We start from the raw sequence: 72,089 nt of genomic DNA on the forward strand, positions 1-72,089 counted from the left end.
GTAGGAATAGTAGTACGCTTAACAAGAGTAGAGACAGCCCCATCAACTTTAGGGATTTTGTCCCAAAACTCTAATCTGTCAGATGGCACAGGATATAATTGCTTAAAAACGTTTAGAAGGAGTAAATGAATTACCCAAATTATTCCATTCCCTGGAAATTACTTCAGAAATAGCACTAGGGACAGGAAAAAACTTCTGGAATAACTACAGGAGATTTAAAAACCTTATCTAAACGTTTAGATTTAGTATCAAGAGGACCAGAATCCTCAATTTCTAATGCAATTAGGACGAATACATTTCATTTTAAATAAATATGAAGATTTATCAGCATCAACCTCTGAGACAGAATCCTCTGAACCTAGAAGAACCATTATCAGAATCAGAATGATGATGTTCATTTAAAAATTCATCTGAAAAATGAGAAGTTTTAAAAGACTTTTTACGTTTACTAGAAGGAGGAATAACAGACATAGCCTTCTTAATGGATTTAGAAACAAAATCTCTTATGTTATCAGGAACACTCTGAGTATTAGATGTTGACAGAACAGCAACAGGTAATGTAACAGTACTAAAGGAAATATTATCTGCATTAACAGTTTGTCATGACAAAACAGTACAAACAACAGCTGGAGGAACAGATACCATAAGTTTACAGTAGATACACTTAGCTTTGGTAGCTCCAGCCCCAGGCAGCGATTTTCCAGAAGTATCTTCTGACTCAGTTTCAACGTGGGACATCTTGCAATATGTAATAGAAAAAAACAACATATAAAGCAAAATTGATCAAATTCCTTAAATGACAGTTTCAGGAATGGGAAAAAAATGCCAGTGAACAAGCTTCTAGCAACCAGAAGCAATAAAAAATGAGACTTAAATAATGTGGAGACAATAGTGACGCCCATATTGTTTTAGCGCCCAAAATGACGCCCACATTATTTGGCGCCTAAATGCTTTTGGCGCCAAAAATGACGCCACATCCGGAACGCCGACACTTGGCGCAAAAGAACGTCAAAAATGACGCAACTTCCGGCGACACGTATGACGCCGAAAACTGAAAAAAAATTATTTTATTTTTTTTTTGTTTTTGCGCCAAAAAAGTCCGCGCCAAGAATGACGCAATAAAATTAAGCATTTTCAGCCCCCGCGAGCCTAACAGCCCACAGGGAAAAAGTCAAATTTTTAAGGTAAGAAAAAAATTAATTTATTCATATGCATTATCCCAAATATGAAACTGACTGTCTGAAATAAGGAATGTTGAACATCCTGAGTCAAGGCAAATAAATGTTTGAATACATATATTTAGAACTTTATAAAAAAGTGCCCAACCATAGCTTAGAGTGTCACAGAAAATAAGATTTACTTACCCCAGGACACTCATCTACAAGTTGTAGAAAGCCAAACCAGTACTGAAACGAAAATCAGCAGAGGTAATGGTATATAAATAAGAGTATATCGTCGATCTGAAAAGGGAGGTAAGAGATGAATCTCTACGACCGATAACAGAGAACCTATGAAATAGACCCCATAGAAGGAGATCATTGAATTCAAATAGGCAATACTCTCCTCACATCCCTCTGACATTCACTGCACGCTGAGAGGAAAACCGGGCTCCAACCTGCTGCGGAGCGCATATCAACGTAGAATCTAGCACAAACTTACTTCACCACCTCCATAGGAGGCAAAGTTTGTAAAACTGATTTGTGGGTGTGGTGAGGGGTGTATTTATAGGCATTTTGAGGTTTGGGAAACTTTGCCCCTCCTGGTAGGAATGTATATCCCATACGTCACTAGCTCATGGACTCTTGCTAATTACATGAAAGAAAAATGCACACAACAAAAAATTGTTGATTCATTCATGAGATTAAAAATGTTATTCGAAGTGCAGGAAAGGATTTAAAAGTTAAAATTTAAACTAATTATGATGGAAAGGCTTAGCTTTGATATTGGCCAATCCTGATCTCATAAATTATGCTGCTATTGGCTTATAGCACAAGCGCTAGCCACTTTATCTTCTTTTAAGTTTAAACTGCTGTTCAGTTTAAAAAAAAACGTTCCCCACAGGAAATAGAGGATGAATGGGTTTCTGGTAAAGGGACAGTCTATACCTAGATTGTAAATAAGGCCCTCAATTCCTCCTGTATGTGTTTGTCAAATTTTGCCCTGTCTGTTATAAGTTTTATATAATTGTTTTATTTAAATTAATTGTACCCATGGACAGCGCTGCGGAATATGTTGGCACTTCATAAATAAAGTACAATAATAATACATATAAAAACATTAACCCATACATTTGATCTATAGATGAAAGTCTTAATGCACCCCTGCAACCGTTTTGTGTGTTTATCAAGAAAAAAGTTATTTAAAAAAGTTTATATTTTTACCATTATAAATAGCCGCCAAACTCCTCCCAATCCTTTTTCCTCTTACCTTATAGTACCGTTCTGTTTCTATCCAGAACTCGTGCACGTATCACAAAATGACAAATGCATTATCCAAAAGAGCATGGGCATCTTCTGCAAAGCCGAATAAAATACTTACCCAATCAATTGACATTCCTTCTAATACTCATCTCCGGTGGAAAATTATATAGACATTTCAGTTCCGGATATTTGGATCCCACTAATTTTGCGCATGCGCGAAACAACCAAAGCGCAAGACTATAGTTAACTAGTTAGTAATCCACTTTCTATTGGAAGACTGAAAATAAGAAAGTCGATGACGTCTTTGTTAGCCGGAGCTGAGCGGCCATTTCTAACTGTCAAAATCAAACTTTCAATTTCAAATCACTTTTTTGCTGTTGCTGACTCGTAACGGTAGCAGGAGTCCATTATGACATTCAACAAAGGATCTAAGGTATGAATTAATGTTTGTACAGGTGTAGACTGTCCCTTTAACAAACTTTGAACAACCCCAATGAATATTAGATGAAACAATATTTTTTTAATGAAAATTTGTCCAAAACCAATATTTTTGTCTGTGCGCATCTTTTCAATACTCTCATCAGAATGTTAATTTATAGTTGCAATTAATCAATTTGATGGATACAAAACAAATATTAAATTGATTCAATTGCCCACATCATGATTTTTTATTATTTGTTAAATAAAAAAGCTGCATCAGATAAATTACACATCATCAATATTGAACCAATTAGCGATCACATTTTACTTTAACAGTATACGCTTTTTCTTCTGTGAAGGCCTGTGACATCCACTATGAAAAACCCTTCAAATGTAATATATTAGTTTGGAAAAAGTAACGTAGAAATTCGATTTGATTGAAATTGGCGCATTAAGAACAATTACAGATTTTTTTGTGTCTGTTCATACACATTTTTTTCATTGCTAAAATTCTTGCACACGCTCAGTTCATACGTTAACACAAATTTTTATTGTTTAATAAAAAGCTTTAAATATTCGTAAAAATCACACTTTTCATCTATGAAACATGTACAAATTAAAGAGACATTAAACTCTGAGATTTAAAACCTCTTTTCTAGTGGTCCCTACTTGGCCGCTGAAGAGGGGATAAGGTGATGGCTTTTAAACCTACGTAAACTCAGGTTACAACACAGCCTTTTATTTTATATAAAACAAATTATATATATATATATATATATATATATATATATATATATAAACATACATTTGCATATTAATCTCAGGCTAAGCTTTGTTCTGAATAAATTATTATATGTAACATATATTTAGTGCTTTATACCCATTAAATATGATAAGAATGTTCATTTATGACATGGCAATTATATAACTGCTCCAAATGACAAATGTATTCATTACAGAAATGCTTGAATTAAAGAGACACTGTACTGTAAAAGTTGTAATAGTCAACAAGTGCATAAAAAGACAATGCAGAAGGACTTAGTCTGAATTACAAATCAATAGATTTTGTTTCTGACAAATTTCAAAATTAGATTTTCCTTCATTGCACCATGTGACAGCCTTCAGCCAATCACAAAATGCATGTATATACTGAATTCTTGCACATGCTCAGAAGGAGATGGCGCCTCAAAAAGTGTGCTTTAAAAAAACACCTGCATGAAAGATTGTGCACAAAATTCAAAATAATGTTCAAAATTGTACGCTCTATATGAATCATGAAAGTTTAATTCTGACTTTAATCAAATGTGTTCAAAATGAGTTAGAGATAATTAAATGTATGGGAAATCGTTCCTTCATGCTTCATTTTGTATTTGAATTGACTATTTAAAACAAAACATCTATTGTTCTCAAGGATATGCCCATTTATAGGGGCTGGCCCTATAGAAAGAGCAGAACTGGTCATGTTATGTATTTTTTGTACATAGAGTCTAATAGTATTGAAATGTTAAATTAAGGCGTGGGGAGTTCAATGAGCAAAAACACCTATTTCAAATACACAAATATATCTCTTTACCAACACACACTTGTTAATTTATGTTCTTATATCCTGTTTACATAGCTGTTCTGCAGAGCAAACACAAATATGCATATTTTCAGTAAAGGTGGTGGTTTCAACAGGCAAAATCAGCTATTCCAAATAATAAAATAAATGTACATTTGCAAATAATTTAATACACTCAAGCAGGTACACATTAAAAGGGGGAATAATAGTATAGTGTCTATTTAATATAAGTAAAACGTCTACATTCAAACACATCAGGCACCAATACTAAATTAGTTGGCATGATTTACTTTTGTTTTAGCAGCATATCTTCTACCTCTGTGAAAAAAATCCTGCCAAAACGATGTTAAATTTTGAAAATACGTCCTTTGCTCTTATATATTTTTTGCAAACCTGTAATTATCATGTATATAACACAATTTATCAGATTGATAAAGCAACTTTCATTACTTTGAAATGAACGAATAAAAAAAAAAAAAAAAAAAGACAAAGCTTCAATATGGTGTCCTTGCATGTGAATCCAAACTGATTAGAACCCAGGCCACTGGCTGATGATCAAGAGTTTCATAATAAGAGTTTTTTTTGTTTGAAAATGTTCCCACCTTAAAACACGTAAACATTCTCTCTCAAGTGAGTCCTTTTGTGTGCAGTATAGTTAGAGTTACAGCTAAACTGTTTGCCACATTCATTGCATGTAAATGGTTTCTCTCCCGTGTGAACTCTCTTGTGGGTAGCAAGAACTGAACTAGAACTGAAACATTTTCCGCATTCAGTACATTTATAGGGTTTCTCTCCGGTATGGACCCTTTGGTGTATAGTCAAGTGGGGTTTCTGCCCAAAACTTTTGCCACATTCCAAACATACAAACGGTTTCTCCCCTGTGTGAATTCTCTGATGTCTGAGCAGTTTTGATCTGAAAGAGAATTGTTTTCCACATGTAGGGCAGATCAGCCCTTTGTGGGTTTTCTGATGTTTTACGAGATCAGAGCAAAAAGAAAAACATTTATGACACTGGGAACAATTATATAGCCATTGGCGATAACCTCGAGATCCGCTATAATCTTCATTCACAAAATCAGATGAATTTAAAGGGAAATTATGTGTTCCATCTGTTGGGAAACAATCTGAAAAACACACTGAGCATTAAACATGTTATCACAGTCTCCTTTTAGTTTAATTTGGTTCGCACCACTAAGATAGAAAAAGGGAACACAAGAGAGGAGGAAAGGGAATGTGAGAGAGAGGAGGAGAGGGAAAGCAAGAGAGAGGAGAGGGAAAGCGAGAGAGAGGAGAAGAGGGAAAGCGAGAGAGAGAAGAGGGAAAGTGAGAGAGAGGAGAAGAGGAAAAGCAAGACAGAAGAGGAGAGGGAAAACGAGAGAGGAAGAGGGAAAACAAGAGAGAAAGAGGAAGAGGGAAAGCAAGAGAGAGAGAGAGACAGAGAGAGAGGGGGGGGGGCTGAGAGGGAAAGCGAGAGAGATGGGGGAGAGGGAAAGCGAGAGAGATGGGGGAGAGGGAAAGCAAGAGAGATGGGGGAGAGGGAAAGCGAGAGAGATGGGGGAGAGGGAAAGCAAGAGAGATGGGGGAGAGGGAAAGCAAGAGATATGGGGGAGAGGGAAAGCAAGAGATATGGGGGAGAGGGAAAGCGAGAAAGAGAGAGGAGAAGAGGGAAGGCAAGAGAAAGAGAGGAGGAAAGGGAAAGCGAGAGAGAGAGGAGGAGAGGCAAAGTGAGAGAGAAAGGAGAGGCAAAGCGAGAGAGAAAGGAGAGGCAAAGTGAGAGAGAGGAGGAGAGGCAAAGCGAGAGAGAGAGGAGGAGAGGGAAGAGAAGGCGAGAGAGATGGGGAGAAGGAAAGCGAGAGAAAAAGGAGGAGAGGCAAAGCGAGAGAGAGTGGGGGAGAGGCAAATCGAGAGAGAGGAGGAGAGGTAAAGCGAGAGAGAGAGGAGAGGGAAGGCGAGAGAGATGGGGAGAGGGAAAGCAAGAAAAAAAGGAGGAGAGGGAAAGCGAGAGAGAGAGAGAGAGAGAGAGAGAGAGAGAGAGAGAGAGGGGGGGGGGGGAGTGGGAAAGCGAGAGAAAAACAGAATTTATGTTTACCTGATAAATTTCTTTCTCCTACGGTGTATCCGGTCCACGGCTTCATCCTTACTTGTGGGATATTCTCTTCCCCTACAGGAAGTGGCAAAGAGAGCACACAGCAGAGCTGTCCATATAGCTCCCCTCAGGCTCCGCCCCCCCCAGTCATTCGACCGACGGTTAGGAGAAAAAGGAGAACCATAAGGTGCAGTGGTGACTGTAGTTTACAAAAAATAAATTTAAACCTGACCAAAATGCCAGGGCGGGCCGTGGACCGGATACACCGTAGGAGAAAGAAATTTATCAGGTAAACATAAATTCTGTTTTCTCCTACATTGGTGTATCCGGTCCACGGCTTCATCCTTACTTGTGGGAACCAATACCAAAGCTTTAGGACACGGATGAAGGGAGGGAACAAGTCAGGTAACCTAAACGGAAGGCACCACTGCTTGCAAAACCTTTCTCCCAAAAATAGCCTCCGAAGAAGCAAAAGTAATGAATTTGTAAAATTTGGCAAACGTATGCAGTGAAGACCAAATCGCTGCCTTACAAATCTGTTCAACAGAAGCCTCATTCTTGGAAGCCCATGTGGAAGCCACAGCTCTAGTAGAGTGAGCTGTAATTTGTTCAGGAGGCTGCCTTCCAGCAGTCTCATAAGCCAACCGGATGATGCTTTTCAGCCAGAAAGACAGAGAGGTCGCAGTCGCCTTTTGACTTCTCCTCCTGCCAGAATAGACGACAAACAAGGACGATGTTTGTCTGAAGTCTTTAGTTGCTTTTAGATAAAACTTTAAAGCACGAACCCCATCAAGATGGTGTAACAGACGTTCCTTGTTAGAAACTGGATTAGGACACAGAGAAGGAACAACTATTTCCTGGTTGATATTCTTATCGTAAACCACTTTTGGAAGAAAACCAGGTTTGGTACGTAAAACGACCTTATCTGTATGAAACACCAGATAGGGTGAATTACACTGCAAAGCAGACAATTCAGAAACTCTTCTAGCAGAAGAAATAGCTACAAAAAAACAAAACTTTCCAAGATAGTAACTTAATATCTATGGAATGTAGAGGTTCAAACGGAACCCCTTGAAGAACTGAAAGAACTAAATTTAGACTCCATGGAGGAGCCACAGGTCTGTAGACAGGCTTGATTCTGACTAAAGCCTGTACAAACCCTGAATATCTGGCATGGCTGCCAGACGCTTGTGTAACCAAACAGACAGAGCAGATATCTGTCCCTTAAAAGAACTAGCTGACAGACCTTTCTCCAATCCTTCTTGGAGAAAAGATAGTATCCTTGGAATCCTAATCTTACTCCATGAGTAACCCTTGGATTCGCACCAGCAAAGATATTTCCGCCATATCTTATGGTAAATTTTCCTGGTGACAGGCTTTCTAGCCTGGATCAGAGTATCTATAACTGATTCCGAAACCCCACGTTTAGCTAGAATCAAGCGTTCAATCTCCAAGCAGTCAGTTGCAGAGAAACTAGGTTTGGATGTTCGAATCGACCTTGAATTAGAAGGTCCTGCCTCAAAGGCAGCTTCCATGGTGGAACCGATGACATATTCACCAGGTCTGCATACCAAGTCCTGCGTGGCCACGCAGGAGCTATTAGAATTACCGAAGCCTTCTCCTGCTTGATCCTGGCTACTAGCCGGGGGAGAAGGGGAAACGGTGGAAAGACATAAACTAGATTTAACGACCAAGGCGCTACTAAGGTATCTACCAATGTCGCCTTGGGATCCCTGGACCTGGACCCGTAACGTGTAACTTTGAAGTTCTGACGTGACGCCATCAGATCCAGATCTGTAATGCCCCATAGCTGGGTCAGCTGAGCAAAAAAACCTCCGGGTGGAGTTCCCACTCCCCCGGATGGAAAGTCTGAAGACAGATAATCCGCTTCCCAGTTGTCCACTCCTGGGATGTGAATTGCTGATAGATGGCAGGAGTGATCCTCTGCCCATTTGATGATCTTGGATACCTCCCTCATCGCCAGGGAACTCTTTGTTCCCCCCTGATGATTGATGTACGCAACAGTCGTCAAGTTGTCCGACTGAAAACTGAAGAATTTGGCCTCCGCTAGTTGAGGCCATGCCTGGAGCGCATTGAATATCGCTCTCAATTCCAAAATGTTTATCGGGAGAAGAAATTCTTCCCGAGACCATAGACCCTGAACCTTCAGGGACTTCCAGACCGCGCCCCAGCCTAAGAGGCTGGCGTCGGTCGTGACAATGATCCACTTCGGTCTTCGGAAACTCATTCCCTGAGACAGGTGATCCTGAGACAACCACCAGAGGAGTGAGTCTCTGATTTGCTGGTCCATCTGAATCTGGGGAGAAAAATCTGCATAATCCCCATTTCATTGTTTGAGCATGCACAGTTGCAATGGTCTTAAATGAATTCGAGCAAAAGGAACCACGTCCATTGCCGCAACCATTAGTCCTGTTACCTCCATGCACTGAGCTATGGAGGGTTGAGGAATGGATTGAAGAACTCGACAAGTGTTCAAAAGTTTTAGTTTCCTGACCTCTGTCAGAAAGATTTTCATTTCTACCGAGTCTATTATTGTTCCCAGGAAGGGAACCCTTGTGAACGGGGACAGAGAACTTTTTTCTATGTTCACCTTCCACCCGTGAGACCTTAGAAAGGCTAGAACAATGTCCGTATGAGCCCTTGCTTTGTGAAAAGACGACGCCTGTATTAAATGTCATCTAGTTAAGGTGCTACTGCAATGCCCCTTGGCCTTAGCACCGCTAGAAGGGACCCTAGCACCTTTGTGAAAATTCTCGGAGCAGTGGCCAATCCGAAGGGAAGAGCCACGAACTGGTAATCCGAATGGTTTCCATTTGGAATGATGGAACTCTGAGTAATTGGTCTAGGATCTTTAAATCCAGAATTGGCCTGAAAGTTCCTTCCTTTTTGGGAACTACAAACAGGTTTGAGTAAAATCCCAGTCCTTGTTCTGCTGTTGGAACTGGGTTTATCACTCCCATTTTTAAAAGGTACTCTACGCAATGTAAGAATGCCTGTCTCTCTATCTGGTCTAAAGATAAGCGAGACAAGTGGAACCTTCCCCTTGGAGGAAGGTCCTTGAATTCTAGAAGATACCCCTGAGAGACAATTTCTAGTGCCCAGGGGTCCGGAACATCTCTTGCCCAGGCCTGAGCAAAGAGAGAAAATCTGCCCCCTACTAGATCCGGTCCCGGATCGGGGCTACCCCTTCATGCTGTCTTGGTAGCAGCAGCAGGTCTTTTGGCCTGTTTACCCTTGTTCCAGCCTTGCAATGGTTTCCATGCTGGTTTGGGCTGGGGTGCGTTACCCTCTTGCCTAGTGGCTGTAGAGGTAGAAGCCGGTCCGTTCCTGAAATTGCGAAAGGAACGAAAATTAGACTTATTTTTAACTTTGAAAGGTCTATCCTGTGGAAGGGCATGGCCCTTTCCCCCAGTGATATCTGAAATAATTTCTTTCAACTCTGGCCCGAATAGGGTCTTACCTTGAAAGGAATATTAAACAATTTTGTTTTGGACGACACATCCGCCGACCACGATTTTAGTCAAAGCGCTCTACGCGCCACTATTGCGAAACCAGAATTTTTCGCCGCTAATTTAGCTAACTGAAAAGCGGCATCTGTAATGAAAGAATTAGCCAACTTCAGGGCGTGAATTCTATCCAAGACATCCTAAGAAGTCTCCTTCTGGAGCGAGTTTTCTAATTCCTCAAACCAAAAAGCAGCTGCAGTGGTTAAAGGAATAATGCAAGAAATTGGTTGAAGCGCCACTGTCTTCTATTGGTATAGTTGTGCGCTTAGCTAGCTTTGAAACTGCCCCCTCTACCTTAGGGACCGTCTGCCACGCGTCCCTTCTGGGGTCAACAAAGGGGAACATTTTCTTAAATATAGGAGGGGGAACAAAATGTACACCTGGTTTCTCCCACTCCTTATTCACTATATCCGCCACCCTCTTAGGTATCGGAAACGCATCAGTGTGTACTGGGACCTCTAAGAATTTATCCATTTTACACAATTTTTCTGGGACCACCAAAGGGTCACAATCATCAAGAGTAGCCAGGACCTCCTTAAGTAGAGCGCGGAGGTGTTCTAGCTTAAATTTAAATGCTATGGTATCAGGCTCTGCCTGCTGAGAAACTTTTCCTGTGTCAGAAATTTCTCCCTCAGACAAGCCCTCCCCTCACCGCCAAGTCAGATTGATGTGAGGGCACTACAGATAAATTATCCTCTGCGTCTACTTGCTCATTTTCTGTATTTAAAACTGAGCAATCACGCTTCCTAGGAAAGCTGGCAGTTTGGATAAAAATGCTGCGATAGAATTATCCATTACTGCTGCTAACTGTTGCATAGTAATCGCAATTGGTGCGCTAGATGTACTGGGCATCGCCTGCGCGGGCATAGCTGGTGTTGACACAGAAGGAGAGGAAAGCAAGCTATTTTCACTACCTTCAGCTAAAGAATCATCTTGGGCTATATTTTTAAGTGTGATTGTACTGTCCTTAAGCTGTTTGGACGCTATGGCACACTTCACACATAAATTTAATGGGGGAACCACCTTGGCCTTTGGACATACAGAACATAGGCTATCTGAAGACTCAGACATGTTTAACAGACAAACAGAACTACAATGCAATAAAAATTATTTTTGACAAAAACGTTACTGTCTCTTTAAATAATTAAAAAGCACACTTTTTTACTGAAATATCAAAAAACCATGAAATAAACATCCGATTTTAATGAAATTTTCACCACAGAGTCTTAATGCTTTGAAAAGATTGCACACAAATTTTCAGATCAATTAACCCCTTAATGCACACTTTTTTACTGAAACATCAAAAAAAACATGAAATAAACATCCGATTTTAATGAAATTTTCACCACAGAGTCTTAATGCTTTGAAAAGATTGCACACAAATTTTCAGATCAATTAACCCCTTAATGCCCAAACCGGAGTTAATAACAGTTATTAACCAGTTAACACACTACAGTACTAGCTACAGCTTTCACTGTAGCCTTTTACCTTCATTAGGGATTATTTTAGCAGGAAATAAGCCTCCCTGGAGTCTTTTATGATGCCTCTTGACTCCCCACATGAAGCTGCATGGATTGCCTAGGCAAAAACAACTGCACAATTTAGGCCTAAAAATTAGGCCTCCTCCCTCTTCATTCTAGAGTGGAGGGGCCTTTCTGACTAGATTTAGGTGTCCAAATAAGTGCCAGGCCGAAATTAAACCCCAAAAGTGTTTTAAAGTCTGAAAAAACACCTTATTTATAGTGAAAAACATGCTAAAAAGCAATTGATTTTAAAGCCCACAATAGTGTCAACCAGCATAGAGCCCTAAATATAAGCCATCATTTTATACAGAGTCTATTAGAAAAAAATGGCTCACCAATCCCAGAGGGAATTTCTGACAGTCTTCTAGCATTACATGGTCTTGTTAGAAAAATGACTGATCATACCTGAAGCAGTTAAGCCTGCAAACTGTTCCCCCCAACTGATGTTCTCTGGTTAACAGTCCTGCGTGGGAACAGCAATGGATTTTAGTTACTGGTGCTAAAATCATATTCCTCTTAGCAGAAATCTTCATCACTTTCTGCTGTAGAGTAAATAGTACAAACCGGCACTATTTTAAAATAACAAACTCTTGATAGAAGAAATAAAAAACTACAACTAACACCACATACTCTTTACCACCCCCGTGGAGATGCTACTTGTTCAGAGCGGCAAAGAGAATGACTGGGGGGGCGGAGCCTGAGGGGAGCTATATGGACAGCTCTGCTGTGTGCTCTCTTTGCCACTTCCTGTAGGGGAAGAGAATATCCCACAAGTAAGGATGAAGCCGTGGACCGGATACACCAATGTAGGAGAAAAGGTGGAGAGGGAAAGCGAGAAAGAGAGAGGAGGAGAGCGAAAGCGAGAGAGAGGAGGAGAGGGAAGGCGATAGAGAGAGAGAGAGAGAGAGAGAGAGAGAGAGAGGAGAGGGAAAGAGAGAGAGAGAAAGAAAGAAAAGAAAGAAAGAGGAGGAAAGGGAAAGCGAGAGAGAGGAGAGGCAAAGTGAGAGAGAGAGGAGGAGAGGCACAGCGAGAGAGAGAGGAGGAGAGGCAAAGTGAGAGAGAGAGAGAGAGAGAGAGAGAGGAGGAGAGGCAAAGCGAGAGAGAGGAGGAGAGGCAAAGCGAGAGAGAGAGGAGGAGAGGGAAGGCGAGAGAGATGGGGAGAGAGAGAGAGAGAGGAGGAGAGGCAAAGCGAGAGAGAGGAGAGGCAAAGCGAGAGAGAGAGAGAGAGGAGGAGAGGCAAAGCGAGAGAGAGAGAGAGAGAGAGAGAGAGAGAGAGAGGAGGAGAGGCAAAGCAAGAGAGAGAGGAGAGGCAAAGCGAGAAAGAGGAGGAAAGGGAAGGCGAGAGAGATGGGAAGAAGGAAAGCGAGAGAAAAAGGAGAGGGAAAGCGAGAGAGAGAGAGAGAGGAGGAGAGGGAAAGTGAGAGAGAGGAGGAGAGGGAAGGTGATAGAGAGAGGAGGAGAGGGAAAGAGAGAGCGAGAGAGAGAAAAAAGAGGAGGAAAGGGAAAGAGGGAAAGAGAGAGAGAGAGAGAGAGAGAGAGAGAGAGAGAGAGAGAGAGAGAGAGAGAGAGGAGGAGAGGCAAAGCGGGAGAGAGAGAGGAGAGGGAAAGCGAGAGAGGAGGAGAGGGAAGGCGAGAGAGAGAGAGAAAGCGAGAGAGAGAAAGAGGGGGAAAGGGAAAGAGAGAGAGAGAGAGAGAGAGAGAGAGACAGAGGAGACGGAAAGAGAGAGAGAGAGAGAGAGAGGAGAGAGAAGGTGAGAAAGAGAGGGAGGGAAAGCGCGAGAGAGATATAGATAGAGAGAGAGAGAGAGATAGAGAGAGAAGGGGGGAGGGAAACTGAGGAGGAGAGGGAAAGCGAGAGAGAAAGGGGGAAAAGGGAAACAGAGGTGGCGAGGGGGAAACAGAGAATAAGAGGGGGGAAAGAGAAGGAAGAGAGAAATGGAGAGGAGGGAGAACAAGAGAATTAAATGGATGGGGGTGATAAAGATCTTTACAAGTTATAGAATACTTTAAGGCCTTGTTAAGGGGAGAGGGAAAGCGAGAGAAAGAGAGAGGGGGAGAGGGAAAGCGAAAGAGATAGGGAGAGGGAAAGCGAGAGACAAAGGAGGAGAGGGAAAGCGAGAGACAAAGGAGGAGAGGGAAAGCGAGAGAGAGAGAGGGAGGAGAAGAGGGAAAGCGAGAGAGAGAGAGGGAGGAGAAGAGGGAAGGCAAGAGAGAGAGACAGAGAGAGAGAGAGAGAGAGAGAGAGAGAGAAAGAGGAGGAAAGCAAGAGAGAGGAGAGGGAAAGCGAGAGAAAGAGAAAAAGAGAGAGAGAGAGAGAGAGAGAGAGGAGGAGAGGCAAAGCGAGAGAAAGAGAGGAGGAAAGGGAAAGAGAGAGAAAGAGGAGGGAAGCGAGAGAGAGAGAGAAGGAGAGGCAAAGCGAGCGAGCGAGAGAGAGAGAGAGAGAGGAGGAGAGGGAAATCGAAAGAGAGAGAGGAGAGGGAAAGCGAGAGAGAGATGAGGAGAGGGAAAGAGAGAGAGAAAGAGGAGAGGGAAAGCGAGAGAGGGACGAGAGGGAAAGAGAGAGAGGGGGAGGAAAGGGAAAGAAAGAGAGGGAGAGAGAGAGAGAGAGAGAGAGAGAGAGAGAGAGAGGGAGGAGAGGTAGAGGGAACGAGAGGGAAAATGAGAGAGAGATGAGGAGAGGGAAAGCGAGAGCGAGAGAGGAGGAGAGGGAAACCGAGAGAGAGAAAGAGGAGGAGAGGGAAATCGAGAGAGAGAGAGAGGGAGAGAGGGAGAGGGAAAGAGAGAGAGGGAGAGAGAGAGGGAAAGAGAGAGAGGGAGAGAAAGCGAGGGAGAGAAAGATAGATAGAGAAAGAGAGGGAGAGAGGGAGGGAGAGAGAGAGGGAGAGAGGGAGAGAGAGAGAGAGAGAGAGAGAGAGAGAGAGAGAGGGAGGGAGAGAGGGAGGGAGGGAGGGAGGGAGAGAAAGAGAGAGGGGGGGGAAGGGAGGGAGAGAGAGAGAGGGGAGGAGTGTTATAGAATACTTTAAGGCCTTGTTAAGAAACATAAGATATAGGACTTAGCGAGTGGGTGTGTCTGAAGTTCTCTCATGGGTCTCATTGTATTTTTTAAGTACATTACAGTTGCAGATCTTGTAGTTTTCAAAAGTAAGATGGTGAGTTTGTTTCAATGCACATAGGGCCAGATTAAGAGTGGAACGGTATTTAACACTCCTACTCGCGTGCTAACTCCGCTAGAAGTAAGCTTTTTGCGAGTGTCGAGTAGCACTCGTATTACAAGTCGAAAGTAAAATGTTTTTGCTTGCGAGCTAACCCAAAGCCAAAGGTAGAATATTGTGACTGTTTTAACGTATTCCCCCATAAAAGTCAATGGAGCAAAAAAAGTGGAAACCCCCCACAAAAAAACTAACACCCTTTTTGCGTGCAAACCCCATATTCTAAAGTGTGCTAACCATTAATGAAAATATAAATAGTTCACATTCCAATGTTCTAAAACTTTACTTTTTGGTACAATATATATCTATATATAAATACATAGGTATAGATATATAGGGATATATATAGGAATACCTATTTAAAAATACTTAGAACAAATTCCCGTATGTGCAGAACATTAGAATGTGAAATATTTTCAGTAAATACACAGTATAGCTTTATTAAATATGAATATTGCATAAATAATATTTTACAAGTTTTCATCTACTTGACTGCAAAGGGCTCCAGTGCACTTATATACAGTATATGTGTACATATGAATTTATGTGTGTATATGTGAATATATATATCTGTAAATACATAGACATATAAATACATATATAAATCTGTACACACACACTGCGGAATCTGTTGGCGCTTCATAAATAAAGAATAATAATAATGTATCTCTATGTTAAAGCGCTTTGCAGCCTTTTTTTCCCGACACAGCTCCTGGCAACGAGCAGGGAAGGAGACACAGCGCCCCTAGCAACAGCTAAAGCGGCGCGACACGATGCTAGCAAATAGCCGCGATAAACCGATATTGCTAGCATTTAACTAATAGCGCTCCACTCATAATCTGGCCCTTAATGTACAGCAAGAAAGAGATAATATGTTTGTGAAACTAGAAGTATATGTAGCTTAAAATTGTGTCATTTGATTTGTGTGTGTTTTACAAAGTACCACATCTCTATTGGTTGACCGTGACATGACGCCACAGGTATATAAACAACATTTATTGGTTTTACCTGAAGAACATGTTTTTCCCGCAAAAATAAATGTAAACTACCCTCTTAGAAACAGCAAGCACAAAATATTTAGAAGTATACACTATTTTCTATGCATTATCTGCTATGTCTTCAGCTTTTCTTTAAATACAAGAATTACGAAGAACAGTTCATCAATAGATATGGCAGCTCCCTGACTGAAATTAAACCCTGCCCATCTCTTGCTTATTGTTTAATTTTTTTTAAATGCTATTTTTTCCCGCGTTTACTCTACATTTTCCTTTTCTCCCCATCTCGCGCTCTATAATAATTCTCTTCTAAAAAAAAGCTTTCTAGTTCCTGCATATAAATACTAATTCTGATCCAACTCAGATAATAAACCTCTGCCCAGTAATCCGGTATCACACTCACCTACACCGCGGTCTTGTTGAGTTCCCACCTGCGGATCATCTCTGTACATTTCATGCCCTTGTTCCTCATCTACAGATACAGTGTCTAGATTATCGTTATGATGTCCTGTTAATACCAGTTAAGAACTAAGTTGATTTGTTTCAAAATTATAGCATATTATAAAATGTTCTATTTTTTTATTTTTTTTAAGTAACATAAATTTTGCTTGAAATTAATGCAGAAGTATCTGCTGTGCAATTCTTTTTGGCTAATCAGACCTTGCTTCTAATGCTCATTGGCCGATAGGCAACAATCATTTCTAGAACCTTCAACAACATTATTAGGAAAAACACAACTGGTATTGTTATATTAGTAGATTATATAGATATGATGTGTGGAAGCACACCAATCCTCAAGGGGGCGCTCTCAATCAAAACTGATGTAACACAATATAAAAAGTACAATAATAATGTATATAACAACACTCTAAAAATGAACAGCAGAATACCAGAGATAAAGAGATAACCTTATGACTGGAAACACAATAAATGTCCAAAACCTAATAATATCCAGTAAGTCACAATAGCTCCAGATGATTGCACAGGTCAGCTCTCTGTCGTAGGGGGGTCAATATCCTGATGATAACAGATGGTCTAAAAAAAGAAACACAGAGGCGCCCAATGGCCTAATATCACAATGCCAAGGGACAAGCAAAATATGTAAGACTAATACTCACAAACGAATAGCACCAAAAAGTGCAAGGAAGCAGACTGGAACCTCACAGTTGCCCAGCAAACTGAACAGACGCAGAGATAGTTCTGTAGTAGTCCTTCACCAGTGAGGTCCTCCTGGTTCCTAAAGGGGAGGATATAGAGACAACATAGCCCAGTACAGTTTGTACAAGTGTATATGTATACAGGGAATATGCACACTTACATGTAGCAAAGCACATCCAGGTGCAATATACACAGACTGGGACTTCTCAGCCGCCCAGCTGACTGTTTCAAAGGTTTCAGCAGATAAAATAGCTCCCAAAACCAATAAAGGAGTAAAGATGGATTCCCAGATAAAATCCAACAGCAAGTGTATTAATTAAAAGAAATATATTTATTCAAAAGCAACGCGTTTCTCAGCCTACAACTGGCTGTTTCCTAAGGACTAATACACTTGCTGTTGGATTTTATCTGGGAATCCATCTATACTCCTGTATTGGTTTTGGGAGCTATTTTATCTGCTGAAACAGTCAGCTGAGCGGCTGAGAAGTCCCAGTCTATGTATATTGCACCTGGAGGTACTTTGCTACATGTAAGTGTGCATATTCCCTTTATACATATACACTTGTACAAACTGTACTGGGCTATGTTGTCTCTATATCCTCCCCTTTAGGAACCAGGAGGACCTTACTGGTGAAGGACTACTACAGAACTATCTCTGCGTCTGTTCAGTTTGCTGGGCAACTGTGAGGTTCCAGTCTGCTTCCTTGCACTTTTTGGTGCTATTCGTTTGTGAGTATTAGTCTTACATATTTTGCTTGTCCCTTGGTATTGTGGTATTAGGCCATTGGGCACCTCTGTGTTTCTTTTTTCAGACCATATATTAGTACATACAGTATTTAGACAGCTTTAATGGGACAGTATACACCAATGTTCATATAACTGCATGTAATAGACACTACTATAAAGAATACTATGCACAGATACGTTTATATACTTCCTTAGAAGCTCCCAGTTTAGCGCTGTTAAATAAGTAGCTGGAACACCCACTGCAAGTGGGAAATAGCAGACAATCCCCCCCCCCCCCACTTCCTCTTTACACAAACAGGAATAGGTATACATCAGTATTCTCCTAAAACTTTGGGGCTTGGTTAGGAGTCTGAAAATCAGCGCAATGTTATTTAAAAATAAGAAAAACTATACTTTTATAAAAAAAAAACCCTGTATGGGCTATATAAATGGATCATCTGCAAAAACATTTATACAAAGAAAAATGTAGTGTATAATGTCCCTTTAACTTCACAATTGTCCCAGCAAAAAATAAATAAATCTTGTTTAAAGCTGATCTTTCACAAGGAAGAATAAAAACTGAGTTCAGTGTCCCTTTTTAAATGTAAATAAAGATTGACACTCTCTGACTGCATTAGGCAGAGAGTTAACATCAGATTAACATAACAGATAGAGCCAATTAAGTAAACAAAAGAAACTTGCTGATGGAAAAGTAGGGTTGCAATATATATTTGGTCAACAAAAGCTAATATGGTTGCAACATTCTGCTCCTAAAGACTGGGCGACCGATGACCTAAACTTCTCTGTTATAGCGAGATGATCTAATACGTCTTGTAAGTACCGTGAGGTCCCTAAAAGACTTTTAAAAAGTTGATTTTTTTTTTCGAGAGTTGTTTATCTTTCTATGCGGAGTTCTAGATGTGAAAGAGAGACACCTACATTGCAAAATAATACTCAAAAAACCCTCAAAGATTTGGTGTGCTTTCTCTCTATGCCAGTGAGTTTTTGATAATCAGACCCTAGGCATTGTCATACAAGCACGGTATGTGACTTTTTCTTTTCCCTTAGTAAAACAACATCTGAAATACATTTCTACTTTACAAAAATATGAGCTCATGTGACTCTGTGTATATGGGATGGATCACCAGCAAATTAACAAAATTAACAACTAAAGAATTAAGAGCGGTTAGTAGTGCTTACTGTATGTGAATTCACCTTATCTCTCATTGCTCTTGCTGACACTTTGTTTTCCCTCTCTTTTTCAATATATATATATACTGTATATTCATTCATTCCTTACTCAATTGTCATATTTTTTCATACTCATAACTTTTAATTCTCTTACACTTTCTCATCACGGTTCCTACCTATTAAACTTTGTTCTAATCCATCCTTATAAATGTTAATTCTTTCTATGTCAGATTCCATTGAAGCTATTTATATCTAGTTATCCAAAATATATCACTCACCTGCACCAAGGCCTTCATGGGTTCCCAACTGGTTAATGTCTTCACTGTACTGTTGGTGTTCTTCTTCTTCTTCTTCCTCAAACATTGATAAATTATTTGGATTGTCATTGTTATATCCTATGAATTTTAAATACAAAATAAATGGGCTTGTATAAACCGTACAGCGTACAAGAAGCTTTCATGAAAACAAGAGTTATTTGCGTAAGAACATAAAAATTTACAATTAAAACAAACACAATTTCCAATGAAAATAAAACAGAATTATAAATTCTATAAGATAGATATTTAGCAGAAATGTTATTGTTAGATCTCCTCCCATGAATATTTTAATTTCTTTTTAAGAGTTCTTTTCAGAATCATGTTGATAAAAAAATGTCATGCAATGTGATAATAGAGCTCTCTATAACACTGCACCACACAACATATCTTACTAGGTTTCTAACTACAGCTCACCCAACATATCTTACTAGGCTTCTAACTACAACCCACCCAACATATCTTATTAGGTTTCTAACTTAAATCCGACCCAATATATCTTACTAGGTTTCTAACTTATATCCCACCCAACATATCTTACTAGGTTTCTAACTTAAATCCCACCCAATATATCTTACTAGGTTTCTAAATTACATCCCACCCAACATATCTTACTAGGTTTCTAACTCCATCCCACCCAACATATCTTACTAGGTTTCTAACTCCATCCCACCCAACATATCCTACTAGGTTTCTAACTCCATCCCACCCAACGTATCTTACTAGGTTTCTAACTCCATCCCACCCAACATATCTTACTAGGTTTCTAACTACATCCCACCCAACATATCTTACTAGGTTTCTAACAACATTCCACCCAACATATCTTACTAGGTTTCTAACAACATTCCACCCAACATATCTTACTAGGTTTCTAACTATATCCCACTCAACATATCTTACTAGGTTTCTAACTCCATCCCACCCAACATATCTTACTAGGTTTCTAACTCCATCCCACCCAACATATCTTACTAGGTTTCTAACTCCATCCCACCCAACATATCTTACTAGGTTTCTAACAACATTCCACCCAACATATCTTACTAGGTTTCTAACAACATTCCACCCAACATATCTTACTAGGTTTCTAACTCTATTCCACCCAACATATCTTACTAGGTTTCTAACTATATCCCACCCAACATATCTTACTAGGTTTCTAACAACATTCCACCCAACATATCTTACTAGGTTTCTAACAACATTCCACCCAACATATCTTACTAGGTTTCTAACTCCATTCCACCCAACATATCTTACTAGGTTTCTAACTATATCGCACTCAACATATCTAACTAGGTTTCTATCTACATTCCACCCAACATATCTTACTAGGTTTCTAACTACATTCCACCTAACATATCTTACTAGGTTTCTAACTAAATCCCACCCAACATATCTTACTAGGTTTCTAACTACATCCCACTCAACATATCTTACTAGGTTGCTAACTACATCCCACTCAACATATCTTACTAGGTTTCTAACTCCATCCCACCAAACGTATCTTACTAGGTTTCTAACTACATCCCACCCAACATATCTTACTAGGTTTCTAACTCCATTCCACCCAACATATCTTACTAGGTTTCTAACTACATCCCACCCAACATATCTTACTAGGTTTCTAACTACATCCCACCCAACATATCTTACTAGGTTTCTAACTAAATCCCACCCAACATATCTTACTAGGTTTCTAACTTAGAATCCCACCCAACATATCTTACTAGGTTTCTAACTCCATCCCACCAAACGTATCTTACTAGGTTTCTAACTACATCCCACCCAACATATCTTACTAGGTTTCTAACTCCATTCCACCCAACATATCTTACTAGGTTTCTAACTACATCCCACCCAACATATCTTACTAGGTTTCTAACTAAATCCCACCCAACATATCTTACTAGGTTTCTAACAACATTCCACCCAACATATCTTACTAGGTTTCTAACTCCATTCCACCCAACATATCTTACTAGGTTTCTAACTATATCCCACTCAACATATCTAACTAGGTTTCTATCTACATTCCACCCAACATATCTTACTAGGTTTCTAACTACATTCCACCTAACATATCTTACTAGGTTTCTAACTAAATCCCACCCAACATATCTTACTAGGTTTCTAACTACATCCCACTCAACATATCTTACAAGGTTGCTAACTACATCCCACTCAACATATCTTACTAGGTTGCTAACTACATCCCACTCAACATATCTTACTAGGTTTCTAACTCCATCCCACCAAACGTATCTTACTAGGTTTCTAACTACATCCCACCCAACATATCTTACTAGGTTTCTAACTCCATTCCACCCAACATATCTTACTAGGTTTCTAACTACATCCCACCCAACATATCTTACTAGGTTTCTAACTAAATCCCACCCAACATATCTTACTAGGTTTCTAACTTACATCCCACCCAGCACACATACACATACAAACATTTTAATAACATATATTAGCTGATCTGCTTTCGCCAGATTGTCTATAGCTATACACTCACTTGCGATTATATTGCCACAGATTTGCTGCTCCTCAACTTGGTCACTAACATCTTCTGTGTCATCATCATCAATCAGAATTACGTCAGAATTAATTTCATCTGTAAAATAAATTTGACTGCAAATAAATAACATACTATTTAAGGGTGTTTAGATGTATAAATGACATCACATCCCAGAAACAGAAGGGCCAGCAACATGTTTAGTAGCCAGGTACAAGCTTTTGTATAACAATATTAAAATACTTGTATTATTACAACCAATAAAATAATAATTCTGATAATATTTACTAATAATCATCTGCTTTGCACAGAACAGAAAACATTTTAATTCCTCGATCTGTGTAACATCTGTGCTAACGCGTTTTGTGCACCCACAAAAACATAACAGCACAAACAGCCACACAATGACATATAAGGTAGAGCAGACGTATACCTAAGTATTGGGCAGTTTAGAAAGTAGTATAGTATAGCATTAAATATTGGTTTTGCTAAAGAGATGAAGCTTTTTCAATCAATAAGGGTAATTTTGTTAAGGTTTTTTAATAAGGTATTAACAAAAACATTTTACAATAACAGCATTTTATTTAAAAAACACAAATATAAGCTGTGATCTGTATGACTCATAAACACAATATGTGTGTGCGCTTTATCCTTGAAGATACATATTTTCTTCTCACCTTTGCTTATAGAGTCACATATTTCGTGGTCAGGCGGTTTTTGGTGACATCTTACACTGAGATCCTCTCCATGTTCCATAGCTAATATGACACAATCATTATCTTTGCCTGCAGAAATATATCAATTGCAGTTATATTTGTGTCATTATAAAACTGGAGACTCTGTAATAGTAATACCACAGATAACCTATAGGAGGCGCTAATCAACAGTGATAAAGGTTACCCAAGTGTAAATATACATTTAAAAACCCCAAAAATTTGAGAAAATGTGGGGATAGCAAAATAAAATACAAGGATAATTAAAAGAATTATTATAATCAACAGATGAATGTATATATATATATATATATATATATATATATACACGTGGCACTGGGTAGTGGCCAATATAAACGGTATATGTAGACAGTCCCACAAAAGTCCGTATGAGGAAAAAGGCAGCTCTCGGTCTTCACTTCACAAGTGATGCAACTTCTGAGATGGAAAACTGTAATCAAAACAAAAACAGAGGCGCCACATGTGTAGGTCAATGGATACCACAAAAACCAAACTGGACAAGATACAGGGTACTCACAAACGTAAAGGCACTCTCTTGTGCCTATTAGAAGCAGGCTGGTATTCAATCAGCTGTCATATATTGACCCTCTCTTGCACTGTACCTTTAATTGGTTGCCTAGCTTCCTTTATAAGGAGCTTTTGTTCTTCCATTCATTGCTTGTAATTGAGATTCTCCTTACCGATTGGGATTCTCCCAAGCCTCCTCCTTCTGGTTGTTCCTGTGATACTGAATTCTGACAGCTAACGCTGTCACTTGTTCGCTCCGCCTCAGCACCGCCTCCTTCACTGAACGGACTTCGCGCTCAAACACACTAGTGCCGCAGCTGCAGCCTGAGGCTCCTCTCCCTCACATTTCAGCGTGTAAGTACTTACCGCTTAGGATACTGAACTATTTCATCTGATTTGCCTTATGACTATTCTTACATACCGTTCTAATTCACTTACTGGATATAAAGTTATTTTCTATCTGGAACTTTATTACCAAGTTGTCTTATGTGCTTTTTATTGTTAGCTAGCTGAAGCAATGCAATCATCATACGATAATATTATCAAAAGGAAAGTTTCTATCACCCCAAAGAGTATACTTTAATTGTGTTATGTTGCCAATCCTCATTACTACCAAAAGCATACCATACCTACTTATTAACCTTGCTAGTATATTTTCTAAAATATATTAGAAATCCACACAGTAGTTCTGTGTTTGTTAAAGATAAACAACATACAACTACATAGTGGTAAATTAAATCCTAGGTGAATCATATCACTAAACAGAATTTTAGTTCAATGATTCATTCAGGAACAACTAAACTTTATTTGCTGAAGAAGTATGAAACGTATAAATTATTAATCTGCACATTTGGTCCTTTTGTTAAGCAGATTCTGATTGATCTGTGACAGAATTACAAGCCAAAAAGATGGATCAAGCAGAATTACCTTCACACGTCTACAATTTATCCTAGAGGGTTGATCAGCTCTCACAAGGGTTAAGGCAACTCCAATTAGAGAACCAGACTTTAAAAGATATTCTTAAAGACATAGTAACTCCAAAACAGTTAACTGTGGATTCTACTAATGAGCCTAATGTATCACCACCAGAGAAATTTTTTGGTGATAGAAGTCAATTTCGTGACTTCAAAAACTCTTGCTATTTACTCTTTACCCTGAGACCTAAAACTTATGCCACAGACAAACAGAGAGTTCTAACAGTAATATCTTATCTAAGAGGAGAACCCAGAACATGGGCTAACTCTTATTTCGAGCAAAATGACCCTATCTTGGACAGTTTGGAGGATTTTTTCCAAGCTATGGCCCTTCTCTATGATGACCCTTGCAAACAGATAACATCAGAAAATGCTATGAGAGCCCTTAGACAAGGGAAAAGGCCCGTGGAGGATTACATAGCAGAATTCAAGAGAGTGTCTAAGGATTCACAATGGAACAACATTTCATTGCGGAATCAATTTAGACTTGGGTTGTCAGATGCATTGAAAGATGAACTTTCACAAGTTGATATTCCAGATACCTTAGATAATTTAATGTCTTTATCTATTAACATTGATAGAAGGTTGAGGGAAAGAAAGAGAGAAAGGTTTAATCAGGAATCAGTAACAAAGAGAATAGTTAATCCTACTAGTTCTCAACAGTATAAAACTCCTGATGAACCTATGGAAATAGGTGTGATTAGGGGCCCTCTATCCATGGAAGAGAAAAGGAGAAGAAGGGACAACAATCTTTGTCTTTATTGTGCTGCCAAAGAACATGAGGTCAAGGAATGCCCTAACCTTTTGAAAACAAAGAAAGGTGAGAAACATAAGATACCAAGATCTTTTGATATGAGAAGTGGTAATTCAACTTACTGTCTCTTACCTATTTCTTTACAGTGGGGTTCAAAAGAGATTACCTTGAAGGCACTCATTGATTCCGGTGCAACAAGCAACTTCATAGATTATCATGTGGTGTGTAAACATGAAATACCAATAAAAGACATTAATCATCCTTATGTTTTAAGAGTTTTTGATGGTAGCCAGGCTGTAAATGGTTCAATCACACATCAAACACAGATGTTAGTTATGAGTACACAAGAAGGACATATAGAGAATATATCTTTTGACATAACACCTTCTCCTCTATTTCCAATAATTTTGGGGTTAAAATGGTTACAACAACATCAACCAATAATAGATTGGTCCACAAATAAAATTCAATTTTCCTCCGTAAATTGCAGAAATAGCTGTCTGTCTAAAATCTGTATTATACAACCAGAAACTGACAACACATCTGACCCTATACCTAAAGAATATTCTTCATTTCAAGATGTCTTTGACAAAAAGGAAGCAGAGTCTTTGCCCCCTCATAGGGCTTTCGATTGTCCAATCGAATTGTTACCTGGTTCCCCAATTCCTCATGGTCATATTTACCCCCTCTCCCAACCTGAACTCACACATCTTAAACAATATCTAGATGAAAATTTAAAAAAGGGGTTCATTAGACCATCCACCTCTCCAGCAGCAGCTGGAATGTTTTTTGTACGTAACAAAGATGGTACTCTCAGGCCAATCATTGATTACAGGCAATTAAACAAAGTCACAGTAAAAAATCGGTACCCCCTACCTTTAATTACAGAATTAATTGAACGGTTGGGTAATGCAACAATCTTTACCAAGTTGGATTTAAGGGGTGCCTATAATTTAATTCGAATAAGGAAGGGAGACGAATGGCTCACAGCATTCCGTACTAGGTACGGATTGTACGAATATACTGTGATGCCATTCGGGCTCTGTAATGCCCCCGCGACATTCCAGTATTTTATAAATGAATTATTTAGAGATTTATTGGATGTCTGTGTTATAATTTACTTGGATGATATTTTAATTTATTCTGAGTCCTTAGAACAGCATATCAAACATGTTACAACAGTTTTATCAAGACTCAGAGAGAATCAACTCTATGCTAAACCTGAAAAATGTATCTTCCACACACAAGATATCTCTTTTCTAGGTTATAAAATAACAGCTGAAGGTATCAACATGGAAGATACAAAAATATCAGCTATAACAGGTTGGCCAAGACCAACTACAGTAAAGGAATTACAAAGTTTTTTAGGATTTTCGAATTTTTACCGAAAATTTATTAATAATTTCTCACATATTGTCAAACCATTGACAAGACTCACAGGAAAACATGTACCTTTCATCTGGAGTACAGAAGCACAACAAGCATTCGAAACTCTTAAACGTAGTTTTACTACAGCACCCATCCTTCAATTCCCAGACCCCACTAAGCAGTTCGTACTTGAGGTGGATGCGTCTGAGTGTGCTTTAGGTGCTATCCTGTCTCAAAGGAAGAGTCTGTCGGAACCTATGCACCCTGTGGCATATTTTTCAAGATCTTTGTCTCCAGCAGAGATTAATTATCCTATTGGAGAAAAGGAACTCCTATCCATAAAATCTGCTTTTGAAAATTGGAGACACTTACTGGAAGGGACTGAGGCACCAATTCTAGTTATTACTGACCATAAAAACTTAGAATATCTACAAACCAATCGGACTTTATCCTCTAGACAGCTTAGATGGAGTCTGTTTTTCTCCAGGTTTAATTTCCATATTCAATATAGACCTGGCTCAAGGAATGGAAAAGCAGACGCATTATCTAGACAGAAATTGCCAGATAATAAAAAGTCTCTACCCAGTACTGTACTACCAATTGGACATTTCATATCTTGCACTTTGAGTTTAGAACAAGAGAAAGAATATTCACAGGGAGGAGACTGCAGCCCAGACAAATTCAACCTCACGAAACGTTCAGATGGGTTGTACTATTTCGGGAACTTATTGTACATACCCCCTTCTTTACAAGGAAGTATATTACAACAAAACCATGACTCGATTCTAAATGGTCATCCAGGTGTTCAAAACACCTATCATTTGTTAAAAAGGAAATACTGGTGGCCCAAAATGTGGAAATCAGTTGAGGAATACGTTCATACCTGTACAACTTGTGTTCAACATAAAAAGGAACATAAAAGGCCGTATGGGTATCTAATGTCTCTACCCATCCCAGAACGGCCATGGAAGGAAGTCGCAATGGACTTCATTGTAGAATTACCAACTTCAAAAAATTACACCACAATATTAGGGGTAATTGACCTTTTTACTAAAATGGCACATTTCCTACCTATACAAGCGTTACCTACTGCCTCACAAACAGCTGATCTGTTTCTAAACCATATAGTGAGATTACATGGTCTTCCAACTAGTGTTTTAACTGATCGTGGAAGTCAATTTACCTCGAAGTTCTGGCATTCATTATGTCAAAGGTTGAATATCACAAGGAAATTGACCACTTCTTATCATCCACAAACCAATGGACAGTGCGAACGTACCAATCAGTCCTTGGAACAATACTTGAGAATTCATTGTTCTCAACAACAAGAGAAGTGGGCAGATTTTTTAGCAACTGTTGAATTTGCCTATAACAATACTAAGAACACTTCCACTCAGATGACTCCGTTCTTCGCAAACTACGGATTTGATCCAGAATATGAATTTCAACATAACATTCATGTGCCATGTCCTGTAGTTAATGACTTGGTAAACTCTATAGCACAATCTTTTAACCTCCTAAAAGAAAATATCCAAAGGGCACAAACCCAACACCAACATTATTACAACCTTCGACGGCGACCAGCACCTGACTATAAAGTTGGAGATTTGGTTTGGTTATCCACCCGTCATCTGAAGATTCCGGCTACTAAAGCAAAGTTTAACCAGTTATATGTTGGTCCATTTCCGATCACTAAAATTATAAACCCCAACGCAGTAGTCCTGCAGTTACCTGAGAAGTTCCGTATACATCCTTCATTTCACGTCTCACTGTTGAAACCGTACACACCTGTTCGGTCACAACCAGTCCCTTTGACTGTCCCCCCTGATATTCCATCATCGGAGGTGGATTATGAGGTCTCTGACATAATTGACTCTAGAGTGTACCGTGGGGACTTACAGTATCTTATTCGCTGGTCTGGTTATTCACCAGATGAAGACTCTTGGGAATCTGCCTCACAGGTCTCTGCTCCCCGGTTGGTGAAACTTTTCCATAGACGGCATCCGGATAGACCCTCTTTTTGAAAACCTGGAGGTTTTCCTTGGGTGGGGGACCTGTCATATATTGACCCTCTCTTGCACTGTACCTTTAATTGGTTGCCTAGCTTCCTTTATAAGGAGCTTTTGTTCTTCCATTCATTGCTTGTAATTGAGATTCTCCTTACCGATTGGGATTCTCCCAAGCCTCCTCCTTCTGGTTGTTCCTGTGATACTGAATTCTGACAGCTAACGCTGTCACTTGTTCGCTCCGCCTCAGCACCGCCTCCTTCACTGAACGGACTTCGCGCTCAAACACACTAGTGCCGCAGCTGCAGCCTGAGGCTCCTCTCCCTCACATTTCAGCGTGTAAGTACTTACCGCTTAGGATACTGAACTATTTCATCTGATTTGCCTTATGACTATTCTTACATACCGTTCTAATTCACTTACTGGATATAAAGTTATTTTCTATCTGGAACTTTATTACCAAGTTGTCTTATGTGCTTTTTACTGTTAGCTAGCTGAAGCAATGCAATCATCATACGATAATATTATCAAAAGGAAAGTTTCTATCACCCCAAAGAGTATACTTTAATTGTGTTATGTTGCCAATCCTCATTACTACCAAAAGCATACCATACCTACTTATTAACCTTGCTAGTATATTTACTAAAATATATTAGAAATCCACACAGTAGTTCTGTGTTTGTTAAAGATAAACAACATACAACTACATAGTGGTAAATTAAATCCTAGGTGAATCATATCACTAAACAGAATTTTAGTTCAATGATTCATTCAGGAACAACTAAACTTTATTTGCTGAAGAAGTATGAAACGTATAAATTATTAATCTGCACATTTGGTCCTTTTGTTAAGCAGATTCTGATTGATCTGTGACATCAGCAAACCAGCTGGCTGTGTGAAGGAATCCCCGTCGTGATGTCTTGTAACAGTGGATCTCCTGAGCGGCAACCCTTGCCTAAATAGCTTCCTATGGATTGGAACAGGGGAGAAAGGCTAAACAGCCCTTGGGTTACTTGAGGGAGATTGATAAACACACCAGACTAGGTAAATAGTAAAACTAGCATTTATTGTACAAAATAAAATAGCCAGCAATGTAACACATTACAGCTGGTGTGTTAAAATCAAATCTCCTATAACATATAGAGATAAACAGCGACGCGTTTTTCGGGGGTAACCCCGTTTCCTCAGGCTTGTATCTAGTCTGGTTTGCTGATTGAATACCAGCCTGCTTCTAATAGGCACAAGAGAGTGCCTTTACGTTTGTGAGTACCCTGTATCTTGTCCAGTTTGGTTTTTGTGGTATCCATTGACCTACACATGTGGCGCCTCTGTTTTTGTTTTGATTACAGTTTTCCATCTCAGAAATATTTGTTTCATTTCAGTTTTTAGTTCTTTTTTTTTTTGTAATTTAAAACTGTTCAATAAAGTTAGAGAAATTTCAGGTCACCAGAGGTGCAATAAATCTAGTAATCCATTGCTATCAAAATGGCTAATTTCTCTGATGCTAGATAATTTAAAATATATATATATATATATATATATATATATATATATATATATATATATATATATATATATATATATATATATATAAAATTAAGGGACCACTACAAAATTATCAGTTTCTCTGGTTGTACTATTTATGAGAATGTGTTAGGCAGATTTATATTTGTGAAGGACTCATGAATCAAGCCATGTACAAGGTTAGCCAGGAAGAGAACTTGCTTCCTTCTGCTCTGACAATGTTCCCCAACTCTGAGGATAGTTTTTCCCGGGAGGACAATGCTCCAAGTCACACAACAAGGTCAATCAAGGTGTGGAGGAAGGACTGCCAGATCAATCTCCAGACCTGAACCGCATTGAAAACCTCTGGAGTGTGATCAAGAGGAAGATGGATGGTCACAAGCCATCAAACAAAGCCGAGCTGCTTGATTTTGCATAATGTCACCCAACAGCAATGGGAAAGACTGGTGAAGAGCATGACAAGACATTGTTGTTCCACCAAATATGGATTTCTGATCTCTACCTAAGATAAATCATTAGTATTGTACAAATGAATATGAACTTGTTTTCTTTGCGTTATTCAAGGTCTGACAACACTGAATCTTTATTGTTATTTTGACCAGTTGTCATTTTCTGCAAATAAATGCTCTAAATGACAATATTTTTTATTTGGAAATTAGGAGAAATATCAGTAGTTTACAGAATAAAACATAAATGTTAATTTAAACACAAACTTATAAATAGTAACACCAGAGAAACTGATCATTTTGCAGTGGTCTCCTAATTTTTTACATTCCATGTATTTATATATATATTTTATATACACACACACATACATACACACATATATATATATGTGTGTATGTATAGTAAACAGTCAAAAAGAGAGCACTTGCCGTGGTTAAAATCCGTGTTTATTTTGACGTGTAAATGTTTTCGGGGAGTGACCCCATCATCAGACAAGTGACAAGCACTCCCCGAAAATGTTTACACATCAAAATAAACACGGATTTTAACCACGGCGAGTGCTCTCTTTTTGACAGTTTACTCGATACGCTTGGGATGCACCCCGGATTATAAATACAAAGTGAGTGCTAGACTCTTGCACTTATATATATATATATATATATATATCGCCAAACAGAAGAGCACTCCAAGGGACTTAGTAATAATAGTCACTTTTTAATGTGAACGTTTTCGGATCGATGCAAGGTTCTTTGTATGTCTGAGGACGGGTCGCATCGATCCGAAAACGTTCACATTAAAAAGTGACTATTATTACTAAGTCCCTTGGAGTGCTCTTCTGTTTGGCGATATATTTGAATTTATGAGTAGCACCCAGGTCGTTAACGTTGGTATTTCTGGAGTGCACTTTGTTTGGATTCTATATTATATATATATATATATATATATATATATATAAATAAATATATATATTTATACACACATACAGTATATATATATATATATATATATATATATATATATATATATGTTGTATTGCTAAATGAGCACTTAGAAATGATCAGTGTAGCTACTGCCTACAGCTAGATAAGAGAGCTGATATTATACTGTCATGTGATTTTTGCAGGAAAAGTCTGGGGGCTGTGATGGGAAGTAATGGATTCTGCATAAATAAAGTTGGAGAAAAAAAATCCTTTTAAACTAATGAATACATATAGCAATGCTTTCTATTAAGTATAACATACTGCTTAGTGCTTTTTAATTAATTACAATTTATATCCGTTTGCCAATCTCGACAAGACACAATAAAGGCTGGGCGCAACCAAGCATTGAACAAAATACATAAAATGGAAGGAGAAAAATGCTGTTAACAATAAGACTAGCTGAGACTATGGGGTAGATTTATTAACCTGCGAATGCTGCTGTTTCCGCACGAGCCTTCAGGCTCGCCGGAAACAAGAATTAAGAAGCAGTGGTCTTAAGACCGCTGTTCCTTAACTCGTCCGCCACCTCTGAGGCGGCGGACAGCAATCTGCCCGATCGGATACGATCGGGTTGATTGACACGCCCTGCTAGCTGCCGGTTGGCCGCGAATCTGCAGGGGGCGGTATTGCACAAGCATTTCACGAGAAATGCTTGTGCAATGATTAATGTCAACAGCATATACTGTTGGCATTTTCTGATGTGCGGCGGACATGATTCGCTACAGTGATAAATCGGCCCCTATATGGTTAATTGAAGGATTTATGACTTTGCTTTTAACCACAGACAATTTCTAACTAAATATCCAATATTATCTAATTTGTTGTTATCTCAAATATCAAAACGTGTTAACTGATAACAGCGGAAATACAAAAATTAAAGTGTAAATCAAATCTACCTGTTCTACTTGATTTCCTACTAATGACAGCAATTCTGTTGCAAGGTGACATCAGTAAAAGAAAAGAAGATATACTAAATTATACTCAGATACTTTTATTCTCACCTCTGATTCTGTCACTGATTTCAGTCGCAAGATCGTCTTGATCTGCTTGTTGACCGCCGACACAATCATTATCTTCATCTATACGGAACAGTTCATTGGGATTATATAGATATATTTATTTTTTTAGACAGAGCAGCAATTTTCAACAAATTTCTAATTCACTTCTATTATCAAATTGTCTTTAATCTCTTTAAAACCTTTGTTGAAAAGCAGGGACGGACGTAATCTCAGGAGTGTGCACGTGTCTGGAGCACTATATAGCAGCAGTTTTGCAAGAATGTTATCCCTTTGCAAGAGCACTAAATGGCAGAACTATTGCCTGCTATATAGTTCTCTAGAGGCTACCTAGGTATCGCTTCAACACAGAATATCATGGGAACGAATTTTTGCGAATAGAAGTACATTTGGAAACTATTTTAAAACGGTCCGTTCTGTCTGACTCACACAAGAAGCATTTGGGTTTCATTTTCCTTTAATTTCATTTTTAAAAGCTACGTCAAATTCTTTAGGTATATAAAACCCAAGTAACCAATGAGAATAACGTATTTAGTCAGTAGACATTTTACAGATCTTTTCATTCCTCGTGTGACTTTACCCATGTACAACAGCAGAAACCTGAGAAACACTAATATTTACCATAAAATTACAGGGACACAAAATCTATTTTTTCCGTTCATGGTTCAGATAGAACATACAATTTTAAAACAACTTTTCCAATTCCATCTATTATCAAATGTGATTAATTTTCTTGGTATTCTTTGTTGAAAAGCATACGTAGGTATGCTTGGGAGCAGCACTGCACTACTGGGAGCTAGCTGATCAGGTGAGCCAATGGCAAGAGGAATATGTGTGCAGCCACCAATTAGCAACTAGCTGCCTACCTAGGTATGTTTTTATATTAGAATCATACAAGAAACATCTTTGTTTCATGCCCTTTTAAACATTCAGGATTCAAAGCACTGAATTAAATAAAATTCAAATTCACTGTCATATTGTGCACAGTCTTTGTTGGTGAACACTCATCTCCTACTGAGCACGGCGATACATAGTATACTTTATATAGCAGCAGGATACACCAATACATCATTTACAGCGTTACTATATCTAGGTATACAGGGTTTAGCCCACATTATCACACACCTTTGTCACAGATTTCTTGTCTTGGATCTTCCAGTTGAATCTCACTACAGCGATCTTCTGTTTGTTCAGAATTTAAAACAAGAGGTTTACCATCACCTGTACAAACAAGTGCGTTTAACTTTCTGATAACACAGTTTGTTTATAACAAATGTAACGACTGACGCAACTAAATTAACAGAATCGAATGTATAGAACAGTCAACATATTGGTTTAATATTGCTCAAAGCAAGTCAAGTTTATCATTTAATGTATAGCAGCGTTAGCAAATTAGCTGCAGAGACAAAAATGTTTTTAAAATGCCTCTTGAATAAATTTGTTTCCTTTCCTCTTGGTCTAACATCACATAATTATAAGGTAAAAAACATAATTTATGCTTACCTGATAAATTCCTTTCTCCTGTAGTGTAGTCAGTCCACGGGTCATCCATTACTTATGGAATATTTCTCTTCCCAGCAGAGCTTGCTATATAGCTCCTCCCCTCACCTATCATACTCAGTCATTCGACCAAGCATACGAGAAAGGAGGAACCATAGGGTACAGTGGTGACTGGAGTTTAATTAAAATTTAGACCTGCCGTAAAAACAGGGCGGGCCGTGGACTGACTACACTACAGGAGAAAGGAATTTATCAGGTAAGCATAAATTATGTTTTCTCCTGTTAAGTGTAGTCAGTCCACGGGTCATCCATTACTTATGGAATACCAATACCAAAGCTAAAGTACACGGATGAAGGGAGGGACAAGGCAGGAACATTAAACAGAAGGAACCACTGCCTGAAGTACCTTTCTCCGAAAAACAGCCTCCGAGGAAGCAAAAGTGTCAAATTTGTAAAATTTTGAAAAAGTGTGAAGCGAAGACCAAGTCGCAGCCTTGCAAATCTGTTCAACAGAGGCCTCATTTTTAAAGGCCCAGGTGGAAGCCACAGCTCTAGTAGAATGAGCTGTAATCCTTTCAGGAGGCTGCTGTCCAGCAGTCTCATAGGCTAATCGTATTATGCTACGAAGCCAAAAAGAGAGAGAGGTAGCCGAAGCCTTTTGACCTCTCCTCTGTCCAGAGTAAACGACAAACAGGGAAGAAGTTTGACGAAAATCCTTAGTTGCCTGCAAATAGAATTTCAGGGCACGGACTACGTCCAGATTATGCAAAAGTCGTTCCTTCTTTGAAGAAGGGTTAGGACACAGAGATGGAACAACAATCTCTTGATTGATATTCTTGTTAGTAACTACCTTAGGTAAGAACCCAGGTTTAGTACGCAGAACTACCTTGTCTGAATGGAAAATCAGATAAGGAGAATCACAATGTAAGGCAGATAACTCAGAGACTCTTCGAGCCGAGGAAATAGCCATCAAAAACAGAACTTTCCAAGATAACAACTTGATATCAATGGAATGAAGGGGTTCAAATGGAACGCCTTGAAGAACATTAAGAACTAAGTTTAAGCTCCACGGCGGAGCAACAGACTTAAACACAGGCTTAATCCTAGTTAAAGCCTGACAGAAACGAACGTCTGGAACTTCAGCCAGACGTTTGTGTAGAAGAATAGACAGAGCAGAAATCTGTCCCTTTAACGAACTAGTAGATAAGCCCTTTTCTAAACCCTCTTGTAGAAAGGACAATATCCTAGGAATCCTAACCTTACTCCATGAGTAACTCTTGGATTCGCACCAATGTAAATATTTACGCCATATTTTATGGTAAATTTTTCTGGTAACAGGCTTCCTAGCCTGTATTAAGGTATCAATAACCGACTCCGAGAAACCACGCTTTGATAGAATCAAGCGTTCAATCTCCATGCAGTCAGCCTCAGAGAAATTAGATTTGGATGTTTGAAAGGACCCTGAATTAGAAGGTCCTGTCTCAGAGGCAGAGACCATGGTGGACAGGACGACATGTCCACTAGGTCTGCATACCAGGTCCTGCGTGGCCAAGCAGGCGCTATCAGAATTACCGAAGCTCTCTCCTGTTTGATCTTGGCAATCAAACGAGGAAGCATTGGGAATGGTGGAAACACATAAGCCATGTTGAAGACCCAAGGGGCTGTCAGAGCATCTATCAGCACCGCTCCCGGGTCCCTGGACCTGGATCCGTAACAAGGAAGCTTGGCGTTCTGACGAGACGCCATGAGATCCAGATCTGGTTTGCCCCAACGACGAACCAGTTGAGCAAAGACCTCCGGATGAAGTTCCCACTCTCCCGGATGAAAAGTCTGGCGACTTAGAAAATCCGCCTCCCAGTTCTCCACGCCTGGGATGTAGATCGCTGACAGGTGGCAAGAGTGAGACTCTGCCCAGCGAATTATCTTTGAAACTTCCAACATCGCTAGGGAACTTCTGGTTCCCCCTTGATGGTTGATGTAAGCCACAGTCGTGATGTTGTCCGACTGAAATCTGATGAACCTCAGAGTTGCTAACTGAGGCCAAGCTAGGAGAGCATTGAATATTGCTCTTAACTCCAGAATATTTATTGGGAGGAGTTTCTCCTCCTGAGTCCATAATCCCTGAGCTTTCAGGGAATTCCAGACTGCTCCCCAGCCTAGAAGGCTGGCGTCTGTTGTTACAATCGTCCAATCTGGCCTGCGAAAGGTCATCCCCTTGGACAGATGTGGCCGAGAAAGCCACCATAGAAGAGAATCTCTGGTCTCTTGATCCAGATTTAGTAGGGGGGACAAATCTGAGTAATCCCCGTTCCACTGACTTAGCATGCACAATTGCAGCGGTCTGAGATGCAGGCGCGTAAATGGTACTATGTCCATTGCCGCTACCATTAAGCCGATTACTTCCATGCACTGAGCTACTGACGGGTGTGGAATGGAGTGAAGGACACGGCAAGCATTTAGAAGTTTTAATAACCTGGCCTCTGTCAGGTAAATTTTCATCTCTACAGAATCTATAAGAGTCCCTAGAAAGGGAACTCTTGTAAGTGGTAATAGAGAACTCTTTTCCACGTTCACCTTCCACCCATGCGACCTCAGAAATGCCAGAACTATCTCTGTATGAGACTTGGCAGTTTGAAAACTTGACGCTTGTATCAGAATGTCGTCTAGGTACGGAGTCACCGCTATGCCTCGCGGTCTTAGTACCGCCAGAAGTGATCCTAGAATTTTTGTAAAGATTCTTGGAGCCGTAGCTAATCCGAAGGGAAGAGCTACAAACTGGTAATGCCTGTCTAGGAAGGCAAATCTCAAATACCGGTAATGGTCCTTGTGAATCGGTATGTGAAGGTAGGCATCCTTTAAGTCCACCGTGGTCATGTACTGACCCTCTTGGATCATGGGAAGGATGGTTCGAATAGTCTCCATTTTGAATGATGGAACTCTTAGAAATTTGTTTAGGATTTTTAAGTCCAAGATTGGTCTGAAGGTTCCCTCTTTTTTGGGAACCACAAATAGATTTGAATAGAATCCCTGCCCGTGTTCCGTCCGCGGAACTGGGTGGATTACCCCCATTAGTAAGAGGTCTTGTACACAGCGTAGAAACGCCTCTTTCTTTGTTTGGTTTGCTGATAACCTTGAAAGATGAAATCTCCCCCGTGGAGGAGAAGACTTGAAGTCCAGGAGATATCCCTGGGATATGATCTCCAACGCCCAGGGATCCTGGACATCTCTTGCCCAAGCCTGGGCGAAGAGAGAAAGTCTGCCCCCCACTAGATCCGTTTCCGGATAGGGGGCCCTCTCTTCATGCTGTCTTGGGGGCAGCAGCAGGTTTCTTTGCCTGCTTGCCCCTGTTCCAGGACTGGTTAACTTTCCAGCCCTGCCTGTAACGAGCAACAGCTCCTTCCTGTTTTGGAGCGGAGGAAGTTGATGCTGCTCCTGCCTTGAAGTTACGAAAGGCACGAAAATTAGACTGTTTGGCCTTTGATTTGGCCCTGTCCTGAGGTAGAGCATGGCCCTTACCTCCCGTAATGTCAGCAATAATTTCTTTCAAGCCGGGCCCGAATAAGGTCTGCCCTTTGAAAGGAATATTAAGCAATTTAGATTTAGAAGTCACGTCAGCTGACCAGGATTTAAGCCATAGCGCTCTGCGCGCTTGGATGGCGAATCCGGAGTTCTTAGCCGTAAGTTTGGTTAAATGCACAACGGCATCAGAAACAAATGCGTTAGCTAGCTTAAGTGTTTTAAGCTTGTTCATTATTTCATCCAATGGAGCTGAGCGAATGGCCTCTTCCAGAGACTCAAACCAGAATGCTGCCGCAGCAGTGACAGGCGCAATGCATGCAAGGGGCTGTAAAATAAAACCTTGTTGAACAAACATTTTCTTAAGGTAACCCTCTAATTTTTTATCCATTGGATCTGAAAAGGCACAACTATTCTCCACCGGGATAGTGGTACGCTTAGCTAAAGTAGAAACTGCTCCCTCCACCTTAGGGACCGTCTGCCATAAGTCTCGTGTGGTGGCGTCAATAGGAAACATTTTCCTAAATATGGGAGGAGGGGTAAAAGGCACACCAGGTCTATCCCACTCCTTGCTAATAATCTCTGTAAGCCTTTTTGGTATAGGAAATACGTCAGTATACACCGGTACCGCATAGTATTTATCCAACCTACATAATTTCTCTGGAATTGCAACCGTGTTACAATCATTCAGAGCCGCTAATACCTCCCCTAGCAATGTGCGGAGGTTCTCTAGCTTAAATTTAAAATTGGAAATCTCTGAATCCAGTCTCCCTGGATCAGATCCGTCACCCACAGAATGAAGCTCTCCGTCCTCACGTTCTGCAAACTGTGACGCAGTATCTGACATGGCTCTCATCTCATCCGCGCACTCTATCCTTAACCCAGAGCTATCGCGCTTGCCTCTTAAATCTGGTAACTTAGATAATACTTCTGTCATAACAGTAGCCATGTCTTGCAAAGTGATTTGTAAGGGCCTCCCTGATGTACTTGGCGCCACAAAATCACGCACCTCCTGAGCGGGAGGCGCAGGTACTGACACGTGAGGAGAGTTAGTCGGCATAACTTCCCCCTCGTCGTCTGGTGATAATTTCTTTACATGTAAAGATTGACTTTTATTCAAAGTAGCATCAATGCAATTGGTACACAAATTTCTATTGGGCTCCACAGTGGCCTTTAAACATAGTGAACAAAGAGATTCATCTGAGTCAGACATGTTTAAACAAACTAGCAATGAGACTAGCAAACTTGGAAATACTTTTCAAAATTAATTTACAAGCAATATAAAAAACGTTACTGTGCCTTTAAGAAGCACAGAAAAACTGACACAGTTGAAATAACAATGATCAAAAATAGTTATAGCAACCAAATTTTCACAGTAAATGTATTAAGTTAGCAAAGGATTGCACCCACCAGCAAATGGATGATTAACCCCTTAGTACCCAAAAACGGATAACAATTATATAATTAACGTTTTTCTCACAGTCAAATACACTGTCACAGGACTACTGTGACTGATTACCTCCCTCAAAATGGATTTTGAAGACCCCTGAGCTCTCTAGAGACGATCTGGATCATGGAGGATGAAGTAGACAGATTGTGACTGAATTTTTACTGCGCAAAAAAGCGCTAAAATAGGCCCCTCCCACTCATATTACAACAGTGGGGAAGCTCAGAAACTGTTTCTATGCAGAAAACAAAAATGGCCATGTGGTAAAAATCAAGCCCCAATAAGTTTTATCACCAAGTACCTCACAAAAAACAATTAACATGCCAGTAAACGTTTTAAACATACATTTAAAAGTTATGTATTATTATTTACAAGCCTGCTACCAGTCGCTTTTACTGCAGTTAAGGCTCATACATTATTTCAGTATTTACAGTATTTTCAGAGTCAATTCCATTCCTTAGAAAATACATTCAGTGTACACACACACACACACATCAGCCTGATACCAGTCGCTATCGCTGCATTTAAGGCTGAACTTACTTTACAATGGTATCAGCAGTATTTTCTCAGTCAATTCCATTCCTCAGAAAATAATTTACTGCACATACCTCTTTGTTGCAGGGGGACCCTGCATGCTATTCCCCTTCTCTGAAGTTACCTCACTTTTCCTCAGATGAGAACAGCCAGTGGGTCTTAGTTACGTCTGCTAAGACCATAGAAAAAAACCCAGGCAGATTCTTCCTCTAATGCTGCCTGAGAATAAACAGCACACTCCGGTGCCATTTAAAAATAACAAACTTTTGATTGTAGAAATAAACTAAGTTAAAAAAAACACCACAGATCTCTCACAGCTTCCTATCTAGTTAGGCTACAAGAGAATGACTGAGTATGATAGGTGAGGGGAGGAGCTATATAGCAAGCTCTGCTGGGTAATTCTCTTGCAGTTTCCTGTTAGGAAGAGAAATATTCCATAAGTAATGGATGACCCGTGGACTGACTACACTTAACAGGAGAAATATATTGTAACGAAAAGGTGCATTGCTCATAAGAATGTCTTGAATTTAGGAGTCACCGCTTTGCAGACCGGGAAAATGTGGGGAGCGAGGGGTAGGAAAAAAATCAGAGAGCCAGTGCTGCTCTGTATTTGACTCTTCTCTTTAAACAGCACTTCGCTCTGGCTGCAGTGAGTTAAGGAAATGTACACAGTGCAGCCAGAGCACAGCACTGTTCTGTATTTGACTCTTCTCTTTAAACAGCGTTTCACTCAGGCTGCAGTGAGTTAAGGAAATTTACACAGTGCAGCCAGGGCACAGCATTGTTTGAAGAGAACAGCCTAATGTGGAGTAGCCTTAAAAAAGAGAAAGCGCTAACAGTTCCTGCAGGTGTCTCGTTCTTTCTGCAGACAATGACATCTTAGTGCACAGCAAGTTCTGCTTTGGGGATTAGAAGGTGGTCTTCACAAAGGCATCATAGTAAAATATGAATCCCCACTACAATCATCTCGCTCCTCCTCCTCCTCTAGTCCTCATCATAACTAACTTTCTTATCTCTTTCACATCCTATCTCTTCAGACACCATTTTTATCCAGCACACCGTCTAAGTCTTACTACGCATTTCACTTCTGTTAGATTATGATTCGGATAGATCATGTAGTTTTAAACAACTCTCTAATTTACTTCTATTATCTATTACCACATACAGTAGTATATTATTTTATACAGATAATTATCTCACACCATTTTGATGTTATGCGTCACACACATTTAATGAGGGATCGTAAACAAGAAGACAGACAATTATAGGATATTTCTAACATGTCTGATCTTGGCAACGATATATATATATATATATATATATATATATATATATATATATATATATATATATATATATATATATATATATATATATATATATATATATATAAACTGTTAACACTCTCCTTATATTTAAAATATCATATGTTATATATTTTTATTCCATTAATGTCTTTAGATAGACAGACAGACAGATATGGAAAGACAGACAGATAGATGTGAAGATAGATAGATACTGATAAAGATAGATAGATATCCTGTATTTTACTCACCTACTATATCAGGTGAGCGGGTTTCCGCTTCTACAGAATCCTGCCTCTCTTTACAACCACCTCCTTCATGCACTGAAACATCCCTGTTCTTTTCATCACAATGTCCTGTTAAGTAAACGTCTATTAGCAAATCATTGTTAAGATGGAAAGTGTTGATTTTGTTATATTAACTAATGACCATCTCTAAACATTTGTGGATTCTAAACTAATAGTATATGGAGCCTAAACTGCAAAACCAATAGATAACAAATTTAGCTTTTGTTGAAGCTCTTTTAAATTCAATTACATTTCTAACATCGTCCACCACAACGTTATAAAGTAGAGATTATTTGAAAGGGAAACCGGATACACAACTGCTGTTCTTAATTTAATTATAGTGTGCCCTGTGCAGTGTTTAACTATAAACTGGGTGAAGTACCATATAGTTTTAGCATATAAGATACTGAACACCTTAAATCTCATTATCTGCCATTACTTCCCGTAACTCGTCTGTCTTTACTCCTCTAACTTTACATATTGTGCTTTTTTATTGTATTCTCCCTCTCATCTCTCTTTCTCTTTATCACCCTCCCGTACTCCTTGTCCTACCATAACCCTCCCTCATCTTAAGAAACAAAATACCAGCAAATGCCATTAAAGGAAATGATCAGCAGCTTTGGCACAAAAACACCTTTTATCTTATGTACATAAAATTAATTTATTCTGTAATGATTTTCTAAAAACAATAACAAGGTATTACCCAAGCTCTTTCATGCAAGATACCTAGAGCTTTGAATGTCTCCTTAGTCTGCATCATGACGTCCTTGTAGACCTCCTTGTGCCCCTCGATATACTCCCACTCCTCCATAGAGAAATAGATGGCAATATCATCGCACTTTATAGGCACCTGAAACAAACACGTCACATACAGCGCTTATAAAGCAAATCTGTTACTGACAGAGCCAGGAAGGTGAAGATAACGTTACGGAGAAAGTGCAGAGAAACAAGCAAAATACACACAGGTTCAGATACAGAGGGCTTTGTAAATATCCTTAGTAGGTTTATTTGTACCACTCACTAGACCTTGATACCCTCAGTTAGCCATATGGGTCTCCCAGTGGATTGTGGTTCCAGTAGCCCAGCTGCCTAGATATAATATTGTTCTACTAAGGACCACTTTGGTTACACACCAGGTTGTCTTAACGGGGCAGTAAACACCTTGGGATTTTTACATAAAATATTTAGTTATGTGCAATGAAACAACTTTGTAATATACCTTCATTACCCCCCTTCAATGTAATTTAACTCTGAAAATTATACAATTTCTAATTCTCAGAACTTGAAATTCACCTGCGGATTTCTCATGGCTAACCCTACTACAGTCATCCCTAATTGGCTTTATCAGATAATGCAGCAATTAAATGCTTTTTGTGCTAACTCTAAGGCTGTGACTGCAGTTGTTATTGAGAAGACATTAAGGGGGGGAGGGGGCAGTACCGTATCTCTTTAGCTATTGTTCTATCAGGGTAAGGGCACATATGTACACTTTGCGGAGTCATTTTTTCATGTATTAATCTGTGTATCATTACCTAAATCTTGTTAAAGCTTAAAACTACAAATATCGCTGATGTAAGATTCTTCCTGGTCCACTGAACTCTTATCTACTTCATCCAGAACTGGTAACCAGGAACCCTGATCCATCACCGTACAGTTACTTATTTCATGTTGTTGTCACTGTTACCCTGTACAGCAGTACTCACCTCTCCCCCCCTGCTGGAGAAGGAATTCTTCTTCACAACTGTGTATTCCTACAGAACAAGAGAAAGGAGTCGTTACTGTATGTTCTATTGGAAGGAAAACATAGAAATGCATCTGTTTGGTCACCTAACCATCTGCTACTGTCCCAGCAAACTAAATCTCACTAATCGTGCCATCCAATATTACTATTATTATTTGTATTGCATGACAATACGTGCTCTCACCTCCCCAGTCAACAAGAAGATTATATCCAGGGCGTAGTTTAGGAACCGCTCAGCCATCTGCTTCCTGTCTTTATTCTTCTCATTCATGGTTAGTGACGCTGACAAAAACAGTTAATGCTAGGACCTAGACAACAGGAGAGATGACCAGAGTTATTCCTATTATGTTATGTTCAGCGCCTTGAGACCCTTACAGGGGGAAAAGCCGCGCTTTACAAGAACCCAATAGATAGATAGATAGCTGATGAGAATGATGCTCTCTGCCTCCCTTTTATCAAACCAGTTTTACACACACACTGCCCCCTGACCTTACACAGTCTGTCTATGCCCCCTCACCTTACACAGTCTGTCTGTGTCCCCTCACCTTACACAGACCTTATGCCCCCTCACCTTACACAGTCTGTCTCTGCCCCCCTCACCTTACACAGTCTGTCTGCGCCCCCTCACCTTACACAGTCTGTCTCTGCCCCCTCACCTTACACAGTCTGTCTCTGCCCCCTCACCTAACACAGCCTGTCTGTGCCCCCTCACCTTACACAGTCTGTCTCTGCCGCCACACCTTACACAGTCTGTCTCTGCCCCCTCACCTTACACAGTCTGTCTGTGCCCCCTCACCTTACACAGTCTGTATGTGCCCCCTCACCTTACACAGTCTGTCTGTGCCCCCTCACCTTACATAGTCTGTCTGTGCCCCCTCACCTTACACAGTCTGACGCTGCCCCCTCACCTTACACAGTCTGTTTGTGCCCCCTCACCTTACACAGTCTGTCTCTGCCCCCTTACCTTACACAGTCTGTCTCTGCCCCCTCGCCTTACACAGTCTGTCTCTGCCCCCTCGCCTTACACAGTCTGCCTGTGCCCCCTCGCCTTACACAGTCTGTCTGTGCCCCCTCACCTTACACAGTCTGACGCTGCCCCCTCACCTTACAGTCTGACGCTGCCCCCTCGCCTTACACAGTCTGTCTGTGCCCCCTCGCCTTACACAGTCTGTCTGTGCCCCCTCGCCTTACACAGTCTGCCTGTGCCCCCTCACCTTACACAGTCTGCCTGTGCCCCCTCGCCTTACACAGTCTGCCTGTGCCCCCTCGCCTTACACAGTCTGCCTGTGCCCCCTCACCTTACATAGTATGTCTGTGCCCCCTCACTATACACAGTCTGTCTCTGCCCCCTCACCTTACACAATCTGTCTGTGCCCCTCACCTTACACAGTCTGTCTGTGCCCCCTCACCTTACACAGTCTGACTCTGCCCCCTCACCTTACACAGTCTGTCTGTGCCCCCTCACCTAACACAGTCTGTTTGTGCCCCCTCACCTTACACAGTCTGTTTGTGCCCCCCCTCACCTTACACAGTCTGTTTGTGCCCCCTCACCTTACACAGTCTGTCTGTGCCCCTCACCTTACACAGTCTGTCTGTGCCCCTCACCTTACACAGTCTGTCTGTGCCCCTCACCTTACACAGTCTGTCTGTGCCCCCTCACCTTACACAGTCTGACTCTGCCCCCTCACCTTACACAGTCTGTCTGTGCCCCCTCACCTAACACAGTCTGTTTGTGCCCCCTTACCTTACACAGTCTGTTTGTGCCCCCTCACCTTACACAGTCTGTTTGTGCCCCCCCCCTCACCTTACACAGTCTGTTTGTGCCCCCTCACCTTACACAGTCTGTTTGTGCCCCCTCACCTTACACAGTCTATCTGTGCCCCCTCACCTAACACAGTCCGTATCTGCCCCCTCACCTAACGCAGTCTGTCTCTGCCCTGTCACCTTACACAGACCTTATGCCCCCTACCTTTAATAAGACCCTCTCTCTACCCCCTTACACAGTCTGTCTCTGCCCCCTCACCTTACACAGTCTGTCTCTGCCCCCTACCTTTAATAAGCCCCTCTTTACCCCTCACCTTACACAGTCTGTCTCTGCCCCCTCACCTTACACAGACCCTATGCCCCCTACCTTTAATAAGCCCCTCTTTACCCCTCACCTTACACAGTCTATCTCTGCCCTGTCAACTTACACAGACCGCATGCCCCCTACCTTTAATAAGACCCTCTCCCTATCCCCTTACACAATCTGTCTGTGCCCTGTCTCCTTACACAGACCTTATGCCCCCTACCTTTAATAAGCCCCTCTCTTCGCCCCACCTCTTACACAGTCTGTCTCTGCCCTGCTTCTTTACACAGACCTTATGTCCCTACCTTTAATAAGCCCCTCTCTGCCTCTCACCTTACACAGTCTGTCTGGGCCCTGTCTCCTTACACAGACCTTATGCCCCCTACCTTTAATAAGCCCCTCTTTAAGCCTCACCTTACACAGTCTGTCTGTGCCCTGTCTCCGTACACAATCCTTATGCCCCCTACCTTTAATAAGCCCCTCTTTACGCCTCACCTTACACAGTCTGTCTGTGCCCTGTCTCCTTACACAATCCTTATGCCCTCTACCTTTAATAATGCAGTCTTTACCCCTCACCTTACACAGTCTGTCTGTGCCCTGTCTCCTTACACAGACCTTATGTCCCCTACCTTTAATAAGCCCCTCTCTGCCTCTCACCTTACACAGTCTGTCTGTGCCCTGTTTCCTTACACAATCCTTATGCCCCCTACCTTTAATAAGCCCCTCTCTGCCTCTCACCTTACACAGTCTGTCTGTGCCCTGTCTCTTTACACAGACCTTATGTTCCCTACCTTTAATAATCCCCTCTCTGCCTCTCACCTTACACAGTCTGTCTGTGCCCTGTCTCCTTACACAGACCTTATGCCCCCTACCTTTAATAATCCCCTCTCTGCCTCTCACCTTACACAGTCTGTCTGTGCCCTGTCTCCTTACACAATCCTTATGCCCCCTACCTTTAATAAGCCCCTCTCTGCCTCTCACCTTACACAGTCTGTCTGTGCCCTGTCTCCTTACACAATCCTTATGCCCCCTACCTTTAATAAGCCCCTCTCTGCCTCTCACCTTACACAGTCTGTCTGTGCCCTGTCTCCTTACACAGACCTTATGTCCCCTACCTTTAATAAGCCCCTCTCTGCCTCTCACCTTACACAGTCTGTCTGTGCCCTGTCTCCTTACACAATCCTTATGCCCCCTACATTTAATAAGCCCCTCTCTGCCTCTCACCTTATACAGTCTGTCTGTGCCCTGTCTCTTTACACAGACCTTATGTTCCCTACCTTTAATAATCCCCTCTCTGCCTCTCACCTTACACAGTCTGTCTCTAACCTATCTCCTTACACAATCCTTATGCCCCCTACCTTTAATAAGCCCCTCTCTGCCTCTCACCTTACACAGTCTGTCTGATCCCTGTCTCCTTACACAATCCTTATGCCCCCTACCTTTAATAAGCCCCTCTCTGCCTCTCACCTTACACAGTCTGTCTGTGCCCTGTCTCCTTACACAATCCTTATGCCCCCTACCTTTAATAAGGCCCTCTCTGCCTCTCACCTTACACAGTCTGTCTGTACCCTGTCTCCTTACACAATCCTTATGCCCCCTACCTGTAATATGCCCCTCTTTACCCCTCACCTTACACAGTCTGTCTGTGCCCTGTCTCCTTACACAGACCTTATGCCCCCTACCTTTAATAAGCACAAATCTGCCTCTCACTTTACAGTCTGTCTGTGCCCTGTCTCCTTACACAGACCTTATGCCCCCTACCTTTAATATGCCCCTCTCTGCCTCTCACCTTAGTGTCTGTCTGTGCCCCCTCACCTTACACAATCCTTATGCCCCCTACCTTTAATAAGCCCCTCTCTGCCTCTCACCTTACACAGTCTGTCTGTGCCCTGTCTCCTTACACAGACCTTATGCCCCCTACCTGTAATAAGCCCCTCTTTACCCCTCACCTTACACAGTCTGTCTGTGCCCTGTCTCCTTACACAATCCTTATGCCCCCTACCTTTAATAAGCCTCTCTCTGCCTCTCACCTTACACAGTCTGTCTGTGCCCTGTCTCCTTACACAATCCTGATGCCCCCTACCTTTAATAAGCCCCTCTTTACCCCTCACCTTACACAGTCTGTCTGTGCCCTGTCTCCTTATACAGACCTTATGTCCCCTACCTTTAATAAGCCCCTCTCTGCCTCTCACCTTACACAGTCTGTCTGTGCCCTGTTTCCTTACACAATCCTTATGCCCCCTACCTTTAATAAGCCCCTCTCTACCTTTAATAATGCAGTCTTTACCCCTCACCTTACACAGTCTGTCTGTGCCCTGTCTCCTTACACAGACCTTATGTCCCCTACCTTTAATAAGCCCCTCTCTGCCTCTCACCTTACACAGTCTGTCTGTGCCCTGTTTCCTTACACAATCCTTATGCCCCCTACCTTTAATAAGCCCCTCTCTGCCTCTCACCTTACACAGTCTGTCTGTGCCCTGTCTCTTTACACAGACCTTATGTTCCCTACCTTTAATAATCCCCTCTCTGCCTCTCACCTTACACAGTCTGTCTGTGCCCTGTCTCCTTACACAGACCTTATGCCCCCTACCTTTAATAATCCCCTCTCTGCCTCTCACCTTACACAGTCTGTCTGTGCCCTGTCTCCTTACACAATCCTTATGCCCCCTACCTTTAATAAGCCCCTCTCTGCCTCTCACCTTACACAGTCTGTCTGTGCCTTGTCTCCTTACACAATCCTTATGCCCCCTACCTTTAATAAGCCCCTCTCTGCCTCTCACCTTACACAGTCTGTCTGTGCCCTGTCTCCTTACACAGACCTTATGTCCCCTACCTTTAATAAGCCCCTCTCTGCCTCTCACCTTACACAGTCTGTCTGTGCCCTGTCTCCTTACACAATCCTTATGCCCCCTACCTTTAATAAGCCCCTCTCTGCCTCTCACCTTATACAGTCTGTCTGTGCCCTGTCTCTTTACACAGACCTTATGTTCCCTACCTTTAATAATCCCCTCTCTGCCTCTCACCTTACACAGTCTGTCTCTAACCTATCTCCTTACACAATCCTTATGCCCCCTACCTTTAATAAGCCCCTCTCTGCCTCTCACCTTACACAGTCTGTCTGATCCCTGTCTCCTTACACAATCCTTATGCCCCCTACCTTTAATAAGCCCCTCTCTGCCTCTCACCTTACACAGTCTGTCTGTGCCCTGTCTCCTTACACAATTCTTATGCCCCCTACCTTTAATAAGGCCCTCTCTGCCTCTCACCTTACACAGTCTGTCTGTACCCTGTCTCCTTACACAATCCTTATGCCCCCTACCTGTAATATGCCCCTCTTTACCCCTCACCTTACACAGTCTGTCTGTGCCCTGTCTCCTTACACAGACCTTATGCCCCCTACCTTTAATATGCCCCTCTCTGCCTCTCACCTTAGTGTCTGTCTGTGCCCCCTCACCTTACACAATCCTTATGCCCCCTACCTTTAATAAGCCCCTCTCTGCCTCTCACCTTACACAGTCTGTCTGTGCCCTGTCTCCTTACACAGACCTTATGCCCCCTACCTGTAATAAGCCCCTCTTTACCCCTCACCTTACACAGTCTGTCTGTGCCCTGTCTCCTTACACAATCCTGATGCCCCCTACCTTTAATAAGCCCCTCTTTACCCCTCACCTTACACAGTCTGTCTGTGCCCTGTCTCCTTATACAGACCTTATGCCCCCTACCTTTAATAAGCCCCTCTTTACCCTTCACCTTACACAGTCTGTCTGTGCCCTGTCTCCTTACACAGACCTTATGCCCCCTACCTTTAATAAGCCCCTCTTTACCCCTCACCTTACACAGTCTGTCTGTGCCATGTCTCCTTACACAGACCTTATGCCCCCTACCTTTAATAAGCCCCTCTTTACCCCTCACCTTACACAGTCTGTCTGTGCCCTGTCTCCTTACACAGACCTTATGTCCCCTACCTGTAATAAGCCCCTCTTTACCCCTCACCTTACACAGTCTGTCTGTGCCCTGTCTCCTTACACAGACCTTATGTCCCCTACCTTTAATAAGCCCCTCTCTGCCTCTCACCTTACACAGTCTGTCTGTGCCCTGTCTCCTTACACAGACCTTATGCCCCCTACCTGTAATAAGCCCCTCTTTACCCCTCACCTTACACAGTCTGTCTGTGCCCTGTCTCCGTACACAATCCTTATGCCCCCTACCTTTAATAAGCCTCTCTCTGCCTCTCACCTTACACAGTCTGTCTGTGCCCTGTCTCCTTACACAATCCTTATGCCACCTACCTTTAATAAGCCCCTCTTTACCCCTCACCTTACACAGTGTGTGCCCTGTCTCCTTACACAATCCTTATGTCCCCTACCTTTAATAAGCCCCTCTCTGCCTCTCACCTTACACAGTCTGTCTGTGCCCTGTCTCCTTATACAGACCTTATACCCCCTACCTTTAATAAGCCCCTCTTTACCCTTCACCTTACACAGTCTGTCTGTGCCCTGTCTCCTTACACAGACCTTATGCCCCCTACCTTTAATAAGCCCCTCTTTACCCCTCACCTTACACAGTCTGTCTGTGCCATGTCTCCTTACACAGACCTTATGCCCCCTACCTTTAATAAGCCCCTCTTTACCCCTCACCTTACACAGTCTGTCTGTGCCCTGTCTCCTTACACAGACCTTATGTCCCCTACCTGTAATAAGCCCCTCTTTACCCCTCACCTTACACAGTCTGTCTGTGCCCTGTCTCCTTACACAGACCTTATGTCCCCTACCTTTAATAAGCCCCTCTTTACCCCTCACCTTACACAGTCTGTCTGTGCCCTGTCTCCTTACACAGACCTTATGCCCCCTACCTTTAATAAGCCCCTCTTTACCCCTCACCTTACACAGTCTGTCTGTGCCCTGTCTCCTTACACAATCCTTATGCCCCCTACCTTTAATAAGCCCCTCTTTACCCCTCACCTTACACAGTCTGTCTGTGCCCTGTCTCCTTACTCAATCCTTATATCCCCTAGGGGGCATAAGGGAAAGATGGAGGTAATAATCCAGTAACCTTCCTCCAAATAAACCTATGTATAGGAGGAGGTAGTGCCTTATGCCAGGTATAAGTAAGATTAATACAAGAGAAAGAACAGAGGCATAGTGGGGCACACTTAGGAGGATTAATACTCAAACAATATAAGGTGAGGTTAATTCCATATGTAACGTGAAGTTCCTTAAAACATAATGTTTATTATGGTCAGTTTAAAATGTAGTTAGTGTTGTGGACCATGCCACCATTTAAGCTAAAATTTGTTACAAAAGAAGAAGAAAAATTAAATAATAAAGAATAAAAAATAAATATGTAATTAACACACTATGTGCTCTCAAAAATGGAGTAAAAAACTCCTTATGCTATATTTACATATTTCCCATTAGAGACTGAGTATGATGCTGGCAGTTATAACCATTCATTAAGATTATATTAGGTTTCACAGGGAGAGGTGCGATTAAAGAAAAACGTTTCACTGATCATACAGTGGCTCAGTATCTGATTAGAACTATATGTCCGTTGCCTGTTTAACAATTATATCTTAAATATGAGTCACTGCACCGTAATTCATTACCGTCCCATCTCCCATAGGATTATAGTATTCACTACTCAAAAAATGTGCTAACACTTGTATCAACAATTATTATCTTAAAGTTTAAAGTTAAGGTTAACCAGCTATGTCTAAAGTTTCTATTATTAAACAAACAAACAAACAAATGAGAGCACCAGTGCGAACGCCTAACGCGCGTTTCGCATAAGCTTTATCAAAGGCTAACCCAATCCACCATGACAGCTTCCTTAAAAAGGCACATTAGCCAATCCATAACAGTTACCGTGATTGACAATTTGTTTCACCCAATCGCATACACAATTCAGCGATTGGGTAGAGCAGAGGGTGTGTGCCGTTCGTCCAATGGAAAGCCAAAGAAGAGTGACAAGGATGAATCACGCCCCCCTGTCATTACGCTTAACGCTTCTCTGATCTATACCACTGGGAAACGGCAAAGCAAGAGGGAGAGATTACAAGAAAAACAAAAGTACATACTGATCCTACCATATATTATGTAATGACATACGTTCAGTGATCACCTATTTTTTATATATATTCGAACAGGGTATGCATTTTATAACGAAATAAGATTGGTATATAAACAGGCACATATCCTATTAGACAGCAGTAAGTTTCACATTGCTAAGATACATAGGATCCATATTAAGGTCATTATACTTATGTTACCAGGAGTATACGTCTAGACTATATTGTGATTGAAAAACATATTCCTTTCCTTATATATTACTCATAGATTTGTCAGGGGCATGTCAGTTTTAAAAGTCCCTTTGAGTACATATCCATATTTGTGGTTATGAAACTACTTTTTTTTGTTTGTTTAATAATAGAAACTTTAGACATAGCTGGTTAACCTTAACTTCAAGATAATAATTGTTGATACAAGTGTTAGCACATTTTTTGAGTAGTGAATACTATAATCCTATGGGAGATGGGACGGTAATGAATTACGGTGCAGTGACTCATATTTAAGATATAATTGTTAAACAGGCAACGGACATATAGTTCTAGGCAATTTGGAAATGAGCAAATAGCGCCTTGAATCGTTTACCTGCTACACTATGATCAGACCCCCTAATAAGGTCCTTAAAAAGTTGCAATGTGTACGATTGTGTATAGGAGCGCCTAAAAGAAGGCTAAGGTAAACACCAGGTTTCTTATCTAACAACGCCTAAAAATCTCTTTAGGTGTGTCTAATTAGTAACTGTTTAATTAGTACTCATCTGACATAATAGAGTGGGTTAAAAAGTTTAATTCACACATTTAAAAACATGTTCGAACCTTAAACAAATAAATCTTAAAACATTTGGTTTCTTAGACCTTTTGGTTTGAAATCAGATGGTTCTCTGATCTCTAAAAATCTAGATATAACATAGATCTATTGCTAATGAGGATCAACAGAGAACTTTGCATAATAACTAATAAATTAATGGATTTTAATAGGTCTATCCAAAATAATCGCAATTAGGCCACTTGGTAGAATTAGAAAAATATCAATAAAATCTCAGCAATATATGTGTAGAGTAACTCCAACGTGTTTAAGTGCAAGTAGTTACCTTACTCAAAAGGAATAATGGTAATCATCAACACCAAACCTATCTAATAGAAATTGTGAAACGCTACTTGTGAGAAAGGGTTCACAATAAAATTATAAACAATGTGCTGTGAGGAGCCACTGTGAAAGAATTGTGATACAATAGTGATATGTGAAAAAAGAATAAAAAATAGAAATATTTTCAACAAAATCAAAAATCACAGCAAGATTATAAACAGTACTCTGTGTGAAGATAAACTGTGAAAAAATACAAACCAATATTGGTATGTGAAAAAAGAAAAAAAAAAAAGGAAAAAAAAAGGAAAAAAGAGAAAAAATAAAAATAAAAATGTATATATCAAACAAGATCGAATACCGGTATGATCAGATAAAAATGCAAATGAGTTTAGGGCAATTTGTAAACCAGGTGTGGTTCAAACAGAACTTTATATAAGCCAAACATTTTTTAACTTAGTTGTCCTGGTTAAATCACCTAATCATCCTTCTCTGTGACTATAGGATTTTACTCCCATACAGATATAGAAACAAGTATATTAATACAATTGAATAAATATAGAAACAGGTATATTGATACAGAAATAACGATAGTCAGCCTAAAAACAACCTAAATAAGTCCCAATTTGTGACAAATCAAGTGAAGTGTCCAAAGTTCCAATTTGAAAATGAAATCCGATGTTGGCCAACAATCTAAAGTGAAAATGAGATCCCAGGTCCTTGATCCAAATGGTATCCAGAACCTATGAAATAAATGAAAAAAATACACTAAACGATAGGCCTATGAGAAAAAATCTATTGGTAATAGACTTACCCAAACTGCCTTGTCCTGATGGTATATGAGCCTCACAAATCTCTCCAATAGTCTACGTGTTTCGGCCCTTAGGTGGGGCCTTTTTCAAGACATCATTTTTTTCTCATAGGCCTATCGTTTAGTGTATTTTTTTCATTTATTTCATAGGTTCTGGATACCATTTGGATCAAGGACCTGGGATCTCATTTTCACTTTAGATTGTTGGCCAACATCGGATTTCATTTTCAAATTGGAACTTTGGACACTTCACTTGATTTGTCACAAATTGGGACTTATTTAGGTTGTTTTTAGGCTGACTATCGTTATTTCTGTATCAATATACCTGTTTCTATATTTATTCAATTGTATTAATATACTTGTTTCTATATCTGTATGGGAGTAAAATCCTATAGTCACAGAGAAGGATGATTAGGTGATTTAACCAGGACAACTAAGTTAAAAAATGTTTGGCTTATATAAAGTTCTGTTTGAACCACACCTGGTTTACAAATTGCCCTAAACTCATTTGCATTTTTATCTGATCATACCGGTATTCGATCTTGTTTGATATATACATTTTTATTTTTATTTTTTATTTTTTCTCTTTTTTTCTCTTTTTTCCTTTTTTTTCTCTTTTTTATTTTTTCACATACCAATATTGGTTTGTATTTTTTCACAGTTTATCTTCACACAGAGTACTGTTTATAATCTTGCTGTGATTTTTGATTTTGTTGAAAGTATTTCTATTTTTTATTCTTTTTTCACATATCACTATTGTATCACAATTCTTTCACAGTGGCTCCTCACAGCACATTGTTTATAATTTTATTGTGAACCCTTTCTCACAAGTAGCGTTTCACAATTTCTATTAGATAGGTTTGGTGTTGATGATTACCATTATTCCTTTTGAGTAAGGTAACTACTTGCACTTAAACACGTTGGAGTTACTCTACACATATATTGCTGAGATTTTATTGATATTTTTCTAATTCTACCAAGTGGCCTAATTGCGATTATTTTGGATAGACCTATTAAAATCCAATAATTTATTAGTTATTATTCAAAGTTCTCTGTTGATCCTCATTAGCAATAGGTCTATGTTATATCTAGATTTTTAGAGATCAGAGAACCATCTGATTTCAAACCAAAAGGTCTAAGAAACCAAATGTTTTTAAGATTTATTTGTTTAAGGTTCGAACATGTTTTTAAATGTGTGAATTAAACCTTTTAACCCACTCTATTATGTCAGATGAGTACTAATTAAACAGTTACTAATTAGACACACCTAAAGAGATTTTTAGGCGTTGTTAGATAAGAAACCTGGTGTTTACCTTAGCCTTCTTTTAGGTGCTCCTATACACAATTGTGGACATATAGTTCTAATCAGATACTGAGCCACTGTATGATCAGTGAAACGTTTTTCTTTAATCGCACCTCTCCCTATGAAACCTAATATAATCTTAATGAATGGTTATAACTGCCAGCATCATACTCAGACTCTAAAAAAAAATTTTGAGAGCACATAGTGTGTTAATTACATATTTATTTTTTATTCTTTATTATTAATTTTTTTTTCTTCTTTTGTAACAAATTTTAGCTTAAATGGTGGCATGGTCCACAACACTAACTACATTTTAAACTGACCATAATAAACGTTATGTTTTAAGGAACTTCACATTACATATGGAATTAACCCTACCTTATATTGTTTGAGTATTAATCCTCCTAAGTGTGCCTTACTATGCCTCTGTTCTTTCTCTTGTATTAATCTTACAATCCTTATGCCCCCTACCTTTAATAAGCCTCTCTTTACCCCTCACCTTACACAGTCTGTCTGTGCCCTGTCTCCTTACACAGACCTTATGCCCCCTACCTTTAATAAGCCCCTCTTTACCCCTCACCTTACACAGTCTGTCTGTGCCCTGTCTCCTTACACAGACCTTATGCCCCCTACCTTTAATAAGCCCCTCTTTACCCCTCACCTTACACAGTCTGTCTGTGCCCTGTCTCCTTACACAGACCTTATGCCCCCTACCTTTAATAAGCCCCTCTTTACCCCTCACCTTACACAGTCTGTCTGTGCCCTGTCTCCTTACACAATCCTTATGCCCCTACCTTTAATAATCCCCTCTCTGCTTCTCACCTTACACAGTCTGTCTGTGCCCTGTCTCCTTACACAATCCTTATGCCCCCTACCTTTAATAATCCCCTCTCTGCCTCTCACCTTACACAGTCTGTCTGTGCCCTGTCTCCTTACACAATCCTTATGCCCCCTACCTTTATTAAGCCCCTCTTTACCCCTCACCTTACACAGTCTGTCTGTGCCCTGTCTCCTTACACAGACCTTATGCCCCCTACCTTTAATAAGCCCCCCTTTACCCCTCACCTTACACAGTCTGTCTGTGCCCTGTCTCCTTACACAGACCTTATGCCCCCTACCTTTAATAAGCCCCTCTTTACCCCTCACCTTACACAGTCTGTCTGTGCCCTGTCTCCTTACACAATCCTTATGCCCCTACCTTTAATAATCCCCTCTCTGCCTCTCACCTTACACAGTCTGTCTGTGCCCTGTCTCCTTACACAGACCTTATGCCCCCTACCTTTAATAAGCCCCTCTCTGCCTCTCACCTTACACAGTCTGTCTGTGCCCTGTCTCCTTACACAATCCTTATGCCCCTACCTTTAAAAATCCCCTCTCTGCCTCTCACCTTACACAGTCTGTCTGTGCCCTGTCTCCTTACACAGACCTTATGCCCCCTACCTTTAATAATCCCCCCTCTGCCTCTCACCTTACACAGTCTGTCTGTGCCCTGTCTCCTTACACAATCCTTATGCCCCCTACCTTTAATAATCCCCTCTCTGCCTCTCACCTTACACAGTCTCTCTGTGCCCTGTCTCCTTACACAGACCTTATGCCCCTACCTTTAATAAGCCCCTCTCTGCCTCTCACCTTACACAGTCTGTCTGTGCCCTGTCTCCTTACACAATCCTTATGCCCCCTACCTTTATTAAGCCCCTCTTTACCCCTCACCTTACACAGTCTGTCTGTGCCCTGTCTCCTTACACAGACCTTATGCCCCCTACCTTTAATAAGCCCCTCTTTACCCCTCACCTTACACGGTCTGTCTGTGCCCTGTCTCCTTACTCAGACCTTATGCCCCCTACCTTTAATAAGCCCCTCTTTACCCCTCACCTTACACAGTCTGTCTGTGCCCTGTCTCCTTACACAGACCTTATGCCCCCTACCTTTAATAAGCCCCTCTTTACCCCTCACCTTACACAGTCTGTCTGTGCCCTGTCTCCTTTCACAATCCTTATGCCCCTACCTTTAATAACCCCCTCTGCCTCTCACTTTACACAGTCTGTCTGTGCCCTGTCTCCTTACACAATCCTTATGCCCCCTACCTTTAATAAGCCCCTCTCTGCCTCTCACCTTACACAGTCTGTCTGTGCCCTGTCTCCTTACACAATCCTTATGCCCCCTACCTTTAATAAGCCCTTCTCTGCCTCTCACCTTACACAGTCTGTCTGTGCCCTATCTGCTTACACAATCCTTATGCCCCCTACCTTTAATAAGCCCCTCTCACCTTACACAGTCTATCTGTACCCTGTCTCCTTACACAGACCTTATGTCCCCTACCTTGAATAAGCCCCTCTCTGCCTCTCACCTTACACAGTCTGTCTGTGCCCTGTCTCCTTACACAATCCTTATGCCCCTACCTTTAAAAATCCCCTCTCTGCCTCTCACCTTACACAGTCTGTCTGTGCCCTGTCTCCTTACACAATCCTTATGCCCCCTACCTTTAATAATCCCCTCTCTGCCTCTCACCTTACACAGTCTGTCTGTGCCCTGTCTCCTTACACAATCCTTATGCCCCCTACCTTTAATAAGCCTCTCTCCTTACACAGTCTGTCTGTGCCCTGTTCCATTACACGATCCTTATGCCCCCTCCCTTTAATATGCCCCTCTCTTTGCCCCACCTCTTACAAAGCTTCCCTTATGCCCCTTCCCCTTTCTACACACCCTCATTTGTACCTTCCCTTTCCACAGCTCCCTCTTCCCCTTATAAAGAAGACCCTCTCCTTCTTCTTCCCCTAGTACTAGGCTTACCATAATTTTTAGAGGTGAAACTGGGACCACCTGGTGCGGTGCCAGTGGGGGTGTGGTCAGGAACGTGGTCAAGGGGGCGTGGCAATTACCAGTCCTTTTAAAGTAGTAGCTTTTATGTGTGTAATGTTTTGTGGATACTCTACCCTTCCTCAGTCAAACAAGTGAATCACACAGTTTAAATAGACCATAACACCACCCCCTAGTGAAAAAGGCACCATTACGTTGTCATGGCAAATAAATCATTAATCTAAATCTCAGATTCTAAATAATGCCAAACATCAAGCATAATTATCACTTTCATAATTATCAATTTCACATTTTAATATCTGCAGTGTAATATGTGTTTTATGTGTCTAATTAAGGAACAGAGCCAAATACTGATAAGGCATACATACAACATTGAATGAAAGTAAAAAAGAAACACTTACCTGCTAAAGCTGTTTAAGAGGCTATGCTATACCATAATGCAGGAAGATTATAGCCAAAATGCTATCCTGCATGAAGTAAAGCAAGATCCACGCCAAATATCCTGCCTGTCTGTACTTCCTAGTCATACCCCATAAGATTCCCCTAAAGGTGTATTACCGGCAATGTCACCAGGGTTCGGGGGGGGGGGGTTAAATTCTTAGAAAAATAAACCAAGTAGTACTACAAAATTAAAAAACCCTATGCTGCTCACTCAGCCTGTATTACTAAATGTAAACTTTGAAGGACACGAACGTTAAGCTAAGCAGGGCTGTATGTAACAAAGTACCAGCATCCAACTATGCTGGAGAGCCACAGTCCAGTCATTTTGAATAATGTGTCTGGGTTTCAGGTGGTCTGAAACCCGGACACATGATTTGAAACCTGGCGGTGGCAACCCTACTGGGACAGAATGAACAACTGGGTGGGACACTGGGACAGTGCCTCCAAACCGGGACAATCCCAGTAAAAGTGGGACTTCTGGTAAGCCTACCTAGTACTGCCCTATACCCTAACACACATCCCTCTGCCCCTACTTAACACAGCCCCTATCCCTTTAAATACATCCCCTCTGCCCAATCCCCTTATCCACACACCGTTACCCTTTCACTACCCCCTCATATTTAACAGCAACAAACCACATACAACAAAGAATATATTTACCTCCCTGCAGATTGCCTTAATAAACCCGGAAGTGAATGAGGACTACAATTCCCAGAGTACATTGTTGACAACGCGACTAACTGCTGCTAATCAGTAGTAAAAAAGGCAGTGTTCTTCTATATAACCAGCTATGTGTAAGTTAAGTTATTAGAGCGCATTAATATATTACATTTACTTGGCCCGGAACGTATTTATGAATATTTTGATCCTGATAGGTAGTTAAATGGTGATAAAATGGCAACTTGCCAGCTTCCAAAATGGCGGATTTTACTTGGTAGTAAATTGCAGTGACGCACGCCACGACATACCTTAAAAGGTTGCGTGTTTGCGTGCGCGCACACTATCTGATCACGTCTGTGTTGTATATGTACAGCATACTATAATACTCTTTATAAAGTCATATAATAATACACTCACTGATATAGACACACGCTGACATACACAACCACTGGTATAATACACACACTGATATACACAAACTGATAACCACTGATATAATACACACACACTGACAACTACTAATACAGACACAACCACTGGTATAATACACACACTGATATACACAAACTGATAACCACTGGTATAATACACACACACTGATATACACAAACTGATAATCACTGGTATAATACACACACACTGATATACACAAACTGATAACCACTGGTATAATACACACACAAACTGATAACCACTGATATAATACACACACACTGACACAACTACTAATACAGACACAACCACTGATATAATATATACACACACACTGATATAATACACACACACTGACAACCACTGATATAAAACACACACTGACACAACCACTGATATAAAACACACTGATATACACAAACTGATAACCACTGGTATAATACACACACACTGATATACACAAACTGATAACCACTGGTATAATACACACACTGATATACACAAACTGATAACCACTTATATAATACACACACAGTACACACTGACACAACTCCTAATACAGACACAACCACTGATATAATATATACACACACACTGATATATACACACTGACACAACCACTGATATAATACACACACACACTGACAACCACGGATATAAAACACACACTGACAAAACCACTGATATAATACACACACTGACACAACCACTGATATAATACACACACTGATACAACCACTGATATACACACTACCGCTGATATAATACACACACTGACACAACCGCTGATATAATACACACAACCACTGATATAATACGCACACTCTGATATACGCACACACTGACACAACCACTGATATAATACACACTGATACAACCACTTATATAATACACACACACACACACTCTGACACAACCACTTATATAATACACACACACTCTGACACAACCACTGATATAATACACACACACTGACAGAACCACTGATATAATACACACACACACTGATATAACACACTACCGCTGATATAATACACACACTGACACAACCACTGATATAATGCACACACACACTGACACAACCACTGATATAATGCACACACACACTGACACAACCACTTATATAATACACACACACACTGACACAACCACTTATATAATACACACACACTGACAGAACCACTGATATAATACACACACACACTGACACAACCACTGATATAATACACACACACACTGACACAACCACTTATATAATACACACACACTGACACAACCACTTATATAATACACACACAGATATACACACACTGACACAACCACTGATATACACACACACTGACACAACCACTGATATACACACACTGACACAACCACTGATATACACACACACTGACACAACCACTGATATAATACACACTGACACAACCACTGATATAATACACACTGACACAACCACTGATATAATACACACACACACTGACACAACCACTTATATAATACACACACACTAACACAACCACTGATATACACACACACTGACACAACCACTGATATACACACACACACTCACTGATATAGACTGTCAGTATATTTATAAGAATCTTAGTAGTGCTATCCAAATAATATATAAGTTTATGGCAGGGTTATAAACACAATCTTAAAATAATTTTCCTTAAAAATTGAAACCCTAATCAACCATGCATCTACTAGACCATACAATTAATATAAATATCTGAATTCTTTTATTTAGTTAATATCCATAAACATATTGAAGTATATTCGCAATAAAAGGAAATGAAACAAAATTTATATGCGTTAAAACCAACTCTTAAGATATGCTATCCTTCTTACAAAACCCAGAAAGATATACCTTCACAATTCAGCCTTTTATTTATTTAACACAATGGGACTAAAAACCTTTAACATCCAAGCAATACAATTCTAAACAGTGTTTATAAAACAATAGGATAATATATATATTCTGCTATTTAACTGCAATTTATCCTAATACAAAATTAACTGACAATATCAGAACTTGCATAGATGAGTTACTTGGTCAATCAGACGCAGATTTAAACAATATATATATAGGCTGTGAAATGCTAACTTAAAAAAAAACAAAAAAAAACACACTGCTTCTTTAAATCTATTAAATACAAATTAACTATGCATATAACTTATCTTACAAAAACCTTGTATACATCACCCAAATAAACAGCAATCCGGTTCCCAATGTTTTGCAACAGATCCAATTCACCTCAGAAATTCAAAATTGGGGTAAAGCATATGGAGTCCAATGGTAGATTTGTGCTTTTGATTGATAACTGCCGCAGTTACTCCTTTCTGGACCAAAATAACACAACTTTAGTCTCTATGCTGGGGTTTTAAATCATCTGATCTCACCCCTCCCCTTTTTGATTATTTATCATTCATTGGTGAATATTGGAAACGCCCACGGCCTTGTCTTGGATTAGTTCTTTGCAACTGAACATGGATTGGTTTATTTGGTAAATGTGTTGTCAAGGAAATGCATTCTTTGCAACAACCAATCATCTCATGGTTGCAATTCCGCATCATAACACTAGGTGGCAGCAGACGTACAAACAAACAAATACAACAAGACCATCTCTAACATTTTTAAGCAAGTTAATTTTTTTTTCATAAAATGGTTATTTAATCAGATCACACTCTCTGCATTAATCATATATAACCCCAATTACAGATGGTTAATATTAGGTTATTTTTTCTGATTATTCTGATACCAAATATGTTATATTATTAACATTTTATTATATTAAGGTAATTTAACACTGCTAATTATTAGCTTAAAATGCATTATAATTTTATCAGTATTCTGGCATTTCTTTGCAAATAACAGCTTATTTTTATATCTCCAGATTGGTAGTATTTAAAACTCCTGATATTTGCATTCACCCAGATATAGTATGTGACATTTCTGTGTATTTCTTCCTGAATACATAAATCCTGTTTATGTCGATCTGAAATAAAAATAAATGTTAATAATCACTTCTCTTCAGGTCCATAAACATCTATTCATGTTCTTAAACACACAGAGGCTAAGATATTCATGCCTTCAAAATATACATATATATATATATATATATATATCATTCAATATTTTACTTTCCATATATATATATATATTTAGATGTTAATATTTGATATCACATAAATATACATCTCATATCCATTAAAATATATATATTTTCCTGGCATTATATTTTATTTGAACTCTAAATACAGTTATTTTGAAATCATAATGTAAGTCATGTGCTTCCTCTATGTTATCCTAACCCAGACACAATGTCTGTGTCACGTGTATCCAGCTGTTATCAGCCACACACTTAACAGGCAGCTGTCAATTTTCAGCTCCTTTTGTTGGCAGGAAGTTCATATATGAGTGTGTATCCAGGCTCTTCGTCTTTTGCTCACCACATGGGGTACAGAGTGCTTCCTAATTAAGAAGCAAATGTTTTCCTTTGTTTCTTGGGACCTGTTGTCTGTAGCTCAGACTGGAGATGTATATTCAATTTGTGAAGGTTTCTGTCTGACATCAGAATTTAAACCTTATTCCAGTAATATCTGATACAAATATGGTTACATACATAAACATGTTTCCCTGTCCTATTGACATACATATATATATAAATATGTATTTACCTGTGCCCTGACATAATTCCCCCTTTCAAATTCAAATATATGTAGGACACATGTTTTTGAATTGGATCAAAGTCAGTGGTACTCGGTGAGGATGTTGGCCATATACAACATAGACAGTCTCTTATGTAGAAAGTTTGTTATTTTGAGCTTTCATGTTTATCAGCTAGGCATCTTTAAACTATAGTATGTCTTTAGTTCATTTGGGGATATGACACTTCATTCTCCCTCTATGACTTGTAGTTGGGATCTGGGGTGACACGCTCGCAATTGATTGATATGGACCCATTTATCTATGAAACTTTCATTTTTGGGGATCCGTATTTTATAGGCCACTGGAGATATTTTGTCAGTAATGACGAAAGGACCTTTCCATGAGGGAAGAAATTTCTTCTCCCTAACCTGATCTCTTCCAAAGTTATAAAGATAAACTTTATCATTTATTTCATATTCCTTTTTGGATGTTTTGAGATCATAATAGGTTTTAGTGGCAGTTGCGGCTCTTTCTAAATTCCTTTGAGCAAATGCAAAGGCATATTGCAGGTGCTTTCTTAGGTTTTCCACATATTGATGTGTATTGGCAGCGTTTATTAAGTTTTGGTCTGATGTACGGTATAGCAGATGCTGAGGTAGAACCATTCTTCTACCAGTCATCAGCTCAAAAGGTGACATCTTGGTAGCACTACTTGGAGTTGCTCTTAATGCCATTAAGACTAGAGGTAGTTTTATATCCCAGTCTTAACCTGTTTCACTCACAAACTTTTTGAGGATTTTAACAATGGACTGGTTGTAACGCTCTACACCACCACTTGAGGCAGCTCTATAAGCAATATGGAGCTTTCTTTTAACCCCTAGTATTTTCCACATTTTTGTCATCACTTCGCTAGTGAAGTGGGTCCCCCGATCTGATTCGATTCTTTGGGGCAAACCAAATCTGGAAAATACATGGTTGATGAGCAATGCTGCACATGTTTCAGCACTATTGTTAGGTGCACTAATGCACTCTACCCATTTAGTGAACAGGCATGTCACTGTTAACATGTACTTGTTACCTCTTGATGACCTTGTTACTGGACCGATAAAATCAATTTGTATATCTGACCATGGCATTACCATCCCCCTCTTCTGCAATGGCGCTCTATGCGTTGGTGCAGTGGGTTGAAACTGTGGGCAGATTAAACACCCTTGACAGTAGGTTTGAACATCTTTCAACATGTGTGGCCAAAAAGCATAATCACGTAATATTTCATACGTGAGTTTGGCACCACGATGACCAGATGTGGGAGCATCATGGGCATGTTGAAGCATTAGACCTCGGAACTTGGTGGGTACTACCCACTGCTGGATGCCAGTTTTGGAGGTTCTAATTAACAAACCATCCTGTAACTTGAATTGTGATTTAGATTTTATTAAGATTCTCAGATCTTCTTTGCCAATACAATCATCTTTTGAGATGGGGTTGCTTTCAGGATCTTCTATGTGTTTATAGAAGATGCCTACAATGGGGTCTTCTTTTTGACTAGTGATCAGGTCCTCACTAGGAGAATCCTGACTCCATTGTACCAAATTAGGCTCACTCTGTTGTTTTGCCTGGTTTCTGGTAATGGCTTCTACCTGAATTGCACCCATTAAGTGTTCAATATTAAGGAGTTCTCCAGTTATGGCTCCTTGTTTGGCTAATGAATCCGCAAGGTCATTGCCTTCCTTATCAGGACCTAGAACTCTGGAATGACCCTTGGTCTTTTTCCAGTGTATGGTTAAATCATTGGATACTACCAGATTATCAATCTCGCAGAACAACTTGCCATGCTTGACTGGTTTGTTATTGCTTTTCTGCATGCCATTTCTTTTCCAAGTTGGCAGGTATTCAACAAAACTGTCACGCACATAATTTGAGTCAGTTATGATCACAAATTCATGAATACCATGTTCAATAGCCATTTCAATGGTTTTGAAAACAGCAGTTAGTTCTGCAACTTGACTGGATCTTGGTCCAATGTTGAAACCTATAGATATATTTGGGAATCCATTTGCCCCAGTTATACCAATGCCAGCGACTAATCTGCGCTCATTATCAATAGTGGCATGGTAAGAACAACCATCAACATATACCCAAGGTAATGTTTGACAATGGTCCTCATTGTACATTTTATATGGGGAAAGCAATTGTTCTTCCAGAAAATCATCTTCTGATAATTCTTCCCCAGGATCTCTAGCAGTACAGTCGTGGAGCTCAGCAAGCCCTTGTGCGACTGGATTCTTTTTATTCTGCTTGTAGCGAATTTCTAAGGGCCAGCCTTGTAAGGAAAGAGTCCACGCTGTTATGCGGCTATTAGACAAATTCCCATCTCTTATTCTCTCACTTTGCAAATATAGCAAAGGCTGGTGGGCCGTTTCCACAATAATTTTCTCGCCCTGTATATAGCTGCGGAAATTTTGTAGAGCCCATACAGTAGATAAGAGGGCTTTTTCGCAATCGCTAAATTTTATTTCTACTGGGGATAGATTTTTGCTCGCATAAGCAATGGCTTTGTTCAAATTATCATGCTTTTGGTATAACACAGCACTCATGCTTATATCTGTGTAACCTGTCTCTAAGAAGAAAGGTTTACCACCTTCAGGGTACGCTAAGCAAGGTGCTTGAGTGAGTTTTCTCTTCAGCTCTCTGATGGCTGTCTCTTGAGACTCACTCCAGTGCCATTTCACATCTTTCTTTAGAAGAAGTAGTAGTGGTTTAGCTAATTCCGCATAATTATCAATGAATTTGCGAGAATAATTTGTCATACCCAGGAATGATCTCAATTCCTTTAAGTTAGTTGGGTTTTTAGAATTCACTATTGCTTCCACCTTTTTCTTCTGGGGATTTAGTCCGTCAGAGGTAACTTCATGTCCCAAGAAGTTTACACGAGTACGGCACCATTGAGCTTTTTGCAGGGATAATTTGACACCTGCCCTTTTAAATTGGCTGAGGACGTGTTTAAGCTCTGCGATGTGTTTTTCAAAGTCTGTGCTTTTGATTAAAACATCATCAACATAAGATAAGGTCCCCCTTTCTAGTGCATCAGGCATAGCCTTATGCATGAATACAGCAAATTCATGTCCAGAATTTATGTATCCAAAAGGAAGTCTTTGAAATGCATACTGAACCTTTTGGAAGGAGAATGCTAGCTTATATTGGTCCTCTTCATGTACCTTTATGGTCCAGTATCCCTGTGCACAATCAATGGCAGTGAATATCTTGGATCCCTGCATTTGTGCTAGGCACTGGTCAATGTATGGTACAGGCCAGCCAGACATGTATACTCGTTTGTTTAGCTGTCTTAAATCAGCACACAAACGCCATTGTCCATTGGGCTTAAGGACACCTAGAATAGGATTATTATAAGAGCTGTGCACCTGTCTGATAATACCTCTTTCTTCCAAATTCCTTATGATCTCTGCAAGAGAATCATATGAGGCTAAGGGAAGTCTGTATTGTTTGACAAATACAGGTGGCGCATTAGGATCTGTTTGTATTCTTGCAATGTGCAAGTCTGTGGTACCACAGTCATAAGAATCCTTAGCGAAAATATCCTTGTACTCCATCAGGAGTTCTCGCAGCTGTTGGCGTTCATCATCGCTAGAACAGCCATTGGCTAAGGATATTTGCTCTTCGACTATTTGCTGAAATCCTGGAAAGATTTCAGGCTGTCCTATTTCATAGGCTTCTTCCAACCTAGAGGTGAGGTCCCCTTGATTATAATTTACATTGCTCCCATGACTCTGGGTATTGGGGTAATCTTGCTGTTTGATTGGCTGATCAAACACTAGAGAGGCTTCTTCAATTTTACAGATGCCTTCCTCTGAGCTGAAGGGATAAATAGACTGAATATTAAATAGACCCTCTGGCATAGATGCAAAGGATTGTTCTATTAATTGTTCTTCAGTTAGGTATCCTTCAGGTATTAGCCCAATTACATTATTCTGGAATCCAAAAGTGTAATAACTTGATTCCAGTGCATATCCTATGGTAGTTCCCTTGGATAATGTTATATCCTGTGGGGTCATGTTATGCACAATAATATTTATTGGAACAGTTCCAATATTCACCATAGGAGTGTAGGTTACTGAGACACCCAGATTTTGTATTCTATGGGAGAGGCAAATCAGTGTTTCAGAAGTTTTTAATTTCTGACCTCTCTTTACCTGTAAGGGTAAAAGAAATTTATCAGCCCCAGCAGGAATTATAACATCGCTAGATACCTGCATATTCACAGCATATGGCAATTGCTGGTTTGATTTCAGGGCTGCATTTTCATCCTGAAATACTTCAGGGTCCCCCTTTAACCTGCTCCAGAGGCAAGAATTAATCAAATCTATTTGTATGGCATATCTATGTAAGATATCATTGCCAATGTATATTTGATTATGGGGAGTATTTAAAACTAAAAACAGGTGCTTCACTGACTTATTACCGATAGAGATAGATAATAAGCACTTAGCTGTGATGTTATAGCTTTCAGACCTGTCATCCAGGCCGTTGACACTGTGGTCTTGGGGAGAAAGATATTTAATCACTTTAGGTTCAGCTATTTGCGCTAATAAACCTTCGCTTATATAGCTAGCTTCCTGTTTTAAGTTTATTTTAGCATACTTGGTTTTACCAATGTCATGTACTTGTATAGGGATAAATAGATCCTCTTTAACTCTCTCAATCCCTGTGAGGTATTGAGTGTGGCCTCCCCCCTTAGGGATTTTATGATCCCCCTTGTGGAGTGCTATGGTTAATACATCGCCATCTAGGGAAATATTCGCTATCTTTCCAGGCGATATTTTAAAAGTATTACCATCAGAGCCACTAAAAGGAGTCTGATCATCTATTTGTAGAATAGTGATTTCAGGTACAGAGTTATTCCTGAAATGAACCTCCACAGCATCTGGTTTCTCTTCCACCACGTGACAGCTATGTCGGGCGCGAGATATACCAGATTTTTCATAATTGATAGGCCGTTTAACTTGTGACCAAATTACATTATTTATGCAATCAATTATGGTGCTTAATCGCTTCAGGAGATCACTACCAATAATTAAACGATCAGTTGGCAGATCCACTATAATGACAGGGTGTCTTATGACCCTGTTCCCCAATTTAAATTTTAACCAGGCAGTACCGTAGACTTTTAGGGAGTCACCCCCAACACCTATTAGAGAACCGTCAAATTCTTTTATTTTAGGTTTGTGGGGTGTTAGCCCATTTAGCTGTGTGTAGTACCTGTGGGATAAGATAGTTGCCTGTGACCCAGTGTCAATTAATCCCCTGATAGGGTTGGAGACTGAATCTTGCAGCTCAACTAATACATAATATCTTCCTGCAGTTTCTACCATTTCACACATAAAATTTGCATTCTTGTACATCTGTGGGCTTCGCCACGTTTTACCTGGATCCGCTGTGTCATTCAATGCAGAGGAAATTTCATACCTACCTGTTTCCCCTATGACAAGGTCAGCTGGGTTCTTGTGTACTGCATCTGTGGAAATAATGTTAAGAGAACACTGCAGAGGAAAAGTTTGGTTAATTTTTTCCGGCTGATGTCGCTCATTGTCACAGCTAATTTGTCCGTTTCCGGTCTGCGGGGAGATAACATGATTAGTATCATTGATATTTATTACTACATTTTGTATATCTCTCCCCTCCCCTTCAGGTGATACTGCAGTATTTATGACTGTGCCTGTGGTCCACTGCTGACCACTGGCTGTACCCCTAAAAAAGTATTGTTCGGTTGCTGAGCCGTAGATTTTTGACTCATATTAGCGATTTGTTCGCTCAACCGATTTAATTGGGTAAACAGCATATCTACCTGATTGTACAAGTTACCTCTACCCCTGGGCCTATCTCTTGGTGCCCCATTGTACTGATTCCTGGACCATTGGGTTCCCTCAGAATCAGGGCCACTATTTCTATTCTGGCGTGGTTGCCCCTGGGGTTCAGCTTGTTCAGCATTAGTACTTTGGGGAGCATTATATACCTGGGGTGTCTGGTTACCCTGAGAATATCTTCGCCGTCTATTGTATCTACCCTTGCGCGGATACCAATTATTTGGTGAGTATTCTCTTTGTGAGTAATTATTCACCTGATTATGTCCCCCACTTTGGTTATAGTCTCCCTGCGCCTCAACCTGTGTAGGGGGAGGGGCAGAATTAAACCTCTGTGGAGATGGCCTGTTTTGACTGGCCACCTCTGCATAAGTCCTCTTGTTAGACTCCAAATTGAGGGGGCTAGGTGACACCCTAGTTTCTGCCACAATTTTGGGTTTTGACTCCTTTTTAACTCCCTGCTCACTGGACTGCTGAATAGAGTATAACTTCGTACTCTCTTTGATCAGCCATTCCAATGAGCAGTCCTCATCAAAATCTCTAGCTAAGTTGATTTTGATGGGTGTAGGCAATGCTTCAAAAAATAAATTTACAAATTCTGAGCCATCAAATCTGGGATTATCTTCAGCCATACTGTACGCATTTTTCAATACAGAAAGGAATTCGATTGGACTCTGATTCGCACGACACTTTAAACCATATACCGCTATTTTCGCGGCAGTTTTAGTGCGATATTGCCCGAATTCTTTTCTGCATTGTTGTTTTACCCCATTCCAGGAATGAATATTCATATCCTTTAGTGAAACAAAGAATTTGTGATGCTTACTGTCAAATACCCAAGGCAGAAATTCAATTTTCAATTTCTCACTTGTAACATTCATTATAGCTAACGCATTTTCAAAAGCCTGTAAATGATCAATTACAGATGTTGTTCCCTTATTGGAGAATATAGGTACTGCGCGTTGTACGAAGGTGATTATTTTATGGGAATCATAGACTTTATCAGACTTATTTTGGGACTCTCTGTTAGAGTTTCCCTCCCCCGCATCAGCTGCGCTACAGCTGTCCTCTGGATTTACATCCTGAGGGGATTGTCTATTTGGGAAATCTACTTCTGACCCGTTAGGGGTCATTTGTCTATGTTGTTCTATATATTTTTGTACCTCGTCCCTGACGCGTTCGCTAAAGGAGTTAGCATTATCTGTGTTATTCTCATTGCTAATATAGGGGTTTTCATTATGGCGATATGACCTTTTTAAATCGCTTAATTCTCTCTGGCTTTGCGCAAGCTGTTTATTTAAATCTTGTATCTGCGCGATTAAGTCCATATTGTGCTTATCTAAGGTGGCTAGGTTTTGGGCAAATTCATCCATTTTATTTTTGGCTATTTTTAAACCCTCCGCGTCTGCGCGAGGAACAAATACTATTTTCTAGCTCCTGTATTTGCAATCGTTTGTCTGTGACACAAAACGACATTTCGTCAATTATGCATATTAAAAGGGGCCAGGATTTTAGTATTAGTTCGTCTCGCTTTTTGGGAGCTTTGCATTGATTAATCATTAATAATTCCTGGAAGAATTCATTCTCTTCATTCCACATATTATTATTAACGGTAATATTTTTAGCCCTAGTTTCAAGCATATCCATAAAATCATTTAATTCACCCCGCAATATTAAACTTCCCTTTAAGGTAACTTAAGATATCTTTCTTAAGGACCTGACCTTTAGTAATAGGTATGGTTATGGGACCAATTTCATTGCTATGTGTAGAATTAAATGAGTCACTTCTAGCTACAGACATTATTATATTGGTTTAGTACTTAGTTAAACTAAAACGCTAATACAATTTTTGCCAATAAAAAGAGAGAAGGAAAAATTTTATATTTCAAAAAAAAAAAAAAAAAATATTATTAATTTTGAAATATGAAAAATTAATATTTCGAAATATGAAAAATTAATATTTCGAAATATGAAAAATTAATACTTTTGATTAACTTTGAAAATATGAAAAATCAATATTTTTGATTAATTTTGAAATATGAAAAATTAATATTTTTATTAATTTTTCAAAATTAATCTAATAATATTTCAAGATATTAATGTCAATCTCGAAATATGAAAATTAATATTTCAACTTCTCAAAAAAAACTTATATCTTCAAAATATTAATATCGAAATATGAATTTTTTTTTTATTTTTTTTTTCTTCTCTTTTATAATAATTTCTATTTACTTACAAATATATTATATCAATTATGATGGAATATTAATAAATCTCAGAAAAAGTGCCTCCAATTATTATGTCAGTATATTTATAAGAATCTTAGTAGTGCTATCCAAATAATATATAAGTTTATGGCAGGGTTATAAACACAATCTTAAAATAATTTTCCTTAAAAATTGAAACCCTAATCAACCATGCATCTACTAGACCATACAATTAATATAAATATCTGAATTCTTTTATTTAGTTAATATCCATAAACATATTGAAGTATATTCGCAATAAAAGGAAATGAAACAAAATTTATATGCGTTAAAACCAACTCTTAAGATATGCTATCCTTCTTACAAAACCCAGAAAGATATACCTTCACAATTCAGCCTTTTATTTATTTAACACAATGGGACTAAAAACCTTTAACATCCAAGCAATACAATTCTAAACAGTGTTTATAAAACAATAGGATAATATATATATTCTGCTATTTAACTGCAATTTATCCTAATACAAAATTAACTGACAATATCAGAACTTGCATAGATGAGTTACTTGGTCAATCAGACGCAGATTTAAACAATATATATATAGGCTGTGAAATGCTAACTTAAAAAAAAAACAAAAAAAAACACACTGCTTCTTTAAATCTATTAAATACAAATTAACTATGCATATAACTTATCTTACAAAAACCTTGTATACATCACCCAAATAAACAGCAATCCGGTTCCCAATGTTTTGCAACAGATCCAATTCACCTCAGAAATTCAAAATTGGGGTAAAGCATATGGAGTCCAATGGTAGATTTGTGCTTTTGATTGATAACTGCCGCAGTTACTCCTTTCTGGATCAAAATAACACAACTTTAGTCTCTATGCTGGGGTTTTTAAATCATCTGATCTCACCCCTCCCCTTTTTGATTATTTATCATTCATTGGTGAATATTGGAAACGCCCACGGCCTTGTCTTGGATTAGTTCTTTGCAAGCTGAACATGGATTGGTTTATTTGGTAAATGTGTTGTCAAGGAAATGCATTCTTTGCAACAACCAATCATCTCATGGTTGCAATTCCGCATCATAACACTAGGTGGCAGCAGACGTACAAACAAACAAATACAACAAGACCATCTCTAACATTTTTAAGCAAGTTAATTTTTTTTTCATAAAATGGTTATTTAATCAGATCACACTCTCTGCATTAATCATATATAACCCCAATTACAGATGGTTAATATTAGGTTATTTTTTCTGATTATTCTGATACCAAATATGTTATATTATTAACATTTTATTATATTAAGGTAATTTAACACTGCTAATTATTAGCTTAAAATGCATTATAATTTTATCAGTATTCTGGCATTTCTTTGCAAATAACAGCTTATTTTTATATCTCCAGATTGGTAGTATTTAAAACTCCTGATATTTGCATTCACCCAGATATAGTATGTGACATTTCTGTGTATTTCTTCCTGAATACATAAATCCTGTTTATGTCGATCTGAAATAAAAATAAATGTTAATAATCACTTCTCTTCAGGTCCATAAACATCTATTCATGTTCTTAAACACACAGAGGCTAAGATATTCATGCCTTCAAAAATATACATATATATATATATCATTCAATATTTTACTTTCCATATATATATATATATTTAGATGTTAATATTTGATATCACATAAATATACATCTCATATCCATTAAAATATATATATTTTCCTGGCATTATATTTTATTTGAACTCTAAATACAGTTATTTTGAAATCATAATGTAAGTCATGTGCTTCCTCTATGTTATCCTAACCCAGACACAATGTCTGTGTCACGTGTATCCAGCTGTTATCAGCCACACACTTAACAGGCAGCTGTCAATTTTCAGCTCCTTTTGTTGGCAGGAAGTTCATATATGAGTGTGTATCCAGGCTCTTCGTCTTTTGCTCACCACATGGGGTACAGAGTGCTTCCTAATTAAGAAGCAAATGTTTTCCTTTGTTTCTTGGGACCTGTTGTCTGTAGCTCAGACTGGAGATGTATATTCAATTTGTGAAGGTTTCTGTCTGACATCAGAATTTAAACCTTATTCCAGTAATATCTGATACAAATATGGTTACATACATAAACATGTTTCCCTGTCCTATTGACATACATATATATATAAATATGTATTTACCTGTGCCCTGACAAGACACACACACACACACTGACACAACCACTTATATAATACACACACACACTGATATAATACACACACACTGATATAATACACACACTGACACAACCACTGATATAATACACACTGATATACACACACTGACATAACCACTGATATAATACACACACACACTGACACAACCACT

At 39.8% G+C, this 72,089-nt stretch overlaps 1 protein-coding gene across 3 annotated transcripts; it reads right to left on the reverse strand.

The window, feature by feature from the left end:
• Positions 1 to 4,889: 4,889 nt before the first annotated feature.
• Positions 4,890 to 42,603, reverse strand: LOC128635640 (oocyte zinc finger protein XlCOF7.1). Of its 3 annotated transcripts, none has more exons than XM_053688726.1 (11): positions 42,478 to 42,603; positions 42,256 to 42,303; positions 41,279 to 41,402; positions 40,517 to 40,621; positions 33,090 to 33,185; positions 31,950 to 32,027; positions 22,332 to 22,439; positions 21,655 to 21,753; positions 19,095 to 19,211; positions 16,145 to 16,213; positions 4,890 to 5,525 (listed from the first exon to the last, which is right to left on the reverse strand). In XM_053688726.1, exons 1-11 carry the CDS (start codon positions 42,562 to 42,564, stop codon positions 5,005 to 5,007), a joined length of 1,452 nt encoding a protein of 483 aa, XP_053544701.1. In that variant the 5' UTR covers positions 42,565 to 42,603; the 3' UTR covers positions 4,890 to 5,004. The 3 variants fall into 3 exon arrangements, with proteins under 3 accessions (XP_053544701.1, XP_053544700.1, XP_053544699.1); XM_053688725.1 differs by having other exon boundaries at positions 16,145 to 16,228; XM_053688724.1 differs by having other exon boundaries at positions 16,145 to 16,249.
• Positions 42,604 to 72,089: the final 29,486 nt, after the last annotated feature.

This window comes from Bombina bombina, chromosome 7 (genome assembly GCF_027579735.1).
Source record: "Bombina bombina isolate aBomBom1 chromosome 7, aBomBom1.pri, whole genome shotgun sequence".
NCBI classification, from domain to species: Eukaryota; Metazoa; Chordata; class Amphibia; order Anura; family Bombinatoridae; genus Bombina; species Bombina bombina.

Bases quoted from the DNA above. Each gene is read 5' to 3' on its own strand.
- LOC128635640 (XM_053688724.1), bottom strand. From the start codon at position 42,564: ATGAATGAGAAGAATAAAGACAGGAAGCAGATGGCTGAGCGGTTCCTA. The intron at 22,440-31,949 runs GTGAGAATAAAA...ATATTTCTGCAG, and splicing joins AATCAGTGACAGAATCAGAG to GCAAAGATAATGATTGTGTC. The intron at 16,250-19,094 runs GTGAGTGATATA...TGGTATTAACAG, and splicing joins CCATGAAGGCCTTGGTGCAG to GACATCATAACGATAATCTA.